Source organism: Erythrolamprus reginae, chromosome 10 (genome assembly GCF_031021105.1).
Source record: "Erythrolamprus reginae isolate rEryReg1 chromosome 10, rEryReg1.hap1, whole genome shotgun sequence".
Classification (NCBI taxonomy): Eukaryota; Metazoa; Chordata; class Lepidosauria; order Squamata; family Dipsadidae; genus Erythrolamprus; species Erythrolamprus reginae.
This window is the reverse complement of record NC_091959.1, coordinates 42,669,264-42,741,352: the sequence shown is the minus strand read 5'-3', so window position 1 is coordinate 42,741,352 and position 72,089 is coordinate 42,669,264. Positions and strand designations below refer to the sequence as shown.

The following is a 72,089-nucleotide window of genomic DNA, read 5'->3' as shown; positions in this document are numbered from 1 at the left end:
ATTTATCTATTTAATTATTTATCAATTTATCAATTTATCTAATCTATTTATCTATTTATTTATCTATTTATCTAATCTATTTATCTATTTATCTGTTCTTCTATTATCTATTTATCTATTTAATTATTTATCTATTTATCTAATGTTTTATCTGTTTATCTATTTATCTGTTCATCTATTATCTATTTAATTATTTATCTATTTATCTGTTTATCTATTTAATTATTTATCTATTTATCTGTTTATCTATTTAATTATTTATCTATTTATTTATTTCTCTGTTTGTTTGTTTATTTGTTTATTTATTTATTTTCTTGCTTGCTTGCTTGTTTGTTTGTCAAACATAATAATGATGATAAAAAGTAACGATAGAAGACAATAGAACAGTAGGACCGAGGCAGTAGGCACAATGGTACAATTATGCACGCTCCTTTTTCTATAGGCTGGTAGTTTTACACACTATTGAGATTAAGGGGAGTTGCCCAATTTCACATACCATTTCCATGTCAATGTTGTGTGTAATGAAGCATGTTTGAAGAAATTCACAAGTTTTCCTGTTCTACAAGAAACACACTTTCATTTTGAATGGAGACCTTTTCATTCATCCCAGTTTCCAAACCTCCTCCATGCAAATGTCTCCTCTCATCATTGGTTAAATCAGAACACCTCAAAATGCTTTTGGGGAATGAAGTTTTCTGGCAGAACCAATGAGAGCAGATCTCATTTGCATGAAAGGGGAAAGCAGGGCCATTTAAGGAAAGGAAAGGAGGAGATCTGAAAATAATTATAACTTTCCTCCCTACAAGGATATTGTCAAAGTTGACCATGGGCTGGGCTATGATTTTCTTAGGACTCCTCACTTACTTCACAGGTAAAGTTTTCCTGGTCGAAGAGAGGATTATTTGGCTGTGATTCTCATAAGACCAGGGTCCATTGGAACTTAGCAAAGCAAAGGAAGATGCATCAATTTAACTGTCTTTCTTTCTTTCTGTCCCCTCACTCTTTCTCCCCCTTGTCCATTTCCTGAAAGGCATCGATGGTCAGTTTGTGGCGACTCAGCCTCCCTCCAGTTCCGTGTCCCCAGGTGGAACTGTTACCCTCTCCTGCACCACAACTCAAAGTACCCACTGGATTGGTTGGCATCGTCAGAAACCAGGAGAATCCCCTCATTTTGTCCACTGTGATGGGTGCAGCAGGGGAGAAGGGATCCTAAATCGGTTCACTGCCACCAGATCTGGCAATACAGGAACTTTGACCATCACCAATGCACAGTCTGAAGACGAGGCAGATTATTACTGCTGTAGGTGGAACACTGAAGTTACCCAGTTGCAGGGTGGTGAATTCTTATGGGGAAGTGTGACAAAAACCTCCTTTCTGCCTCTTCAGCCTGAAACAAGAAGCAACAAACCTTGATCTGCGACTGGAGACATGAGAGAAAGAGTTGCACATCCATCTCCATCTGCAAAGGAGTCTCTCAGCGGCCACCAAAGATGAAGACCATTCAGGACTGAGGATGAGAAGGGTGTCAGGGAAGCCGACAGATCCCTGGTCTCATTCCCTTGTGGTATAAGGAGAAGATGCACAGCCTTAATACGACCACACCTGGGATGCTGCTTCCAGATGTTGAGACTTTGGAAACAGTGCAGAGAAGAGCAACAGAGATGATTTAGGAACTAGGGGAATAAAACTTATGAAGAAGGGCTGCAGCAATTTGATATGTTTGCTGTAATGAGAAGAAGAACCAGCAATGACATTAAAGCAGTGTTGCAATATCTGAAGATCTGCCACAAAAAAGAGGGCGATCCATTTATTTTTTCAAAGCACCTGAAGATAATAGGAGAAACAATGGGTGGAAACTAATCAAGGAGAGAAGCAACTTTGAATTAAAGGGAAATTCCCTGAGAGTGAGAACAATTAACCGGTGGAACATCTTGCCTTCAGAAGTAGTGCATGCTCCATCATTGAGAAGAATGTCAGAGAATCACGATGCTCCAGACTTCCATATAATCTCTACGTAAAATTTCTTTCTTCCAATCAAAGTATTTACAACAAGGGAGGCTTTGTGAAATCTTCCGTAAGAGAGTTAAAAAAGAAGGCACATTCCTGTTCTCCTTCTCCTTATCATTTTTTCTCTTTTTTCCCTGACATTTAAACATAAGGAAGACGATGGTCCTCAAAGGACATAAAACTCTACATTTCTTCAGCCCAGATGAAGATAGGACAGATGTTGCAATATCAGCGGCCAGTAGGGGCTGCTGATGCCCTTTCATAGTTCTCCAAAGAATGACTGCTGCAAAACCCTGGTCAGATGTGGCTCCTGAAATGTCTCCTCTCTTCCTCTACAGTGAGGGAAGGAGGAAGGCACTGGTCCCTCACAGAACAAATGAAATATGTAGGATAAAAGGAAAGGGTTTCATCAATTCTGCTTCTAGAGGCTTCCTCCAAATATTTAAAAAAAGAATACGATTATTTCTTAGGACTCACTTTACCCCTATGTCCAAAAGGATTATGGTGCTATTCTTATTCATTCATTCATTCATTCATTCATTCATTCATTCATTCATTCATTCATTCATTCATGTATTTGTCAAACAATTATAGGATGGTAATTTGTACAAATAAAACATTAGATTAGTAATGATAAAAAGTAATGTAATCTCCTGTATGCAAATGTTTCCTCTGGTCATTGGCTAAACTAGAAAACCTCATCATGCTTATGGGGAATGAAATATACTAGTAGAACCAATCTCATTTGCATGAAAGGGGAAAGTAAGAAGCATTTAAGCAAAGGAAAGGAGAAGATCCAAAGAAGAATATAATTTTCCTCCCTAGAAGGAGATTCCTTGGCTAGGTTGACCATGGATTGGGCTATGGTTTTCTTATCTGTCCTCACTTACTTCACAGGTAAAGTTTTCTTTGGCCAAGAGAGGATTTGGCTGTGATTCTTATAAGAAAAAAAATGTCCTTGGAAATGAAGCACACAAAGCTGCATTCGTTTAACAGTATTTTTTCCTTTTTCTCCCTTCACTCTTTCCTTTCCTATATCTCACCATTATTGAAAGGCATCAATGGTCAGTCTGCTTGGACTCAGCCTCCCTCCAGCTCTGTGTCCCCAGGTGGCACTGTTACAATCTCCTGTACAAGAACACAGAGTTCCCACAGCATCTACAACAGAAAGCAGGAGAATCCCCTCGTTTTGTCCACTGTGATGCCTGCAGTAGCAGGGGAGAAGGGATCCCAAATCGGTTCACAGCCACTAGATCTGGGAACATAGGATCTTTGACCATCACCAATGCACAGGCTGAAGACGAGGCAGATTATTACTGTGCTAGCTGGAACACAGATGTTACCCTGTTGCACGGTGGTGAATTCTTATGGGTAAGTGCGACAAAAACCTTGTTTCTTCCTCTTGAGACTGAAACCACATGCGACATACCTTGATCTGTGACCGGGGAGACTCACCAGCCGATGATGCAGGAGAGGAATTCCTACAGGTTCATCGCCTTCTGCAGAAACATCTCTCAATGCCCAGCAACGGGGATGATGGACACAGGAATGTGAAGGAGAAGGATACATGGAAGCAGGGATGGGTCCTTAAACAGAAAGAAGACGATGATCCTCAAACATCATGAAACACCTTCAGCCCGGGTGGTGATAACACAAATGTTGCAATATCAGTGGCCACTATGGGTTGCGGATGCCTTTTTATAGTTCTCCAAAAAATGACTGCTGCAAAACCATGGTCAGATGTGGCTAAAATATCTCCTCTCTTCCTCTAGAGTGAAGGAAGGTGAAGGGCACTGGTCCTTCACACAACACATGAAAGATGTAGGCTAAAAGGAAAAGGTTTCACCCACTTCTACCAAATATTAAACAAAAAGAATACAACTATTTTTTAGAACCCACTTTACTGTTGTGGTTAGCTCTGGCCCAGCTCCTGCACCAAGGACTGTGGATGTGGGGGAGACATCCACATGCTGCAGGCCTGTTTTGCCCCTGGTGGAATCTGCTGATGAAGGCTCCTCTGACCAAGAAGACATGAGTGACAGGGAGGAGGAGAGTGGGGCAGACAGCTCAGAAGGAGATCAATTATCTAGCTCCTCCTTGGATTCGGAACAAGAGTTAATGATACAGCCACGCATGAGGAGAGCGATGCATAGGCAGCAAAAACCGAGAGATTATTATAAAAGAAAATGAGGCTGGGTGGGGCTGTGGTCATTAGTGAGGATGCTATAAATAGCAGCCTGTGGGTTTGGCCATTGTGGAGGATTATCTGATCGTTGTGTTTCGTGACTGCTTTACTGACTTTGACCTTTTGTGCGCTGATTTTCCCCCGCTTTGAAAGTAAACCAGAGCAAAGTGTGTTTCACTTTGTGAAAGAAGAAGGACTGTGAATTGCCTCACAGCTGCAAGCTAAGTATCACAGAACTGATAAGGGACTTGTACAAATTACCAATTTGTTTGGAGACAAGTGCTTTGTGCTATACAAAAAAGAGTGCTCTATTTATTTGCATTTTCGGTATTAAGAACATTGTTTTGAATTTTCAAACGTGTGTGTGTCTGAAATTGTATCTGTGCATTTTTTGGGAGGATTCTACCAGAGAGCTCGACAGAACATAGACTTCCATATAATCTTTACCTAAAATGTCTTTCTTCAAATCAAAGTATTAAAAACAACAATGGAGGCTTTGTGAAATCATCCATAAGAGAGTTATGAAAGAAGACACATTCTTCTTCTCCTTCTTCTTATAGTTTTTTCTCTCCTTCTTCTGACATTTAAACAGAAGGAAGACGAAGGTCATAAGGACATAAAACTCTACATTTCTTCAGCCCAGATGGGGATAAGACAGATTTTGCAATATCAGCAGCCAGTAGGGGCTGCTGATGTCCTTTCACAGTTCTCCAAAGAATGACTGCAGGTTCATCACCTTCTGCAGAAATGTCTCTCAATGTCCAGGGGGACGATGGACACAAGAATGCGAAGGAGAAGGATGCATAGAAGCAGGGACGGGTTTTTAAACAGAAAGAAGATGATGATCCTCGAAGGTCATGAAACACTACATTTCTTCAGCCCAGGTGGTGATAACACTAATAATAATAATAATAATAATAATAATAATAATAATAATAATAATAGTATGGATCATTGACATCGCAATCCCAGGAGACAGCAGAATTGAGGAGAAGCAGCTAGAGAAATTAGTGAAATACGAAGATCTAAAAATCGAGCTGCAACGAGTCTGGCATAAGCCAGTGAAAGTGGTACCAGTGGTCCCTGGCATGCTGGGCGCAGTGCCAAAGGATCTCAGCGGACATTTGAAAACCATCGGTATTGACAAAGTCTCCATCTGTCAATTGCAAAAGGCCGCTTTACTGGGATCGGCAAACAAAATTCGCCTCCACATCACGCAGTCCTAGGTGCTTGGGAAGCGCCCGACTGGTGAGGAAATACGAAATCCAGCATAGTGATCTCGTTTGCTGTGTTGTACGAAATAATAATAATAATAATAATAATAATAATAATAATAATAATAATAATAATATTTATATTTATATTTATATTATTATTATTATTTATTAGATTTGTATGCCGCCCCTCTCCGAAGACTCAGGGTGGCTCACAACAATGATAAAAACAATATTATAGTGGCACAAATCTAATATTAAAAGAAATAACTAAAACCCTATCATATTAAAACCAGACAACACATACATTACCAAACATAAATTATAAGGAGCCTGGGGGAAAGATGTCTCAAATCCCCCATGCCTGGCGGTATAGGTGGGTCTTGAGTAGTTTATGAAAGACAAGGAGGGTGGGAGCAGTTCTAATCTCCAGGGGGAGTTGATTCCAGAGGGCCGGGGCCACCACAGAGAAGGCTCTTCCCCTGGGGCCCGCAATATCAGTGGCCACTATGGATTGCTGATGCCTTTTTATAGTTCTCCCAAAAATGACTGCAGAAAAAGCCTGGTCAGATGTGGCTCCTGAAATGTCTCCTCTCTTCCTCTAAAGTGAGGGATGGAGGAAGGCACTAGTCCCTCACAGGACACATGGACTATGTGGGATAAAATAGTTGTGTTCACCAATTCTACTTCTGGTGCCTTCTTTCAAATTTTAAGGAAAAAAGAATACAACTATTTTTATGACCCGCTTTAGCCCATATATCCAAATGAATTATGGTGCCCCTTTTCCCCCTCTAGGCTGGTGGTTTTACACACTATTGTGATGAAGTGGAGTTGCCCAATTTCATGTATCATTTCCATGTCAATTTCACATATAAGGAAGTGTGCTTGGAGAAATTCACAAGCTTCCCTGTTCTTCAAGCTGCATGGATTTATTTTTAATTGAGATCTTTTCATTCATCCTGGTTTCCAAATCTCCCATATGCAAATATTTTCTCTAGTCATTGGTTAAACCAGAAGACATCACAATGATTTTGGGGAAGAAAATATACTAGCAGAACCAATGGGTGCAGATCTCATTTGCATGAAAGGAGAAAACGGGGGCATTTAAGGAAAGGAAAAGAGAAAATCCAAAGAAAGCTATACTTTTCCTCCCTAGAAGGAGATTCCTTGTCAAAGTTGACCATGGGTTGGACTATGATTTTCTTAGCACTCCTCACTTACTTCACAGGTAAAGTTTTCCCAGGCCAAGAGAAGATTATTTGGCTATGATTCTCATAAGAACAGAGTCCCTTGGAAATGGGTCAGAGCGAACGAATGTGCATCAGTTTAATAGTATTTCTTTCTTTTTCTCCCCTCACTGTTTCTCTCCCTCCCTCTCGCCATTATTTAAAGGCATCAATGGTCAGTCCGCTTGGACTCAGCCTCCCTCCATCTCCGTGTCCCCAGGTGACACTGTTACAATCTCCTGTACCACAACTCAAAGTTCCTACAGTATCTGCTGGCATCAACAGAAAGCAGGAGAATCCCCTCGTTATGTCCACTGTGATGGCTACAGCAGGGGAGAAGGGATCCCAGATCGGTTCACTGCCACCAGATCTGGAGCCACAGGAACTTTGACCATCACCAATGCGCAGGCTGAAGACGAGGCAGATTATTACTGTGCTAGCTGGAACAGTGGAGTTACCCAGTTGCACAGTGGTGAATTCTTATGGGGAAGTGCGACAAAAACCTATTTTCTTCCCCTTGAGGCTGAAACCACATGTGACGTACCTTGATCTGTGACTGGGGAGACTCACGAGCCAATGATGCAGGAGAAAAATTCCTGTAAGTTCATCGCCTTCTGCAGAGAAGTCTCTCAATGCCCAGCAAGGGGGATGATGGACACAGGAATGCAAAGGAGAAGGATACATGGAAGCAGGAGTGGGTCCTTAAACAGAAGGAAGACAATGGTCCCTCAAAGGACATGAAATGCTGTATTTCTTCAGCCCAGATGGGGATAACACAGATGTTGCAATGTCAGTGGCCAGTAGGGGCTGCTGATGCTCTTTCATAGTTCTCCAAAGAATGTCTGCTGCAGAAACATGGTCAGATGTGACTCCTAAAAATGTCTCCTCTCTTCCTCTACACTGAGGGCCGGAGGAAGGCACTGATCACAGAACACATGAAATATGTAGGATAAAAGGAAATGGTCTCACCAACTCTGCTTCAGGAGGCTTCCTCCAAATATTTAAAAAAATAATACGAGTATTTCTTAGGACCCACTTTAGCCCCTATGTCCAAAAGTGCTCCTCTTATTATTTATCTATTTATCTATTTATCTATTTATCTATTTATCTATTTATCTATTTATCTATTTATCTATTTATCTATTTATCTATTTATCTATTTATCTATTTATCTATTTATCTATTTATCTATTTATCTATTTATCTATTATCTATTATCTATTTATCTATTTAATTATTTATCTATTTATCTATTTATCTAATCTATTTATCTATTTAATTATTTATCAATTTATCAATTTATCTAATCTATTTATCTATTTATTTATCTATTTATCTAATCTATTTATCTATTTATCTGTTCTTCTATTATCTATTTATCTATTTAATTATTTATCTATTTATCTGTTTATCTATTTAATTATTTATCTATTTATCTGTTTATCTATTTAATTATTTATCTATTTATTTATTTCTCTGTTTGTTTATTTATTTATTTATTTATTTTCTTGCTTGCTTGCTTGTTTGTTTGTCAAACATAATAATGATGATAAAAAGTAACGATAGAAGACAATAGAACAGTAGGACCGAGGCAGTAGGCACAATGGTACAATTATGCACGCTCCTTTTTCTATAGGCTGGTAGTTTTACACACTATTGAGATTAAGGGGAGTTGCCCAATTTCACATACCATTTCCATGTCAATGTTGTGTGTAATGAAGCATGTTTGAAGAAATTCACAAGTTTTCCTGTTCTACAAGAAACACACTTTCATTTTGAATGGAGACCTTTTCATTCATCCCAGTTTCCAAACCTCCTCCATGCAAATGTCTCCTCTCATCATTGGTTAAATCAGAACACCTCAAAATGCTTTTGGGGAATGAAGTTTTCTGGCAGAACCAATGAGAGCAGATCTCATTTGCATGAAAGGGGAAAGCAGGGCCATTTAAGGAAAGGAAAGGAGGAGATCTGAAAATAATTATAACTTTCCTCCCTACAAGGATATTGTCAAAGTTGACCATGGGCTGGGCTATGATTTTCTTAGGACTCCTCACTTACTTCACAGGTAAAGTTTTCCTGGTCGAAGAGAGGATTATTTGGCTGTGATTCTCATAAGACCAGGGTCCATTGGAACTTAGCAAAGCAAAGGAAGATGCATCAATTTAACTGTCTTTCTTTCTTTCTGTCCCCTCACTCTTTCTCCCCCTTGTCCATTTCCTGAAAGGCATCGATGGTCAGTTTGTGGCGACTCAGCCTCCCTCCAGTTCCGTGTCCCCAGGTGGAACTGTTACCCTCTCCTGCACCACAACTCAAAGTACCCACTGGATTGGTTGGCATCGTCAGAAACCAGGAGAATCCCCTCATTTTGTCCACTGTGATGGGTGCAGCAGGGGAGAAGGGATCCTAAATTGGTTCACTGCCACCAGATCTGGCAATACAGGAACTTTGACCATCACCAATGCACAGTCTGAAGACGAGGCAGATTATTACTGCTGTAGGTGGAACACTGAAGTTACCCAGTTGCAGGGTGGTGAATTCTTATGGGGAAGTGTGACAAAAACCTCCTTTCTGCCTCTTCAGCCTGAAACAAGAAGCAACAAACCTTGATCTGCGACTGGAGACATGAGAGAAAGAGTTGCACATCCATCTCCATCTGCAAAGGAGTCTCTCAGCGGCCACCAAAGATGAAGACCATTCAGGACTGAGGATGAGAAGGGTGTCAGGGAAGCCGACAGATCCCTGGTCTCATTCCCTTGTGGTATAAGGAGAAGATGCACAGCCTTAATACGACCACACCTGGGATGCTGCTTCCAGATGTTGAGACTTTGGAAACAGTGCAGAGAAGAGCAACAGAGATGATTTAGGAACTAGGGGAATAAAACTTATGAAGAAGGGCTGCAGCAATTTGATATGTTTGCTGTAATGAGAAGAAGAACCAGCAATGACATTAAAGCAGTGTTGCAATATCTGAAGATCTGCCACAAAAAAGAGGGCGATCCATTTATTTTTTCAAAGCACCTGAAGATAATAGGAGAAACAATGGGTGGAAACTAATCAAGGAGAGAAGCAACTTTGAATTAAAGGGAAATTCCCTGAGAGTGAGAACAATTAACCGGTGGAACATCTTGCCTTCAGAAGTAGTGCATGCTCCATCATTGAGAAGAATGTCAGAGAATCACGATGCTCCAGACTTCCATATAATCTCTACGTAAAATTTCTTTCTTCCAATCAAAGTATTTACAACAAGGGAGGCTTTGTGAAATCTTCCGTAAGAGAGTTAAAAAAGAAGGCACATTCCTGTTCTCCTTCTCCTTATCATTTTTTCTCTTTTTTCCCTGACATTTAAACATAAGGAAGACGATGGTCCTCAAAGGACATAAAACTCTACATTTCTTCAGCCCAGATGAAGATAGGACAGATGTTGCAATATCAGCGGCCAGTAGGGGCTGCTGATGCCCTTTCATAGTTCTCCAAAGAATGACTGCTGCAAAACCCTGGTCAGATGTGGCTCCTGAAATGTCTCCTCTCTTCCTCTACAGTGAGGGAAGGAGGAAGGCACTGGTCCCTCACAGAACAAATGAAATATGTAGGATAAAAGGAAAGGGTTTTATCAATTCTGCTTCTAGAGGCTTCCTCCAAATATTTAAAAAAAGAATACGATTATTTCTTAGGACTCACTTTACCCCTATGTCCAAAAGGATTATGGTGCTATTCTTATTCATTCATTCATTCATTCATTCATTCATTCATTCATTCATTCATTCATTCATTCATGTATTTGTCAAACAATTATAGGATGGTAATTTGTACAAATAAAACATTAGATTAGTAATGATAAAAAGTAATGTAATCTCCTGTATGCAAATGTTTCCTCTGGTCATTGGCTAAACTAGAAAACCTCATCATGCTTATGGGGAATGAAATATACTAGTAGAACCAATCTCATTTGCATGAAAGGGGAAAGTAAGAAGCATTTAAGCAAAGGAAAGGAGAAGATCCAAAGAAGAATATAATTTTCCTCCCTAGAAGGAGATTCCTTGGCTAGGTTGACCATGGATTGGGCTATGGTTTTCTTATCTGTCCTCACTTACTTCACAGGTAAAGTTTTCTTTGGCCAAGAGAGGATTTGGCTGTGATTCTTATAAGAAAAAAAATGTCCTTGGAAATGAAGCACACAAAGCTGCATTCATTTAACAGTATTTTTTCCTTTTTCTCCCTTCACTCTTTCCTTTCCTATATCTCACCATTATTGAAAGGCATCAATGGTCAGTCTGCTTGGACTCAGCCTCCCTCCAGCTCTGTGTCCCCAGGTGGCACTGTTACAATCTCCTGTACAAGAACACAGAGTTCCCACAGCATCTACAACAGAAAGCAGGAGAATCCCCTCGTTTTGTCCACTGTGATGGCTGCAGTAACAGGGGAGAAGGGATCCCAAATCGGTTCACAGCCACTAGATCTGGGAACATAGGATCTTTGACCATCACCAATGCACAGGCTGAAGACGAGGCAGATTATTACTGTGCTAGCTGGAACACAGACGTTACCCTGTTGCACGGTGGTGAATTCTTATGGGGAAGTGCGACAAAAACCTTGTTTCTTCCTCTTGAGACTGAAACCACATGCGACATACCTTGATCTGTGACCGGGGAGACTCACCAGCCGATGATGCAGGAGAGGAATTCCTACAGGTTCATCGCCTTCTGCAGAAACATCTCTCAATGCCCAGCAACGGGGATGATGGACACAGGAATGTGAAGGAGAAGGATACATGGAAGGAGGGATGGGTCCTTAAACAGAAAGAAGACGATGATCCTCAAATATCATGAAACACCTTCAGCCCGGGTGGTGATAACACAAATGTTGCAATATCAGTGGCCACTATGGGTTGCGGATGCCTTTTTATAGTTCTCCAAAAAATGACTGCTGCAAAACCATGGTCAGATGTGGCTAAAATATCTCCTCTCTTCCTCTAGAGTGAAGGAAGGTGAAGGGCACTGGTCCTTCACACAACACATGAAAGATGTAGGCTAAAAGGAAAAGGTTTCACCCACTTCTACCAAATATTAAACAAAAAGAATACAACTATTTTTTAGAACCCACTTTACTGTTGTGGTTAGCTCTGGCCCAGCTCCTGCACCAAGGACTGTGGATGTGGGGGAGACATCCACATGCTGCAGGCCTGTTTTGCCCCTGGTGGAATCTGCTGATGAAGGCTCCTCTGACCAAGAAGACATGAGTGACAGGGAGGAGGAGAGTGGGGCAGACAGCTCAGAAGGAGATCAATTATCTAGCTCCTCCTTGGATTCAGAACAAGAGTTAATGATACAGCCACGCATGAGGAGAGCGATGCATAGGCAGCAAAAACTGAGAGATTATTATAAAAGAAAATGAGGCCACCTGTGGTTGGGTGGGGCTGTGGTCATTAGTGAGGATGCTATAAATAGCAGCCTGTGGGTTTGGCCATTGTGGAGGATTATCTGATTGTTGTGTTTCGTGACTGCTTTACTGACTTTGACCTTTTGTGCGCTGATTTTCCCCCGCTTTGAAACTAAACCAGAGCAAAGTGTGTTTCACTTTGTGAAAGAAGAAGGACTGTGAATTGCCTCACAGCTGCAAGCTAAGTATCACAGAACTGATAAGGGTCTTGTACAAATTACCAGTTTGTTTGGAGACAAGTGCTTTGTGCTATACAAAAAAGAGTGCTCTATTTATTTACATTTTCGGTATTAAGAACATTGTTTTGAATTTTCAAACGTGTGTGTGTCTGAAATTGTATCTGTGCATTTTTTGGGAGGATTCTACCAGAGAGCTCGACAGAACATAGACTTCCATATAATCTTTACCTAAAATGTCTTTCTTCAAATCAAAGTATTAAAAACAACAATGGAGGCTTTGTGAAATCATCCATAAGAGAGTTATGAAAGAAGACACATTCTTCTTCTCCTTCTTCTTATAGTTTTTTCTCTCCTTCTTCTGACATTTAAACAGAAGGAAGACGAAGGTCATAAGGACATAAAACTCTACATTTCTTCAGCCCAGATGGGGATAAGACAGATTTTGCAATATCAGCAGCCAGTAGGGGCTGCTGATGCCCTTTCACAGTTCTCCAAAGAATGACTGCAGGTTCATCACCTTCTCCAGAAATGTCTCTTAATGCCCAGGGGGACAATGGACACAGGAATGCGAAGGAGAAAGATGCATGGAAGCAGGGATGGGTCCTTAAACAGAAAGAATATGATGATCCTCGAAGGTCATGAATCACTACATTTCTTCAGCCCAGGTGGTGATAACACTAATAATAATAATAATAATAATAATAATAATAATAATAATAATAATAATAGTATGGATCATTGACATCGCAATCCCAGGAGACAGCAGAATTGAGGAGAAGCAGCTAGAGAAATTAGTGAAATACGAAGATCTAAAAATCGAGCTGCAACGACTCTGGCATAAGCCAGTGAAAGTGGTACCAGTGGTCCCTGGCATGCTGGGCGCAGTGCCAAAGGATCTCAGCGGACATTTGAAAACTATCGGTATTGACAAAGTCTCCATCTGTCAATTGCAAAAGGCCGCTTTACTGGGATCGGCAAACATAATTCGCCTCTACATCACGCAGTCCTATGTGCTTGGGAAGCGCCCGACTGGTGATGAAATACGAAATCCAGCATAGTGATCTCGTTTGCTGTGTTGTACGAAATAATAATAATAATAATAATAATAATAATAATAATAATAATAATATTATTATTATTATTATTATTATTATTATTATTTATTAGATTTGTATGCCGCCCCTCTCCGAAGACTCAGGGTGGCTCACAACAATGATAAAAACAATATTATAGTGGCACAAATCTAATATTAAAAGAAATAACTAAAACCCTATCATATTAAAACCAGACAACACATACATTACCAAACATAAATTATAAGGAGCCTGGGGGAAAGATGTCTCAAATCCCCCATGCCTGGCGGTATAGGTGGGTCTTGAGTAGTTTATGAAAGACAAGGAGGGTGGGAGCAGTTCTAATCTCCAGGGGGAGTTGATTCCAGAGGGCCGGGGCCACCACAGAGAAGGCTCTTCCCCTGGGGCCCGCAATATCAGTGGCCACTATGGATTGCTGATGCCTTTTTATAGTTCTCCCAAAAATGACTGCAGAAAAAGCCTGGTCAGATGTGGCTCCTGAAATGTCTCCTCTCTTCCTCTAAAGTGAGGGATGGAAGAGGCACTGATTCCTCACAGAACACATGGAATATTTGACCACATTTGGAGTACTGTGTTCAGTTCTGGAGACCTCACCTACAAAAATATATTGACAAAATTGAACGGGTCCAAAGACGGTTAAATAAGGTTCAGGAGGGAAGTGTTTTTAATAGGAAAGTGAACACAAGAACAAGGGGACACAATCTGAAGTTAGTTGGGGGAAAGATCAAAAGCAACGTGAGGATATATTATTTCACTGAAAGAGTAGTAGATCCTTGGAACAAACTTCCTGCAGACGTGGTTGGTAAATCCACAGTAACTGAATTTAAACCTGCCTGGGATAAACATATATCCATCCTAAGATAAAACACAGGAAATAGTATAAGGGCAGACTAGATGGACCATGAGGTCTTTTTCTGCCGTCAGTCTTCTATGTTTCTACGTTTCTATGAATACGTGGGATAAAATAGTTGTGTTCATCAATTCTACTTCTGGTGCCTTCTTTCAATTCACAAGCTTCCCTGTTCTTCAAGCAGCATGGATTTATTTTTGATTGAGATCTTTTCATCCATCCTGGTTTCCAAATCTCCCATATGCAAATATTTTCTCTGGTCATTGGTTAAACCAGAAGGCATCACAATGATTTTGGGGAAGAAAATATACTAGCAGAACCAATGGGTGCAGATCTCATTTGCATGAAAGGAGAAAATGGGGGCATTTAAGGAATGGAAAGGAGAAGATCCAAAGAAAGCTATAATTTTCCTCCATAGAAGGAGATTCTTGGTCAAAAATGATCATGGGTTGGACTATGATTTTCTTTGCACTCCTCACTTACTTCACAGGTAAAGTTTTCCTGGTCGAAGAGAGGATTATTTGGCTCTGATTCTCATAAGAACAGAGTCCCTTGGAAATGGGTCAGAGTGAATAAAGGTGCATCAGTTTAACAGTATTTCTTTCTTTTTCTCCCCTCACTCTTTCTCTTCCTCTCTCTCGCCATTATTTAAAGGCATCAATGGTCAGTCCGCTTGGACTCAGCCTCCCTCCATCTCCGTGTCCCCAGGTGACACCGTTACAATCTCCTGTACCACAACTCAAAGTTCCTATAGTATCTGCTGGCATCAACAGAAAGCAGAAGAATCCCCTCGTTATGTCCAGTGTGATGGCTACAGCAGGAGAGAAGGGATCCCAGATCGGTTCACGGCCACCAGATCTGGAGCTACAGGAACTTTGACCATCACCAATGCACAGGCTGAAGATGAGGCAGATTATTACTGTGCTAGCTTGAACAGTGGAGGTAACCAGTTGCACGGTGGTGCATTCTTATGGGGAAGTGTGACAAAAACCTATTTTCTTCCTCTTGAGGCTGAAACCACATGCGACATACCTTGATCTGTGACTGGGGAGACTCACGAGCCGATGATGCAGGAGAAAAATTCCTATAAGTTCATCGCCTTCTGCAGAGAAGTCTCTCAATGCCCAGCAACGTGGATGATGGACACAGGAATGCGAAGGAGAAGGATGCAGGGAAGTAGGGGTGGGTCCTTAAACAGAAGGAAGACAATGGTCCTCAAAGGACATGTGAAGTAGACCCAGAGACAGGGTTCAAGCAAATCGGTACTTTTATTCAGCTCAGAGAACAAGTGACAGCTCAGCAAGGCAAAGTGACAATTCAGCGAGTACCGACTGACTCTGCTTGGAAAAGCTGCTCCTTTTATACATTTGCGGCTCCCGCCAAAGCAAGAGCCAGCCGCGTCTGAGCCAATCAGGAGCGACTTCCTGCTTCAGCTCAGACAGCGCTGGAAGACGGAACAAACTATTTACAGGAAATACAAGGTAGCCATTTCAGGATACAACACCCCTCCCCTCATAGTTGGACACATCCATCACGAAAGCCACGTGACAAAGTCGTCCAATCGATGGGGCCTCCTTGAAGCTCGCTCTGACCTGCGCAGTTCAATTTCTCCTTCGACACCGATGGTGGAGGATGGCTCGCCGCTGTTTTCCCTGCGCGGCGGACTTGGCCTGGCGGGCCCAATGAAGGCTTCGGAGGAGGAGGATGGCTCGGCGTCGCTGGATGGCTCCCCTTGGCCCGATAAGTCTCTTTGCGTGTTTCTTAGTTCGGGCAATGTGTTAAAGTCTGTTGAAGGGGGAGAGTCCATGTCAGCGGTTTGTGGCAATTGGTTTTCTGTTCGCTTCCGAATGTGGTCTATGTGTCGTTTCCACAAACGACCATCCTCTAGTTTTACAATATAAGTCTTTGGTGCATTTTGCTTAACAACAATTCCTTTCATCCAGTTTACATTTCCATCAAAACTTTTTACATATACATTTTGTCCCAAATACATTTCTCTCTCAGGTTTTATACATATTTGGTTATTGTTAATACAGAACCTTGGGTTCAGCCTATCTAGTGGTGACCTTAATTTCCTCCCCATTAATAATTCTGCAGGGCTTACATGTGTGTGCGAGTTAGGGGTGATGTGTTGGGTGAGTAAGAATTGGTCCAAGTTTTGTTGTACATCCCCTGGGCCTGACCTGCGCAATGCCTCCTTTGCCACACGAACGTAACGTTCTGCCAATCCATTAGCCCAAGGCGAGTAAGGCTGATGATGCCCTTTCGTAGTTCTTCAAAGAATGACTGCAGCAAAAGCCTGCTCAGATGTGGCTCCTAAAAGTGTCTCCTCTCTCTTCCTCTACAGTGAGGGAAGGAGGAAGGCACCGGTCCTTCACAGGACACATGAAATATGTAGCATAAAAGAAAGAGTTTCACCAACTCTGCTCATAGTGGCTTCCTCCAAATATTTTTTTTTTTAAAGAATAAGGGTATTTGTGAGGACCCACTTTAGTCCCTATGTCCAAAAGGATGATTGTGCTCCCTTTATCTATCTATCTATCTATCTATCTATCTATCTATCTATCTATCTATCTATCTATCTATCTATCTATATCTACCTACCTACCTACCTACCTACCTACCTAACTTATCCATCTATCTATCTATCCATCCATCCATCCATCCATCCATCCATCTATCATCTATCTATCTATCTATCTATCTATCTATCTATCTATCTATCTATCTATCATCTATCTATCTATCTATCTATCTATCTATCTATCTATCTATCTATCTATCTATCTACCATCTATCTATCTAATCTATCTATCTATCTATCTATCTATCTATCTATCTATCCTATCTATCTATCTATCTATCTATCTATCTATCTATCTATCTATCTATCTATCTATCTATCTATCTATCTATCTAACATCTATGTATCTAATTTATCAAATCAATCAATCAATCAATCTATCTATCTATCTATCTATCTATCTATCTATCTATCCTGTCTGTCGGTCTATCTGTCTATCTATCTAGTCTGTCTGTCCGTCCGTCCGTCCGTCCGTCCACCCACCCACCCACCCACCCACCCAATCCATCTATTTATTTCTCAAACACTTATAGGATGGTAATTTGTACAAATAAAACATTAAATAATAATGATAAAAAGTAATGATAGAAGACAATAGAACAGTAGGCACAATGGTGCGCTTATGCATGCTCGTTTTTCTGTAGGCTGGTAGTTTTACACACTATTGAAATTAAGTGGCGTTGCCCAATTTCACGTACCATTTCCATCTCAATTTCGCGTGTAAAGAAGCATGTTTGAAGAAATTCACAAGTTTTCCTGCTCTACAAGCAACACACTTATTTTTTGTGAATGGAGACCTTTTTATTCATCCCAATTTCCAAACCTCCTGTTGGCAAATGTCACCTCTCATCATTGTTTAAATAAGAACACAAAATGCTTTTTGAGAGTAAAGTTTCCTAGTGGAACCAATGAGTGCAGATCTCATTTGCATGAAAGGAGAAAACAGGGGCATTTAAGGAAAGGAGAAGATCTGAAAAAATTATAATTTTCCTCCCTAGAAGGCGATTTCTTGCCAAAGTTGACCATGGGTTGGGTTTTGATTTTCTTAGTACTCCTCACTTACTTCACAGGTAAATTGTTCCTGGGCGAAGAGAGGATTTGGCTGTGATTCTCATAAGACCAGGGTCCCTTGGAAATGAGCAAAGCAAAGGAAGATGCCTCAATTTAATTGTCTTTCTTTCCTTCTCTCCCCTCACTCTTTTTCTCCTTGACCCTTTTCTTGAAAGGCATCAATGGTCAGTTTGTGGTGACTCAGCCTCCCTCCAGCTCCGTGTCCCCAGGTGGAACCGTTACCCTCTCCTGCTCCACAACTCAAAGTACCCACTGGATGGGCTGGTTTCAACAGAGACCAGGAGAATCCCCTCGTTTTGTCCACTGTGCTGGTTGCAGCAGGGGAGAAGGGATCCCAAATCGGTTCACTGCCACCAGATCTGGGAATACAGGATCTTTGGCCATCACCAATGCGCAGGCTGAAGACGAGGGTGATTATTACTGTGGTAGGTGGAACACTGAAGGTATCCTGTTGCACGGTGGTGAATTCTTATGGGGAAGTGTGACAAAAACTTCCTCTCTGCCTCTTCAGCCTGAAACATGAAGCAACAAACTTTGATATGTGATTGGATACACGAGAGGGAAAGAGTTGCACATCCATCTCCATCTGCAAAGGAGTCTCTCAGTGCCCAGCAAGGTTGATGACCACTCAGGAGTGAGGATGAGAATGAGGAGAAATGAATTGACCATTAATAGATAAAACTGTTCTGATGAATGTTATTGGACATCTTTGCCTCAATCTTAAGCACCCTAATAAAGAGAAGAAGGACAATTGCAGAGAAAGTTGATGACCCAGAATTACTATATAGAAAAAGTCTTTTAAAAAAACCAAAGTAGTAAAATATTCCCTTTTTTTGGGTCCTCTTTCATCTCTTTCTGATTTTTCCTACACCCCCCCCCCCCGATATTACAGGAAAAGGACATTGATGGTGAATGTTGCATTTCTTCAGAGCAGATGGAGATAAACACAGATGTTGTAATATCATTGGCCAGTAGAGGTTGCTGCAGGCCTTTTTATGGTTTTTTTTAAAATTATTATTATTATTATTATTATTATTATTATTATTATTATTATTATTATATCAGTACAACACAGCAAACGAGATCACTATGCTGGATTTCGTATTTCATCACCAGTCGGGCGCTTCCCAAGCACCGAGGACTGCGTGATGTAGCGGCAAATTATGTTTGCCGATCCCATTAAAGCGGCCTTTTGCAATTGACAGATGGAGATTTTGTCAATTCCGATGGTTTTCAAATGTCCGCTGAGATCCTTTGGTACTGTGCCCAGCGTGCCAAGTACCACTGGGACCACTTTCACGGGCTTATACCAGAGTCGTTGCAGCTCAATTTTTAGATCTTCGTGTTTCACTAATTTCTCTAGCTGCTTCTCCTCAATTCTGCTGTCCCCTGGGATTGCGATGTCGATGATCCATACTTTCTTTTTCTCCACGATCACAATGTCTGGTGTGCTATGCTTCAGAATTCGGTCAGTCTGAAGTCGGACGTCCCACAGTAGTTTTGCTTGCTCATTTTCGACCACCTTTTCGGGCTTATGATCCCACCAGTTCTTTGCCACTGGCAAATGGTAGTTCCGGCACAAGTTCCAGTGGATCATCTGTGCCACAGCATCATGTCTATGCTTGTAGTCAGTCTGGGCGATCTTTTTTGCAGCATTTGAGTATGTGATCAATTTTATTATTATTATTATTATTATTATTATTATTATTATTATTATTGTCATCATCATCGTCATTGTCATCATCATCATCATCATCAATCATCAACATCAATATTATTAATATTATTAATATTCTTATTCTTAATATATTAATATTAATGTATATGTTCATATTAATATATTAATATTAATAATAAGAATAAGCACTTCAGCAAAAGCCTGGTCAGATGTGGCTCCTAAAACTGTCTCCTCTCTTCCTCTACAGTGAGGGAAGGAGGGAGGCCCTGATCCCTCACAGAACACATGGAATATATAGGATAAAAGGAAATGCTTCTGTCCACCAATTCTGCTTCTGGTGGCTTTTTCCAAACATTTTTTAAAAATGAACACGGGTATTTCTTAGGACCCAGTTTAGCCCCTACGTCCAAAGAGATCATGGTGCTCCTCTTTTTCTATAGGATGCTGGTTTTACACACTATTGAGATTAAGTGGAGTTGACCAATTTCATGTACCATTCCCATGTCAATTTCACATAGAGAGAAGTGTGTTTGGAGATATTCACATATTTTCCTGTTCTGCAAAGAACACACTTTCGTTTTCAATTGAGACCTTTTTGTTCATCCCAGTTTCTAAATCTCCTCTATGCAAATGTCTCCTCTCATCATTGGTTAAATAAGAACACCTCAAAATGCTTTTGGGGAATGAAGTTTTCTAGTAGAACCAATGAGAGCAGATGCCATTTGCATGAAAGGGGAAAGCAGGGGCATTTAAGGAAAGGAAAGGAGGAGATCTGAAAAAAAGTATAACTTTCCTCCCTACAAGGATATTGCCAAAGTTGACCATGGGTTGGGCTATGATTTTCTTAGCAATCCTCCCTTACTTCACAGGTAAAGTTTTCCTGGGCCAAGAGAGGATTATTTGGCTGTGATTCTCATAAGACCAGGGTCCCTTGGAAATGAGCAAAGGAAAGGAAGATGCATCAATTTAACTGTCTTTCTTTCCTTCTCTCCCCTCACTCTTTCTCCCCTTGTCCATTTCCTGAAAGGCATCAATGGTCAGTTTGTGGTGACTCAGCCTCCCTCCAGCTCCGTGTCCCTAGGTGGAACCATAACCCTCTCCTGCACCACAACTCAGAGTATCCACTGGATTGCTTGGTTTCAACATAAAGCAGGAGAATCCCCTCGTTTTGTCCACTGTGATATCTGCAGCAGGGGAGAAGGGATCCCAAATCGGTTCACGGCCACCAGATCTGGGAATACAGGATCTTTGGCCATCACCAATGCTCAGGCTGAAGACGAGGGTGATTATTACTGCATTAGGTGGAACACTGAAACTACCAAGTTGCACAGTGTTGAATTCTTATGGGGAAGTGTGACAAAAACCTCCTCTCTGCCTCTTCAGCCTGAAACAGGAAGCAACAAACCTTGATCTGTGATTGGAGACACGAGGGAGAAAGAGTTGCACATCCATCTCCATCTGCAAAGGAGTCTCTCAGTGCCCAGCAAGGTTGATGACCACTCAGGAGTGAGGATGAGAATGAGGAGAAATTAATTGACCATTAAAAGATAAAACTTTTCTGATGAACATTATTGGACATCTTTGCCTCAATCCTAAGCACTCTAATAAAGAGAAGAAGGACAATTGCAGAGAAAGTTGAAGACCCAGAATTACTATATAAGAAAAGTCTTTTAAAAAAAATCAAAGTAGTAAAATATTCCTTTTTTTTTGTCCTCTTTCATCTCCTTCTGATTTTTCTGATTCCCCCCCTGATAACAAAGGAAAAGGACATTGATGGTGAATGTTGCATTTCTTCAGAGCAGATGGAGATAAACACAGATGTTGTAATATCAGTGGGCAGTAGAGGTTGCTGCAGGCCTTTTTATGGTTTTCTATTATTATTATTATTATTATTATTATTATTATTATTATCATCATCACAATCATCACTATTAATATTATTAATATTATTAATATTATTAATATTATTAATATTATTTGTTGTGGTTAGCTCTGCCCCAGCTCCTGCCCCAAGGACTGTGGATGTGAGGGAGACATCCATATGCCGCAGGCCTGTTTTGCTCCTGGTGGAATCTGTTGATGAAGGCTCCTCTAACCAAGAAGACATGAGTGACAGGGAGGAGGAGAGTGTGGCAGACAGCTTAGAAGGAGATAAATTATCTCTCTCCTCTTTGGATTGGGAACAAGAGTTAATGATACAGCCACGCATGCGGAGAGCGATGCATAGGCAGCAACAACTGAGAGATTATTATCAAAGAAAATGAGGCCACCTGTAGTTGGGTGGGGCTGTGGTAATTAGTGAGGTTGCTGTAAATAGCAGCCTATGGGTTTGGCCATTGTGGAGGATTATCTGATCCTTGTGTTTCGTGCCTGCCTTGCTGACTTCGACCTTTGTGTACTGATTTTTCCTCGCTTTGAAACTAAACCAGAGCAAAGTGTGTTTCACTTTGTGAAAGAAGAAGGACTGTGAATTGCCTCACAGCTGCAAGCTAAGTATCACAGAACTGATAAGGGACTTGTACAAATTACCAGTTTGTTTGGAGACGAGTGCTCTTTGCTATACAAAAGGAGTGCTTAGTATATTTGAATTTTTGGTGTAAAGAACATTGTTTTATATTTGCAAACGTGTGTGTGTGTGTGTGTGTGTGAAATTTGTATCTGTGAATTTTCGGGAGGAGTCTACCAGAGAGCTCGACAGAACAATTATTAATATTATCAATATTAACTTTATTATTAATATTATTAATATTAACAATAATACTAATATTAAGAATAAGAACTTCAGCAAAAGCCTGGTCAGATGTGGCTCCTAAAACTGTCTCCACTCTTCCTCTTCAGTGAGGGAAGGAGGAAGGCCCTGGTCCTTCACAGAACACATGGAATAGGTAGGATAAAAGGAAATGGTTCTGTCCACCAATTCTGCTTCTGGTGGCTTCTTCCAAACATTTTGAAAAAATGAATACGAGTATTTCTTAGGACCCAGTTTAGCCCCTATGGGATTATGGTGCTTCTCTTTTTCTATAGGATGGTGGTTTTACACACTATTGAGATCAAGTGGAGTTGACCAATTTCATGTACCATTTCCATGTCAATTTCGTGTACAGGGAAGTGTGTTTGGAGAAATTCACATATTTTCCTGTTCTGCAAGGAACACACTTTCGTTTTGAATTGAGACCTTTTTATTCATCCCAGTTTCCAAATCTCCTCTATGCAAATGTCTCCTCTCATCATTGGTTTTATTTTTATTTTTATTTATTTATTTTGTCCAATACACAATGATGGTTTTACTGGGTATATATCTATATACACATAGTAAAATACATGATGAAGGTAATAGAGGAGATATAGTAAAATCTATTTAAGAAAGAATAGAAAAGAAGATATAGTAATAGACCATATCAATGAAAGAGTAGAAGAAGAGATATAGGAATAGAAGAAAGGTATAGGAGATATAGGAGAGCAATAGGACAGGGGACAGAAGGTATTCTACTGCACTTGTACTCACCCCTTACTGACCTCTTAGGAATCTGGATAGGTCACCCGTAGATAATCTAAGATAAAGTGTTGGGGGTTTGGGGATGACACTATGGAGTCCAGTAATGAGTTCCACACTTTGACAACTCGGTTACTGAAGTCATATTTTTTACAGTCAAGTTTGGAGCAGTTAATATTAAGTTTAAATCTGTTGTGTGCTCTTGTGTTGTTGTGGTTGAAGCTGAAGTAGTCGCCCACAGGCAGGACGTTGCAGCATATGATCTTGTTGGCAATACCTAGATCTTATTTAAGGTGTCTTAGTTTTAAGCTTTCTAGGCCCAGGATTGAAAGTCTAATCTCGTAGGGTATTCTATTTCGAGTGGAGGAATGAAGGGCTCTTCTGGTGAAGTATCTTTGGACACTTTCAAGGGTGTTAATGTCTGAGATGCGATATGGGTTCCGAACAGATGAGCTGAATTCGAGGATGGGTCTGGCAAAAGTTTTGTAAGCTCTGGTAAGCAGTGTGAGATTACCAGAGCAGAAGCTACGTAGGATTAGGTTTACAACTCTTGAAGCCTTCTTGGCTATGTTGTTGCAGTGGGCTTTGGCACTTAAATCTTTTGTTATTAGTATACCAAGGTCTTTAACCGAGTGTGGATTATCTGTGATAATTTGATTATTCCGTTAAATAACAACACCTCAAAATGCTTTTGGGGAATAAATTTTTCTAGTAGAACCAATGAGAGCAGAGCCCATTTGCATGAAAGGGGAAAGCAGGGGCATTTAAGGAAAGGAAAGGAAAGGAGATCTGAAAAAAATTATAATTTCATTCTCTAGAAGGAGATTCCTTGCCAAAGTTGACCATGAGTTGGGCTATGATTTTCTTAGCACTCCTCACTTACTTCGCAGGTAAAATTTTCCTGGGCCAAGAGAGGATTTGGCTGTGATTCTCATAAGACCAGGGCCCCTTGGAAATGAGTAAATCAAAGGAAGATGCATCAATTTAACTGTCTTTCTTTCCTTCTCTCCCCTCACTCTTTCTCCCCTGCTCCATTTCCTGAAAGGCATCAATGGTCAGTTTGTGGTGACTCAGCCTCCCTCCAGCTCCGTGTCCCCAGGTGGAACCGTAACCCTCTCCTGCACCACAACTCATAGTCCCCACTGGATTGCTTGGAATCAACAGAAACCAGGAGAATCCCCTCGTTTTGTCCACTGTGATGCCTGCAGTAGCAGGGGAGAAGGGATCCCAAATCGGTTCACGGCCACCAGATCTGGGAATACAGGAACTTTGACCATCACCAATGCGCAGGCTGAAGACGAGGCAGATTATTACTGCATTAGGTGGAACACTGAAGTTACCCAGTTGCACGGTGGTGAATTCTTATGGGGAAGTGTGACAAAAACCTCCTCTCTGCCTCTTCATCCTGAAACAAGAAGCAACAAACCTTGATCTGCAACTGGAGACACCAGAGAAAGAGTTGCACATTCATCTCCATCTGCAAAGGAGTCTCTCAGTGCCCAGCAAGGTTGATGACCACTCAGGAGTGAGGATGAGAATGAGGAGAAATGAATTGACCAATAAAAGATAAAACTCTTCTGATGAACGTTACTGGACATCTTTGCCTCAATCTTAAGCACTCTAATAAAGAGAAGAAGGACAATTGCAGAGAAAGTTGATGACTCAGAATTACTACGTATAAAAAGTTTTTTAAAAAAATCAAAGTAGTAAAATATTCCTCTTTTTTTTGTCCTCTTTCATCTCTTCCTGATTTTTCTGATTCCCCCCCTGATAATAGAGGAAAATGACATTGATGGTGAATGTTTTACTTCTTTAGAGTACATGGAGATAAAACAGATGTTGTAATATCAGTGGCCAGTAGAGTTTGCTGCAGGCCTTTTTATGGTTTTCTATTATTATTATTATTATTATTATTATTATTATTATTATTATTATTATTATTACTAATATTAATATTATCATCATCATCATCATCTTCATCATCTTATGTATGTATGTATGCATGCATCTATGTATGTATGTATGTATGTATGTATGTATGTATGTATGTATGTATGTATTAGATTTGTATGCCGCCCCTCTCCGTAGACTCGGGGCAGCTCACAGCATAGAATGAAACAATTCAAAGCAAATCTAATAAATTTAAAAAACTTTTTAAAAAACCCCATTATTAAAACAGACATACGCACAAACATACCATACATAAATTGTATAGGCCGGGGGTGTGTGTATGCCTCAATTCCCCTATGTCTGACAGCAGAGGTGGGTTTTAAGTAGTTTACGAAAGGCAAGGATGGTGAGGGCAGTTCTAATCTCCAGAGGGAGCTGGTTCTAGAGAGTCGGGGCCGCCACAGAGAAGGCTCTTCTCCTGGTACCCGCCAGATGACATTGTTTAGTCGACGGGACCTGGAGAAGGGTCATCATCATCATAAACATCAATATTATTAATATAATTATTCTTATTCTTATTCTTATTCTTATTCTTATTCTTATACTTATTCTTATTCTTATTCTTAAGACTAAGACTAAGACTAAGATTAAGAATAAGAATAAGAACTTCAGCAAAAGCCTGGTCAGATTTGGCTCTTAAAACTGTCTCCTCTCTTCCTCTTCATCGAGGGAAGGAGAAAGGCCCTGATCCCTCACAGAACACATGGAATATGTAGGATAAAAGGAAATGCTTCTGTCCACCAATTCTGCTTCTGGTGGCTTCTTCCAAACATTTTTAAAAAATGAATACGAGTACCGTATTTCTTAGGATCCAGTTTAGCCCCTATGGGATTATGGTGCTCCTCTTTTTCTATAGGATGGTGGTTTTACACACTATTGAGATCAAGTGGAGTTGACCAATTTCACGTACCATTTCCATGTCAATTTCACGTAGAGGGAAGTGTGTTTGGAGAAATTCACATATTTTCCTGTTCTGCAAGGAACACACTTTTGTTTTCAATTGAGACCTTTTTATTCATCCCAGTTTCCAAATCTCCTCTCTGCAAATGTCTCCTCTCATCATTGGTTTTATTTTTATTTTTATTTATTTGTTTTGTCCAATACACAATGAGGGTTTTAGTGGGTATATATCTATATACACATAGTAAAATACATGATGAAGGTAATAGAGGAGATACTCATAGTAAAATATATTTAAGAAATAATAGAAAAGAAGATATAATAATAGTTCATATCAATGAAAGAATAGAAGAAGAGATATAGGAGTAGAAGAAAGGTATAGGAGATATAGGAGAGCAATAGGACCGGGGACGGAAGGCACTCTAGTGCACTTGTGCTCACCCCTAACTTACCTCTTAGGAATCTGGATAGGTCAACTGTAGATAATATAAGGTAAAGTGTTGGGGGTTTGAAGATGACACTATGGAGTCCGGTAATGAGTTCCACACTTCGACAACTCGGTTACTGAAGTCATATTTTTTACAGTCAAGTTTGGAGCGGTTAATATTAAGTTTAAATCTGTTGTGTGCTCTTGTGTTGTTGTGGTTGAAGCTGAAGTAGTCGCCAACAGGCAGGACACTGTAGCATATGATCTTGTGGGCAATACTTAGATCTTGTTTAAGGCGTCTTAGTTCTAAACCTTCTAGGCCCAGGATTGAAAGTCTAATCTCGTAGGGTATTCTATTTCGAGTGGAAGAGTGAAGGGCTCTTCTGGTGAAGTATCTTTGGACATTTTCAAGGGTCTTAATGTCTGAGATGCGATATGGGTTCCAAACAGATGAGCTGTATTCAAGGATGAGTCTGGCAAAAGTTTTGTAAGCTCTGGTAGGTAGTGTGAGATTGCCAGAGCAGAAGCTACGTAGGATTAGGTTTAAAACTCTTGAAGCCTTCTTGGCTATGTTGTTGCAGTGGGCTTTGGCACTTAAATCTTTTGTTATTAGTATACCAAGGTCTTTAACCGAGTGGGAATTATCTGTGATAATTTGATTATTCAGTTAAATAACAACACCTCAAAATGCTTTTGGGGAATAATTTTTTCTAGTAGAACCAATGAGAGCAGACGCCATTTGCATGAAAGGGGAAAGCAGGGGCATTTAAGCAAAGGAAAGGAAAGGAGATCTGAAAAATATTATAATTTTCCTCCCTAGAAGGAGATTCCTTGCCAAAGTTGACCATGAGTTGGGCTATGATTTTCTTAGCAATCCTCTCCATCTGCAAAGGAGTCTCTTAGTGCCCAGCAAAGATGGTGATCATTCAGGAGCAAGGATGAGAATGAGAAGAAGTCATCGAAAAAATCTATTGATGTGCAGAGATGAATGAAATGATGAGAGACATTAAGGGTAACAAAGACAACGAAACAAAAAAATTACGGGGAAAATGGTACATATGAATCCAAAATTACAGAGAAACATTCAAACCTAGCGACAACCATACATATACAGTGTTCCCTCGATTTTCACGGGTTCAAACTTCGCGAAAAGTCTATACCACGGTTTTTCAAAAATATTAATTAAAAAATACTTCGCGGGTTTTTTCCCTATACCACGGTTTTTCCCACCCATTGACGTCATTTGTCATCGCCAAACTTTCGTCTGCTTTTAATAAATAGTTTTTTTTAATAAACTTTAATAAATAAACATGGTGAGTAATAATCTAAATGGTTGCTAAGGGAATGGAAAATTGCAATTTAGGGTTTTAAAGTGTTAAGGGAAGGCTTGTGACACTGTTCATAGCCAAAAATAGTGTATTTACTTCCGCATCTTTACTTCGCGGAAATTCGACTTTCACGGGAAGAGATATAGGAATAGAAGAAAGGTATAGGAGATATAGGAGAGCAATAAGACAGGGGACGGAAGGCACTCTAGTGCACTTGTACTCGCCCCTTACTGACCTCTTAGGAATCTGGATAGGTCAACCGTAGATAATCTAAGGTAAAGTGTTGGGGATTTGGGGGTGACACTATGGAGTCCGGTAATGAGTTCCACACTTCGACAACTCGGTTACTGAAGTCATATTTCTTACAGTCAAGTTTGGAGCGGTTAATATTAAGTTTAAATCTGTTGTGTGCTCTTGTGTTGTTGTGGTTGAAGCTGAAGTAGTCGCCGACAGGCAGGATATGATGCAGCATATGATCTTGTGGGCAATACTTAGATCTTGTTTAAGGCGTCTTAGTTCTAAGCTTTCTAGGCCCAGGATTGAAAGTCTAGTCTCGTAGGGTATTCTGTTTCGAGTGGAGGAGTGAAGGGCTCTTCTGGTGAAGTATCTTTGGACATTTTCAAGGGTGTTAATGTCTGAGATGTGATATCGGTTCCAAACAGATGAGCTGTATTCGAGGATGGGTCTGGCAAAAGTTTTGTAAGCTCTGGTAAGTAGTGTGAGATTGCCAGAGCAGAAGCTACGTAGGATTAGCTTTACAACTCTTGAAGCCTTCTTGGCTATGTTGTTGCAGTGGGCTTTGGCACTTAAATCTTTTGTTATTAGTATACCAAGGTCTTTAACCAAGTGGGGATTATCTGTGATAATTTGATTATTCCGTTAAATAACAACACCTCAAAATGCTTTTGGGGAATAATTTTTTCTAGTAGAACCAATGAGAACAGATCCCATTTGCATGAAAGGGGAAAGCAGGGGCATTTAAGGAAAGGAAAGGAGGAGATCTGAAAAAAATTATAATTTTCCTCCCTAGAAGGAGATTCCTTGCCAAAATTGACCATGGGTTGTGTTTTGATATTCTTAGCACTTCTCCCTTACTTCGCAGGTAAAATTTTCCTGGGCCAAGAGAGGATTATTTAGTGTGATTTTCATAGGGACAGAGTCCCTTGGAAATGAGCAAATCAAAGGAAGATGCATCAATTTACCTGTCTTTCTTTCCTTCTCTCCCCTCACTCTTTCTCTCCTGCTCCATTTCCTGAAAGGCATCAATGGTCAGTTTGTGGCGACTCAGTCTCCCTCCAGCTCCGTGTCTCTAGGTGGAACCGTTACCCTCTCCTGCACCACAACTCAAAGTCCCCACTGGATTGGCTGGTATCAACAGAAACCAGGAGGATCCCCTCATTTTGTCCACTGTGATACCTGCAGTAGCAGGGGAGAAGGGATCCCAAATCGGTTCACTGCCACCAGATCTGGGAATACAGGATCTTTGGCCATCACCAATGCAGAGGCTGAAGACGAGGGTGATTATTACTGCGGTAGGTGGAACAGTGAAGTTACCCAGTTGCACGGTGGTGAATTCTTATGGGGAAGTGTGACAAAAACCTCCTCTCTGCCTCTTCAGCCTGAAACAAGAAGCAACAAACCTTGATCTGCGACTGGAGACACCAGAGAAAGAGTTGCACATTCATCTCCATCTGCAAAGGAGTCTCTCAGTGCCCGGCAAAGATGAAGACCATTCAGGAAAGAAGATGAGAATGAGAAGAAGTCATCGAAAAAATCTATAGATGTGCAGAGATGGATGAAATGATATTTATTTATTTATTGTTAGAGTTGGAAGGGACCATGTGGGTCATCAAGTCCAACCCCCTGCCTAAGCAGGAACCCTATAGCATCCCAGCCAAATGGCAGTCCAATTTCCTCTTTAAAATATCCAGAGTATTGGAGTTCACAACGTCCGCTGGTAGGTTGTTCCACTGGTTGATTGTTCTGACCATCAGGAAGTTCTTCCTTATTTCCAGGTTGAATCTCTCCTTGGTCAGCTTCCAGCCGTTGTTCCTCGTCCAGCCCTCCGGTGCCCTTGAGAATAAAGTGATCCCCTCCTCTCTGTGGCAATCCCTCATATAACTGTAGACTGCTATCATGTCCGCTCTGGCCCTCCTTTTCTCTAGGCTATCCTTGCCCAGTTCCCGCAGTCTCTCTTCACAAGTCTTGGTTTCTAGATCCCTGATCATTTTGGTATGAAAGACAACGAAACCAAAAAAGTATGGGCAAAATGGTGCAGTTATGAATCAGGAGAGGTCAACAGTTGATAGTCTAAGGGTAAAGTTTTGGGGGTTAGGTGATGATACCACAGAATCTGGTAGTGAATTCCATGCATCAACTACTCGGTTACTAAAGTCGTATTTCCTGCAGTCGGGTTTAGAGCGGTTTACTTTAAGTTTGTATCTGTTGTGGTATTGTGGTTGAAGTTGAAGTAGTCGTTGACAGGAAGGATAATTTTAGCAGATAATTTTATGGGCTATGCTTAGGTCGTGTTTAAGGCGACGTAGTTCTAAGCTATCTAAACCTAAGATTGTAAGTCTAGTTGCATAGGGTATTCTCTTGCGAGTGGAGGAGTGGAGGGCTCTTCTCACAAATGGTCTTCAAAATACAACAAATATTGCATTTCTTACCCTAGGTGGTCGTAGCATGGATGTTGTCATATCAGTGGCCAGTAGGGGTTGCTGCTGCCTTTTCATGTTTCTCCAAGAAATGATACTGTATAAGCCAAAGATTGGCCAGATGTGGCTACTGTATTGTCTAGACTCTTCTTCTAGAATAAGGGAAGGTAGAAGGCACTGATCCTTCACCAAGATGTAAAATAAGGAAGGATAAAAAGAAACGGTACAACAACTCAGTTTCCAGTGGAGTAAAGAAAAATTAAAACCTAATATTAGAATTAGTTTTGAGCTGTACTAGACCTTACATCCTATGGGAGAATGACACTCTTCTTTTCAAGAACTGGTGGCTTTGGAGAGAGATATCTCCTCTTGGCACCATCCATGATGAGAACTCATTACCGGACTCCGTAGTATCATCCCCTAACCCCAACATTTTACCCTTAGACTGTCCACAGTTGACCTCTCCAGATTCCTAAGAGGTCAGTAAGGGGCGTGCATAAATGCACTAGAGTGCCTTCCGACCCCTGTCCTATTGTCTCTCCTATATCCCATATATTGTCTCTTCTATCCCTTTATCTTTCTTCTATTCTTTCATTGATTTATTTCATCCTATACTCTTCTATTATTTTTCTAATTCTATTTCCTCGAAGGTGTCCTCTATTACCTTCATTGTGTATTATTGTGTATTGGACAAAATGAATAAATAAAAATAAATAAATATCCTATTCTATTCTATTGTATTCTATTCCACTCTACTCTACTCTACTCTACTCTACTCTACTCTACTCTACTCCTATTCTATTCTACTCCTATATCCCATATATCTTCTCTTCAATCCCTATATCTTTCTTCTATTCTCTCATTGATTATTTTATCTTATACTCTCTCTTCTATTCTTTCTCTAATTCTATTTCCTCGAAGGTGTCCTCTCTTACCTTCATTGTGTATTATTGTGTATTGGACAAAATAAAAAAATAAAAAAAAATAAAAAAAATATTCTATTCTACTCTACTCTACTCTAATTCTATTCTACTCTACTCCTATATCCCATATATCTTCTCTTCTATCCCTATATCTTTCTTCTATTCTCCCATTGATTATTTTATCCTATATTCTCTCTTCTATTCTTTCTCTAATTCTATTTCCTCGAAGGTGTCCTCTATTACCTTCATTGTGTATTATTGTGTATTGGACAAAATAAATAAATAAATAAAATAAATAAATACTCAATGAGTATGATCTACATTCCCTTAATCCAATTATTGCTTTTTCCAATATAGCTTTTTATAATTTATTTCTTTATTTCTTTATTAGATTTGTATGCCGTCCCTCTCCGAAGACTCGGGGCAGCTAACAACAATAAAAAAGACAATGTAAACAAATCTAATATTAAAAATAATCTAAAAAACCCCAATTTAAAGAACCAATCATACATACAAACATACCATGTATAAATTCTATAAGCCAAGGGGGGAAGGGAATATTTCATTTCCCCCATGCCTGATGACAGAGGTGGGTTTTAAGGAGCTTACGAAAGGCAAGGAGGGTGGGGGCAACTCTAATATCTGTGGGGAGTTGGTTCCAAAGGGTCGGGGCCGCCAGAGAGAAGGCTCTTCTCCTGGGTCCCGCCAGACGACACTGTTTAGTCGGCGGGACCCGGAGAAGGCCAACTCTGTGGGACCTAACTGGTCGCTGGGATTCGTGCGGCAGAAGGTGGTCCCGGAGATATTCTGGTCCGATGCCATGAAGGGCTTTATAGGTCATAATCAACACTTTGAATTGTGACCGGAAACCGATCGGCAACCAATGCAGACTGCGGAGTGTTGGTGTGACATGGGCATATTTAGGGAAGCCCATGATAGCTCTCACTGCTGCATTCTGCACGATCTGAATTTTCTGAACACTCTTCAAAGGTAGCCCCATGTAGAGAGCATTACAGTAGTCGAGCCTCGAGGTGATGAGGGCATGAGTGACTGTGAGTAGTGACTCCCGGTCCAAATAGGGCCGCAACTGGTGCACCAGGTGAACCTGGGCAAACGCCCCCCTCGCCACAGCCGAAAGATGTTTCTCTAATGTGAGCTGTGGATCGACGAGGACTCCCAAGTTGCGGACCCTCTCTGAGGGGGTCAGTGATTCCCTCCCCCCAGGATAATGGACGGACAGATGGAATTGTCCTTGGGAGGCAGAACCCACAGCCACTCCATCTTATCATGGTTGAGTTTGAGTCTGTTGACACCCATCCAGACCCCAACAGCCTCCAGGCACCGGCACATCACTTCCACTTCCACTATTGGAGTTTTAGACAAGACCTATCTGAGCAACTGCTCCCTCTTTAAGCAGTCTTGCATAGGGCTGGGTTGCTACTTGAACAACCAGACATTTGCATGATGATGACTCCTCTTATCCCTTGGGGATTTAAAGAGAGGTGGCGAGGAGGCGAATGGAAAATGCGTTTGCTTTAGAGAAGGGATTGGCCCATTGAGTCCTCCGACCATGTCCCAGGCGCTTCTTCTCTTCACATCTCTTTTTCTGATCTCTGCTGGTAAGAGAAACCCCCTCGGACAGAGGCACAGTCCTTTCCAGAACTAAACTGAGAAGAGCTCTCTTGCTTAAGGTGACCAGAGCTCCCGCTTTTGGCTGGACAGTCCCGATTTTTAATAACTTATTTTTATTTATTTTGTTTATTTAATTTTTGTCCAATATACAATAATACACAATGAAGATAGTAGAGGACACCTTCAAGGAAATAAAATTAGAGAAGGAATAGAAGAGGGAGCATTTATTTTATTTTTATTTTATTTATTTTATTAATCAGATTTGTATGCCGCCCCTCTCCGCGGTCTCGGGGCGGCTCACAGCAATAATAATACAGTGTAAACAAATCTAATATTTAAGTTAATTTAAAACCCCAATTTAGAAACCAATCATACATACTAGCATGCCATGCATAAATTTTATAAGCCTAGGGGAAGGGAAAAGTATCAATTCCCCCATGCCTGATGACAGAGGTGGGTTTTAAGGAGCTTACGAAAGGCTAGGAGGGTGGGGGCAACTCTGATATCTGGGGGGAGTTGGTTCCAAAGGGTCGGGGCCGCCACAGAGAAGGCTCTTCCCCTGGGTCCCACCAAACGACATTGTTTAGTTGAAGGGACCCAGAGAAGGCCAACTCTGTGGGACCTAACTGGTCGCTGCGATTCATGCGGCAGAAGGCGGTCCCAGAGATATTCTGGTCCATTGCCATGAAGGCCTTTATAGGTCATAACCAACACTTGGTTAAAATAAGGATAAAATAAATCAACGAGAGAATAGAAGAAAGATAAAGGGATAAAAGAGAAGATATATGGGATATATATAATAGGACAGGGGTCGGAAGGCACTCTAGTGCACTTATGCACATCCCTTACTGACCTCTTAGGAATTTAAACAACCAATGTCTTGCATCCTTTTAGGCCCCAGCCTTCAAGAACTGCAGAACCTGAAGGATCCAGAATTGGTGGCCCCTGGAGGGACAGTCACCATATCTTGCCGATATGATGGTGGATCTCTTGGGGATGCCCATCAACTTTCGTGGACCCAACAGATACCTGGGCAACAACCCCAAGGATTGATCTATCACACCAGTTCCAGGCTACCGGGAGTCCCATCCCGTTTCTCTGGGTCCCGATCAAGAAACGTGATGTCCTTGACTATCACTGGGGCTCTGCTTGAAGATGAAGCCACCTACTATTGTTCCATCTGGGTGATTAGTGAGTTCCAAAGTGATTAATTCTGGTGGGGAAGTGAGACCAAAACCCCTCCACTTTGTTTCATTTCCCTTTTCGTTGTCCTGTGTCTACCACTGAAATTAAACAATAAGGGACAGATGTGCAGTTATGGCTGACATACAATAAGAGGAGAAGACCATCCTACACTTCTGGAAGATTATCTTCCTTTAGAAAGTCCACTTGCCTGTTCCTCGCTTATAGAATAACAGAGTTGGAAGGGACCTTGGAGGTCTTCTAGTCCAACCTCTTGCTTAGGTAGGAAACCCTATAACAATGATGGCAAACCTTTTTTCCCTCAAGTGCCGAAAGAGCCATCCACCCACCCACCCACCCACCCACCATTGAAGAATTTCATTCTAGCATTAATTTGTTTTTCTCAGTTTCGAAAATAGCATCTGATACATCAATGAAAGTACCAACGGGGAAGAGGAAACAATAATAGTTTTCATTTCCTCTCTTTTTCTAAAGCAGTGTTTCCCAACCTTGGCAACTTGAAGATATCTGGACTTCAACTCCCAGAATTCCCCAGCCAGCTCCGTGTCCCTGGGTGGAACCGTTTCACTCTCCTGTTCAACAACCCACAATTTCTATAAAATCAGCTGGTATCAACAAAAACCAGGAAGTCGTCCTCATTTTGTCCACTGTGATGGCTGCAGTAGCCGGGGAGAAGGGATTCCAGATCGGTTCACTGCCACCAGATCTGGGAGTACAGGATATTTGGCCATCAGCAATGCGCAGGCTGAAGACGAGGCAGATTATTACTGTACTAACTGGAACAGTGCAGGCAACGCGTTGCACAGTGGTACATTCTTATGGGGAAGTGTGACAAAAACCTCCTCGCTGGCTCTTCAGCCTGAAACCACATGCAACATACCTTGACCTGTGACTCAGGATGTTTCAACAGAACATATATGAAAGAACCTCATACAGTTTCATTTCCATTTGCTACATGTTCTCTTTGACAATCAAGAAGGGTGATGGGTGTAGGGGAAACGAATTGATCAAGCATACATAACATTACAGTAAAAGTATAAACATGATTGTGATCCATCCATTAATATATCCACTCTTCCTTTCTTTTTTATAAAATAATGTTTATTGGTTATATACAAATATATACAAAGAAACAATACAAAACAGTGTTGACAAGACAAGGTGTTCATATCATAAGCATCTGATCATTGTTTCCAATAGGGTCGAACGAACCACATTTAACAATAACATTGAACATAAGACAACCCCTTCCCCCCCCCCCGCTGCCAGTCTGCAGCTATATTTATTTTTTATTTTCCCTGCTATTCAGTCAGCGGAATCGTATTTCTTAAAGTTTGCTTAATCGTTGGTCTAAAGCTTCCTTTTCTAAATAATGTGTTTAGTATTATGATTGTTATAGTTCTAATTTATTTCTATCCTAAAAAAAAAAAAAAAAAAAAGGGTGTCAGCGAGCAAGCAAATAAGTGTCATATTTTGTTCTTCTCCTTCTCTCCCCCGTTCTTGATCTTTTTATAATTTGTTTTATTGTATTTTGTTTCCCTTCCCTTCTTTAGCTCTCTCCCTTTCATTGATCCAGTTATAGAACCTGTCCCATGTGGTTATATTTTTTGTTTCCTTGTTGTCTTTCAGTTTTTGTGTTAAGGAGTCATACTCGGCGCAATCGAATATTTTTTTAAATCATTTCTCTGTCTGATGGTACCTCTTCCCTTTTCCAGTTTTGAGCTATTGATATTCTGCTTGCTGTTATAATGTGTTGGATTATATAGTAATCTGTTTTCTTTATTTTTGTGTCTATTATTCCTAATAAAAAGGTCTCTGGTTTGAATGAGAGATTAATGTCCGTAATTTCGAATATCCAGGACCTTATTTTGCTCCATAATTTTTTTATTTTTGGACAGCTCCACCAGATATGGAAGAAGGTTCCAGAGGGATTTGAACATCTCCAACAGTTTGGTCTGGTTTTGGGAAAAAATCTGTGCTAGTCTTGATGGCGACATGTGCCACCTATAAAACATTTTTATGATGTTTTCTTTGTATGATACTGATTTAGTGATTTTGTAGTTCTTATTCCAGATTGTCTCCCATTGGTCTATATGAATATTGTAGCCAAAGTTCTTTGCCCAGCTGGTCATTGGGTCTTTTGATATTTCAGTTTCCATTTCATAATTTTTTAAGTAGCTGTATATTCTTGTAATAAAAATTTTTTCCCTTCCTAATATTAGTTTATCAAGGGGTGTGTCCTGTGCCAGTATTCCTTCGTTTTTAGTGTCTTTTTGCCATTTTGAAAATATTAGCCTGTATGGCCACTAGTCCAAAATTATGTTCTGTTCTGCTAACTCTTCCTTTGTTTTTATATTTCCTTCTGTATTTAATAAGTGGTTGTAGGTTATCATATTTTTTAATTCTGTAATGTTCGGGTGGGTGAGGGCTTCCAGACTGGAATACCATTTAGGTATTTTTATATAATGATCTTTTTTTAATTTGAGCCATGTTGTTATTAAGACATCTCTGATCATGTGATTTTTGAAATAAGTCGGAATCTTTTGGTGCTGGTTCCATAACATATTATGCCAACCAGAGAGCATGTCATGGCCTTCTAGTGCCAGTAATCTCTCTGCTTTAAGCTCTATCCAGTCTTTGATCCATAGTAAATTAGATGCTAAATGATATATCTTAAAGTCTGGTAATCCCAAACCTCCTTGTTTGATTCTATCTTGTAACCATTTTAATCTTATCCTGGGCCTTTTGTTGTTTCATATGAATTTAGAAGTAATTTTATTCAATCTATTGAAAAAATGATTATTTAGTTTTGTTGGGATTGTTTGGAGGAGGTACAAGAATTTCGGCAGTATTGACATTTTGATTGTCGCTATTCTGCCTAGTAGTGAAATTTGCAGCTTATCCCAGTTTTTTAATTGTTTCTCCGTTGTCTTTAATAATCTTTCATAATTATTTTCTTTAATGGTGCTACATTTTTTTGTGAGTAAAATCCCCAAGTATTTGACTATTTTAACTATTTTAATTTCCAAAATTTCTTCCAAATTATTTTCTTGATCCTTTGTCATATTTTTGGTTATAATTTTAGTTTTTTGAGTGTTTATTTTTAAACCTGCCACCTTGCCGAAATCCTCCACCTCTTTCATAATGTATTTCCCCGATTCCAGTGGGTTTTCTAATATTAAGACTAAGTCATCAGCATAAGCCTGTAATTTGAACTCTTGCCCTTTGGTTTTCAATCCTCTTATTTTAGAGTTGGCTCTAATCTTTCTTAACATGGTTTCTGTAACAAGAATATATAATAGCGGGGATAATGGGCAGCCTTGACGAACCCCTTTTTCTATCTGAAGTCTGTCGGTTAAATCCCCATTAATTGCGATTCTTGTGTGTTGTTTATAATAAATTGTCTCGATAATTTTAATAAATTTGGGGCCAAATTTCATATGCTTTATTAATTCTATCATAAATCCCCAATTTAGATTGTCAAAGGCTTTTTGGGCATCTAGAAAGATGAGAGCCAATTGTTTATCTGAATGTTTTTCATAGAATTCTAGAACGTCTAATATTATCCTCGTGTTATTTCTAATGTGTCTACCGGGTAGAAAGCCATTTTGATCCGAATGTATCTTGTTATTTAAAACTGTTTTTAGTCTGTTTGCCATTATGCTCATAAAAATTTTGTAGTCCACATTTAGCAGGGAGATGGGTCTATAATTTTGAATTCTATGTTTCTCTTCTTCGTTCTTAGGGATTAAACTCGTAATTGCCTCCGTCCAAGAGTTAGGCATTAAGCCTTTTTCTAGGACTTCGTTATAAAGTGTTAGTAGGAGGTCTCCTAAATCAGTGGAAAATTCTTTGTAGAATTCACCAATGATACCATCTGGAGCTGGGGCTTTATTGTTTTTCAGGTTTTTAATTGTTTCCTCCAGTTCAGTTATCGTAATTTCTTTGTTCAGCCTATTTCTTTCATTATCAGTCAGTTCTCCCGGTTCGGATTTTGTTATATACCTCTTTTGTTCCTCTAACGTTTTTATTTCCCTTTTGTATAATTCTGTGTAATAATCAGTAGCAATTTGTTTTTTCCCTTCTACCGTGGATTGTCTTTCTCCCCTGCTATCTTCTAGCGAGTGAATATATCGTTCATTTTCTTCTTTTTTAAGTTTGTAGACTAGCCATCTACCCGGCTTATTTGCATTTTCAAAATAGTCTAATTTAGCCATTTTAGTTTCCATGATAATTCATCCTGAGTCATTAAATTAATTTGGTGATTTAATTTATCCTTTTCCTCTTTAAGTTTCTCGTTTGAAATATCTTGTTGTAAATCTGTTTCTAATTGTTTAATTCTAGTTAGGTAATCTTTAATTTTTTGGTTTTAAATTTTCTTTACTCTAGAGGAGTATGAAATAGTGATTCCTCTTAAATATGCCTTTAAGGTGTCCCATAGGTTTTGTATAGAAGTGTCTTCATTCCAGTTATCTTTAAGAAAAAAAGTTAATTCTCTTTTTACTTGGTCAGTGTAGTTTTTTTCCTTAAGTAATGATTGGTTTAGGGACCATTTTTGAAAGTTTTTCTTTGGTTCTTTTATCTTAATTATAATTGGGTGGTGATCTGCCCATATATTGGGGCCGATCTCCACTTGTTCTATACATTTGTCTATGTTCAGGTCACCCCAGGCCATGTCTATTCTTGACCACGATTGGTGTGGGTTTGAAAAGAAAGTATATTCTCTATTCCCCTGATGTCTTTCTCTCCATAGGTCCAAAAGATTAAATTCTCTTGTTAGTTCAAAAAATTTGTTAGGTAGAATTTTCCTATCCTGAATTCTTTTTTTGGTTGTTTTGTAGTCTTTTTTTTTGTCAGGGATCGCGTTGAAATCTCCTAATATACATATGTTTTTCCCTTCTAGTTGTGTTAGTTGATCGTTTATTTTTTGGTAAAATTCAGATTGGTTTGTGTTTGGGGCATATATCACCATCAAGACTGCAGGACTTTGGCCAATTTTGATTTTCAGATTGAGTATTCTTCCATCTGGATCTGCATAGATTAGTTCTGGTTGTAGCCTCTCTTTTACATACACCGCTATGCCTCTTTTATTTGTTTCTGCTAGCGCCGTGAACAGTTTCCCTAATTTTTTATTCTTAAGTAAGTTCTGGTCTTGTGATCTAATATGTGTTTCTTGTAAGCAGATTATATCCGCTTCTTCTTTCTTGAGTTTAATCATCGTTTGTTTTCTTTTTATAATTGAGTTTAGTCCATTTATATTAACTGAGAAAATTTTTAGTGATTTCATATTTATTTCAAAGAATACGGAGAGAGATAAAGAGAGGGAGAGGGAAAAATAAAAATAAAAATAATAATAATTAAAAAAAAACAACAACCCGAACCTTTTTAGTTAACTTTTTATTTGCTTGCTCGCTGAAGTTCCTTTTCTATGTTTATTGTTTGTTGTTTATCTATATCTAAGTGTGTGCTCTGTTGTAGTTGGTGTTGTGTATTTTCCTTTCTACTTCCTTTTTGCTGTTGCTCTTGTTGTCACTCTACTTTCTTCTCTAGAACTGAGATCTTTCTCACTTTCTGCACTTTGTTGTCCTTGCTCACTTTCTTCTAGTCTGGTCTGAGGGGTTCCTTCAGGGCCAAATGTGTTTTCTCCTTCCAAGTTTTGTGAAATAAAATTATCAGCTTTTTCGAAAGAGTCAATCTTATACTTTCTGCCTTTCCAAGTTACCAACAGGCCCTCTGGGATCAGCCATCTAAAGGGAATTTCTCTTCTCATCAGTTTGGCGGTTAAGAAGTGGAACTCTCTTCACCTCTCTCTAATTCTCTTGGGTACCTGTTTCAGTATAGTTATTTCTCTATCATTATACAGTATTTGTTCGTTTCTGGTGTTTCTGTAGATCGCGTCTCTTGCAGTTTTTTTCGTGAAACGAACATGTACCTCTCTTGGAACTTTGTTCTTTTTGGCGTAATTAGTTTGGATCCTGAAAACCTCGTCTATGTGGTTTTTCACTTCTTCCTCGTCTATCTGCAGATTTTCCGATAGAATCTTTACCATTTTGGAGGTCAGATCTTCATCCTCCTGTTCCGGGACATTTTGAAAACGAAGGTAATAAGAGGCTTTCTCCATCTCTAGGACCGCTACGGCCCCTTGTTTTGAATTTTCAAACATGTGTGTGTGTCTGAAATTTGTACCTGTGAACTTTTGGGAGGAGTCTACCAGAGAGCCCGACAGAACAGAAACTATGAAAGGAGCAAATGAAAAATCCAAGAAGGTGGAGATGGTTTTCAGCTGCTTTGGTAGTAAACAGGTCCAGAGGAAGGATAAAAGGGATTGTAGAAGGACACAGCATGGAATAGCAGTCAATGGGGCAGGTTTGTGGCATGCAGAAATGTGACAAAACCACTCACTCTTCAGCCTGAAACCAACAGCAACATATCTTGATCTGTGGCTGGAGACTCTTGAGATGGGGAGACACAAGCAGAACCCCTGTAGGTTCATCTCAGTGTGCAAAGATGTCCCAAAACACCCAGGATTAGGGGAATGATGGGCATAGAGTGTGGATGAGAAGAGTTCAGGGAAGTCCACAGACCCATAGTCTCAGCCCTTCACCCCGAGCTATAAGTTCACATTGCGGTGGACGCGGAGTAAGCACATGGACACAGAAAATGGGATATACAGGTCACATTTATTGACTAGTTGATAAGACCTGTAGAGGTAAAACGAAAGAGGACGGAAATACCCATCTCAACATTCCTTTGCAACTTTGAGTGAAAGCCCCCTGCGAAGCAAGGGAGGGTCCCCTTGAATCTGAACTTGGGCTTCAACTTGACGGCTCACAACAATGATAAAAACAATATTATAATGGCACAAATATAATACTAAAAAACTAAAAACCCTATCATAATTAAAAACCAAACAGCACATACATACCAAACATAAATTATAATAAGCCTGGGGGAAAGATGTCTCAAATCCCCCATGTCTGGCGGTATAGGTGGGTCTTAAGTAGTTTACGGAAGACAAGGAGGGTGGGAGCAGTTCTAATCTCCGGGGGGAGTTAATTCCAGAAGGACGGGGCCGCCACAGAGAAGGCTCTTCCCCTGGGGCCCGCCAGACAACATTGTTTAGTCGACGGGACCCGGAGAAGGCCAACTCTGTGGGACCTTATCGGCCACTGGGATTCGTGCGGTAGCAGGCGGTTCCGGAGGTACTCTGGTCCAATGCCATGTAGGGCTTTAAAGGTCATGACCAACACTTTGAATTGTGACCGGAAACTGATAGGCAGCCAATGCAGTCCACGGAGTGTTGTAGATTTTCCGCCCGTTAACACCTCCCCGTGACTAAAGGGAAAAAGAAATGAATGCCAAATTGCAAGCCGAATTGACCAAATCATATAGACTGGAAGCGCTGGGCACCCCCTAACCGACACCTCACCCTCTCCCAGTGTGGAATAGGCAAAAAACCGGCGAAACTAAAAGCATTACAGCTTCCAAAACTTCCTGCTCGCCCCCCATGGGTGACCTTCAGACACACTGCCAAAGAGAGAGGGTGGGTGGATGCCTGCGATCCAGGCCGGCGGCAACACAAAAGAGAGGAGGCAAACGATGCTCCGCCCCCTTTTATATGGGGGATGCCCCTCACCTCCCAGAGGAGGGGGCACGTCATACGTGCACCTCGATCCCCCCCTCCTCGGTTATTTGCTGCCGGCTCTGCTGTGCTTCCGGCGCCACCGCAAATGCCGCCGGCCTTAAGGCGGACAATGGTCAGTTCTGAAAGAAGGAGAAATAAAACTGTAGAAGACAGAGATGATGTTCAAATGGTCAAACCCTCGACTAGACACCGGGAAAAAAAGAAACTGTATGAAGACCCAGTCGAAAAAGTGGCCCCTGGAGCAACTTTGCACCACATGATTGTAGGACATTTATTTATTTATTTATTAGATTTGTATGCCGCCCCTCTCCATAGACCCGGGGCGTAGTCTCCGTAGACTCGGGACATAAGGATGAATAGTTCATAAAGATTGATACCCAAGTGTGGTTCTCCTACATTAGCTGTTGGAATGAACCAAGCACATATTAAATGTTCTCTCTGGGGAAAATGAATCAGACACTGAAAACACAAAGCTCTTCCGATGAGCTCCTACCTCTCTTCTTGAATCTTAACTACACCACTAAAGTTGTGAAGGACAAGACCAAAGAAGCCTGATGCCCCTGATGTATATGTAATCTCTATTTAAAATGTCTTTCTTCCAATCAAAGTGTTAATAGCAACAAGGGAGGCTTTTTGAAATCTTCTCTAAGAGAGTTAAGAAAGAAGGCACATTCTTGTTCTCCTTTCCCTTATTGTTTTTTTTCTCTTCTTTTTCTAACATTTAACTAGAAGGAAGAGGATGGCCCTCAAGGGACATAAAACTCTATATTTCTTCAGCCCAGATGGAGATAACACAGATGTTGTAATATGAGAAGCCAGTAGGGGCTGCTGATGCCCTTTTGTAGTTCTCCAAAGAATGACTGCACCAAAAGCACGGTCAGATGTGGCTCCTAAAACTGTCTTCTTTCTTCCTCTACATTGAGGGAAGGAGGAAGGCACTGATCCCTCACAGAACACATGGAATAGGTAGGATAAAAGGAAATGGTTTTGTCCACCAATTCTGCCCCTGGTGGCTTCTTCCAAACATTTCTTAGGACCCAGTTTAGCCCCTATGTCCAAAAGGATTATGGTGCTCCTCTTTTTCTATAGGATGGTTGTTTTACTCACTATTCAGATTAAGTGGAGTTGCCCAATTTTCTTTTTTTTATTATTTTTTTTAAAATTCACAAATAAAAAAAACAATACAATTCAAAAAGAATGGTGGAGTTGAGATTAAGTGGAGTTGCCCAATTTCATGTACCATTTCCATGTCAATTTCACGAAGAGAGAGGGGTGTTTGAAGAAATTCACAAATTTTCCTGTTCTGCAACCAACACATTTTCGTTTTGAATTGAGACCTTTTCTTTCATCCCAGGTTCCAAATCACCTCTATGCAAATGTCTCCTCTCATCATTGGTTAAATCAGAAGATGTCATAATGCTATTGGTGAAGAAAACATACTAGCAGAACCAATGGGTGCAGACCTCATTTGCATGAAAGGGGAAAACATGGGCATTTTAATGAAAGGAAAGGAGAAGATCTAAAAAAGGTTATAAATTATAATTTTCCTCCATAGAAGGAGATTCCTTGCCAAAGTTGACCATGGGTTGGACTATGATTTTCTTAGCACTCCTCAGTTACTTCACAGGTAAAGTTTTCCTGGGCCAAGAGAGGATTATTTGGCTGTGATTTGGCTGGAAATGAGCAAAGCAAAGGAAGATGCCTCAATTTAATTGTCTTTCTTTCCTTCTGTCCCCTCACTTTTTTTCTCCTTGCTTCTTTTTCTGAAAGGCATTGATGGTCAGTTTGTGGTGACTCAGCGTCCCTCCAGCTCCGTGTCCCTGGGTGGAACCGTTACCCTCTCCTGCACCACATCTCAAAGTATCGACTCGATTCATTGGTATCAACAGAAAGCAGGAGGATCCCCTCGTTATGTCCACTGTGATACCTGTAGTAACAGGGGAGAAGGGATCTCCAATCGGTTCACTGCCACCAGATCTGGGAATACAGGATCTTTGACCATCACGAGTGCACAGGCTGAAGATGAGGCAGATTATTACTGCGGTAGGTGGAACAATGAATTTACCCAGTTGCACGGTGGTGAATTCTTATGGGGAAGTGTGACAAAACCTCCTCTCTGCCTCTTCAGCCTGAAACAAGAAGCAACAAACTGTAATCTGCGACAAGAGACAAAAGAGAAACAGTTGCAAATTCATCTCCATCTGCAAAGAGTCTCTCAGTGGCCACCAAAGATGAAGACCATTCAGGATTGAGGATGAGAAGGGTGTCAGAGAAGCCCACAGACCCATGGACTCACTCCCTTGTGTTATAAGGAGAAGTCCACACCTGGAATGCTCCTTTTAGATGTTGAGACTTTGGAAACAGTGCAGAGAAGAGCAACAAAGATGATTAAGGAACTAGGGGAATAAAACTTATGAAGAAGGGCTGCAATAATTTGGTATGTTTGGTGTAATGAAAAGAAGAACCAGCAATGACATGATAGCAGTGTTGCAATATCTGAAGATCTGCCACAAAGAAGAGGGTGATCCATTTATTTTTTCAAAGCACCTGAAGATAAGAAGAGAAACAATGGGTGGAAACTAATGAAGAAGAGAAGCAACTTAGCATTAAAGGGAAATTCCCCGAGAGTGAGAACAACCAACCAGTGGAACAACTTGCCTTCAGAGGTTGTGGATGCTCCATCATTGAGAAGAAGCTAAGAGAATCAGGATGCTTCAGACTTCCCTGTAATCTCTATCTAAAATGTCCTTCTTCCAACCAAAGTATTAAAAACAAGGGGGGCTTTGTGAAATCTTCCGTAAGAGAGTTAACAAAGAAGGCACATTCCTGTTCTCCTTCTCCTTATCATTTTACTTCTCTTCTTTTTCTGACATTTAAATAGAAGGAAGACAATGGTCCTCAAAAGACATAGAAACATAGAAACATAGAAGACTGACGACAGAAAAAGACCTCATGGTCCATCTAGTCTGCCCTTATACTATTTCCTGTATTTTATCTTACAATGGATATATGTTTATCCCAGGCATGTTTAAATTCGGTTACTGTGGATTTACCAACCACGTCTGCTGGAAGTTTGTTCCAAGGATCTACTACTCTTTCAGTAAAATAATATTTTCTCATGTTGCCTTTGATCTTTCCCCCAACTAACTTCAGATTGTTTCCCCTTGTTCTTGTGTTCACTTTCGTATTAAAAACACTTCCCTCCTGAACCCTATTTAACCCTTTAACATATTTAAATGTTTCGATCATGTCCCCCCTTTTCCTTCTGTCCTCCAGACTATACAGCTTGAGTTCATTCAGTCTTTCCTGATACGTTGTATACTTAAGACCTTCCACCATTCTTGTAGCCCGTCTTTGGACCCGTTCAATTTTGTCAATATCTTTTTGTAGGTGAGGTCTCCAGAACTGAACACAGTACTCCAAATGTGGTCTCACCAGCGCTCTATATAAGGGGATCACAATCTCCCTCTTCCTGCTTGTTATACCTCTAGCTATGCAGCCAAGCATCCTACTTGCCTTTAAAACTCTACATTTCTTCGGCCCAGATGGAGATAGGACAGAAACATGAAATTCTTCCGATGAGCATCTACCTCTTTTCTGCAACCTTAACCACACCACTAAAGTTGAGAAGGACACGACCAAAGAAGACTGATCCTACTGATGTACTATGTAATCTCTCCATAAAAGTGTCTTTCTTCAAAACAAAGTATTAAATACAACAAGGGAGATTTGTGAAATCGTCCATAAGAGAGTTAAGAAAGAAGGCAGATTCCTGTTCTCCTCTCTCTTATTGTTTTTAAACAGAAGGAAGACGATGGTCTTCAAAGGACATAAAACTCTACATTTCTTCAGCCCAGATGGTGATAACACAGATGTTGCAATTTCAGCAGCCAGTAGGGGCTGCTGATGCTCTTTCGCAGTTCTCCAAAGAATGACTGTAGCAAAAGCATGGACAGATGTGGCTCATAATGCTTTGGGGGAAGAAAATACACTGGCAGACCCAATGGGTGTAGATCTCATTTGCATGAAAGGAGAAAGCAGGGGCATTTAAGGGAAGGAAAGGAGAAAATCCAAAGAAGGCAATATTTTTCCTCCCTAGAAGGCGATTCCTTGCCAAAGTTGACCATGGGTTGGGCTATGATTTTCTTAGGACTCCTCCCTTACTTCACAGGTAAAGTTTTCCTGGGTCAAGAGAGGATTATTTGGCTGTGATTCTCATAAGACCAGGGTCCCTTGAAAATGAGCAAAGCAAAGGAAGATGCCTCAATTTAATTGTCTTTCTTTCCTTCTCTCCCCTCACTCTGTCTCCCCTGCTCCATTTCCTGAAAGGCATCAATGGTCAGTTTGTTGCGACTCAGCCTCCCTCCAGCTCCGTGTCTCCAGGTGGAACCGTTACCCTCTCCTGCACCACAACTCAAAGTCCCCACTGGATTGCCTGGTATCAACAGAAAGCAGGAGAATCCCCTCGTTTTGTCCACTGTGATGCCTGCAGCAGGGGAGAAGGGATCCCCAATCGGTTCACTGCCACCAGATCTGGGAATACAGGATCTTTGGCCATCACCAATGCTCAGGCTGAAGACGAGGCAGATTATTACTGCGGTAGGTGGAACACTGAAGTTACCCAGTTGCACGGTGGTGAATTCTTATGGGGAAGTGTGAAAAAAACCTCCTCTCTGCCTCTTCAGCCTGAAACAAGAAGCAAGAAACCTTTTATCTGCGACAGGAGACAAAAGAGAAAGAGTTGCAAATTCATCTCCATCTGCAAAGGAGTCTCTCAGTGCCCAGCAAAGAAGAAAGACGGTGGTCCTCAAAGAACAGAAAATGCTTTATTTCTTCAGCCCAGGTGTTTATAACACAGATGTTGCAAAATCAGAAAGAATGAAGGTCTTTCGCAGTGCTCCAAAGAATGAAAATGTCTTTCTTCACATTAAAGTATTTAAAACAACAAGGGAGGCTTTTTGAAATCTTCCGTAAGAGAGTGAACAAAGAAGGCCCATTCCTGTTCTCCTTCTCGTTATCATTTTTCCTCTTCTTTTCCTGACATTAAAACATAAGGAAGACAATGGTCCTCAAAGGACATAAAACTCTACATTTCTTCAGCCCAGATGGGGATAGGACAAATGTTGCAATAGCAGCAGCCAGTAGGGGCTGCTGATGCCCTTTCGTAGTTCTCCAAAGAATAACTGCTGCAAAACCCTGGTCAGATGTGGCTCCTGGAATGTCTCCTCTCTTCCTCTACAGTGAGGGAAGGAGGAAGGCACCGATCTCTCACAGGACACATGGAATATATAGGATAAAAGAAAAGGGTTGTGTCCACCAATTCTGCTTCTGGTGGCTTCTTCCCAATTCTAAGGAAAACAGAATACAAGTATTTCTTATGACCCTCTTTAGCCCATATGTCCAAATGAATTACGGTGCTTCTTTTCCCCTCTAGGCTGGTGGTTTTACCCATTATTGATATTACGTGGAGGTGCCCAGTTTCATGTTCCATATCAATTTCATGTATAAAGTGTGTTTGGAGAAATTCACAAGCTTCCCTGTTCTTTAAGCAGCAGAGCTTCATTTTTAATTGGGCCCTTTTGATTCATCCCCGTTTCCAATTCTACAATTTTCTTTTATGTACACTGAGATATATACTCCAAGACAAATTCCTTGTGTGCCCAATCAAAGTTGGCCAGTAAAATTCTACTTTATTCTATATGCAAATATTTTCTCTGGTCATTGGTTAAATCAGAAGACGTCACAATGATTTTGGGGAAGAAAATATACTTGCAGAACCAATGGGAGCAGATTTCATTTGCATGAAAGGAGAAAACGGGGTCATTTAAGGAAAGTAAAGGAGAAGATCCAAAGAAGGTTATAATTTTCCTCCCCAGAAGGAGATTCCTTGCCAAAGTTGACCATGGGTTGGGCTATGATTTTCTTAGGACTCCTCACTTACTTCACAGGTAAAGTTTTCCCAGGCCAAGAGAGGATTATTTGGCTGTGATTCTCATAAGACCAGGGTCCCTTGGAAATGGGTCAGAGCGAACGAACGTGCATCAGTTTAACAGTATTTCTTTCTTTTTCTTCACTCTTTCTCTCCCTCCCTCCCACCATTATTTCAAGGCATCAATGGTCAGTCTGCTTGGACTCAGCCTCCCTCCAGTTCTGTGTCCCTGGGTGGAAGCACTACGCTCTCCTGCACCACAACTCAGAGTTCCTACGGTATCCTCTGGTATCAAGAGAAACCAGGTGGACCCCCTCGTTATCTCCACTGTGATACCTGCAACAGGGGAGAAGGGAACCCAGATCGGTTCACTGCCACCAGATCTGGGAGTACAGGATCTTTGGCCATCACCAATGCGCAGGCTGAAGACGAGGCAGATTATTACTGTGCTAGCTGGAACAGTGGACGTACCCTGTTGCACAGTGGTGCATTCTTATGGGGAAGTGTGACAAAAACCTTGTTTCTTCCTCTTGAGGCTGAAACCACATGCGACATACCTTGATCTGTGACTGGGGAGACTCACCAGCCGATGATGCAGGAGAAAACATCCTGTAAGTTCATCGCCTTCTGCAGAGAAGTCTCTCAATGCCCAGCAAGGGGGATGATGGACACAGGAATGCGAAGGAGAAGGATGCAGGGAAGTAGGGGTGGGTCCTTAAACAGAAGGAAGACAATGGTCCCTCAAAGGACATGAAATGCTGCATTTCTTCAGCCCAGATGGAGATAACACAAATGTTGCAATGTCAGTGGCCAGTAGGGGCTGCTGGTGCTCTTTCATAGTTCTCCAAAGAATTACTGCTGCAGAAACAGGCTCAGATGTTGCTCCTAAAACTCTCTCCTCTCTTCCTCTACACTGAGGGCCGCAGGAAGGCACTGATCACAGAACACATGAAATATGTAGGATAAAAGGAAAGGGTTTCACCAACTCTGCTTCAAGTGGCTTCCTCCAAATATTTAAAAAAATAATACGAGTATTTCTTAGGACCCAATTTAGCCCCTATGTCCAAAAGTACTCCTCTTATTATTTATCTATTTATCTATCTATTTATGTATCTATTTATCTATTTATCTATTCATCTATTCATCTATTCATCTATTCATCTATTTAATTATTTATCTATTCATCTATTTATCTATTTATCTATTCATCTATTCATCTATTCATCTATTTATTTATTTATCTATTCATCTATTTAATTATTTATCTATTTATCTGTTTATCTGTTTGTCTGTTTCTCTGTTTGTCTGTTTGTTTGTTTATTTATTTATTTATTTATTTATTTGCTTGCTTGATTGCTTGTTTGTTTGATAGTTTGTTTGTCAAACAATTATAGGATGGTAATTTGTACAAATAAAACATAACAATAATGATAAAACGATAGAAGACAATAGAACAGTAGGACCGAGATGGTATGCACAATGGTGCGCTTATGCACGCTCATTTTTCTATAAGCTGGTGGTTTTACACATTATTGACATTAAATGGAGTTGCCCAATTTAATATTCCATGTCGATTTCATGTATAAAGAAGTGTGTTTGGACAAATTCACAAGCTTTCTTGTTCTTTAAACAGCACAGCTTCATTCCTAATTGAGACATTTTGATTCATCCCAGTTTCCAAATACATAGTTTTATTTTAATATGAGAGCATATGCACCAAGACAAATTTTATTTTATTTATTTATTATTTGGATTTGTATGCCGCCCCTCTCCGAAGACTCGGGGCGGCTCACAACAAGTGAAAAACAATCCAATACAATCCAATTAATTAAAATATTATAAGTTTAAGAAAATCCCCTGTACTAACATACACACATACAGACATACCATATATAACTTCAACGTGCCCAGGGGGAGATGTTTAGTTTCCCCATGCCTGACGGCAAAGGTGGGTTTTGAGGAGTTTACGGAAGGCAGGAAGAGTAGGGGCAGTTTTGATCTCCGGGGGGAGTTGGTTCCAGAGGGCCGGTGCCGCCACAGAGAAGGCTCTCCCCCTGGGGCCCGCCAACCGGCATTGTTTAGTTGACGGGACCCGGAGGAGGCCCACTCTGTGGGACCGAATCGGTCGCTGGGATTCGTGCGGCAGAAGGCGGTCTCGGAGATATTCTGGTCCAGTGCCATGAAGGGCTTTAAAGGTCATAACCAACACTTTGAATTGTGACCGGAAACTGATCGGCAGCCAATGCAGACTGCGGAGTGATGGTGAAACATGGGCATACCTGGGTAAGCCCATGACTGCTCTCGCAGCTGCATTCTGCACGATCTGAAGTTTCTGAACACTTTTCAAAGGTAGCCCCATGTAGAGAGCATTACAGTAGTCGAACCTCGAGGTGATGAGGGCATGAGTGACTGTGAGTAATGAGTCCCGGTCCAGATAGGGCCGCAACTGGTGCACCAGGCGAACCTGGGCAAACGCCCCCCTCGCCACAGCTGAAAGATGTTGTTCTAATGTGAGCTGTGGATCGAGGAGGACGCCCAAGTTGCGGACCCTCTCTGAGGGGGTCAATAATTCCCCCCCCAGGGTGATGGACGGACAGATGGGATTGTCCTTGGGAGGCAGAACCCACAGCCACTCCGTCTTATCCGGGTTGAGCTTGAGTCTGTTGACACCCATCCAGGCCCCAACAGCCTCCAGGCACCGGCACATCACTTCCACCGCTTCATTGACTGGGCATGGGGTGGAGATGTAAAGCTGGGTATCATCCGCATATTGATGATACCTCACCCCATGTCCTTGGATGATCTCGCCCAGCGGTTTCATGTAGATGTTGAATAGCAGGGGGGAGAGGACCGACCCCTGAGGCACCCCACAAGGGAGAAACCTAGGAGTCGACCTCTGGCCCGCCACTAACACCGACTGCGACCGGCCAGAGAGGTAGGAGGAGAACCACTGAAGGACAGTGCCTCCCACTCCCAACCCCTCCAGCCGGTGCAGAAGGATACCATGGTCGATGGTATCGAAAGCCGCTGAGAGGTCAAGGAGCACCAGGACAGAGGATAAACCCCTGTCCCGGGCCCGCCAGAGATCATCCATCAACGCGACCAAAGCGGTTTCCGTGCTGTAACCGGCCCTGAAACCCGACTGCCGGGGACCTAGATAATCGGCTTCTTCCAAGGACCGCTGGAGCTGGAGTGCCACCACCTTCTCGACAACCTTCCCCATAAAGGGAAGGTTGGAGACTGGACGATAGTTGTTAAGTACGGCTGGGTCCAGGGAGGGCTTCTTGAGGAGGGGGCGCACAAGCGCTTCTTTATAGAGTGATGGAAAAACTCCCCTCCCCAAGGAAGCGTTGGTAATCTCCTGGGCCCAGCTCCGTGTCACCTCCCTGCTGGCCGAAACCAACCAGGAGGGACACGGATCCAGTAAACAGGTGGCGGAACTCACAGCTCCAATGGCCTTGTCCACTTCATCAGGTGTCACCAGATCAAACTCTTCCCAGACAGGTGGACAAGTACGTGCCCCAGTCACCTCGACTGACTCGTTGTCAGTCGACTCTGTTTTACAATTGGAGTCGAGGTCGGCTCGGATCCGAGCGACTTTATCAGCGAAAAACGTGTTAAAGTCCTCGGCACTACTCTGTAAGGGCTCCCCAACTCCCCCCTGGTTAAGAAGGGAGCGGGTCACCCTAAACAGAGCGGCCGGGCGGGATTCCGCTGATGCAATCAAGGCGGCATGGTACGCGCATCTTGCCGCCTTGAGCGCCACTTTGTAAGTCTTAATAAAAGCTCTTACAAGTGTTCGATCAGATTCAGACCTACTCTTCCTCCATCGCTTCTCTAGACGTCTCTTTTGGCGTTTCAACTCCCGGAGCTCCTCGTTGAACCATGGAGCTCTACGGGGTCTAGCGCCACGGAGAGGTCGCAAAGGCGCAATCCGGTCGAGAGCCTCCGCAGCAGCCGTATTCCAGGCCTCTGCAAGAGACTCTGCCGAACTGTGGATGAGTGCCTCTGGAATAACCCCAAGCGCCGTCTGGAAACCCTCTGGATCCATTAGGCGTCTGGGGCGGAACATCTTCATTGGTTCCGCCTCCCTGCGGGGAAGGATTGGAGCCAGGAAGTCAAGCCGTAGTAGAAAATGGTCTGACCATGACAAAGGCACTGCTTCTAAGCCCCTTAGTCTCAGACCATTGCTCAATTGCTCGGAAAGGAATACCATGTCAGGTGCGTGCCCCCCCTCATGAGTCGGACCCCGTACTACTTGAGTCAGGTCCATGGCTGTCATGGTGGCCATGAACTCCTGTGCCAACCCCGAGGTTTCGCCGAGTGACGGCAGATTGAAGTCCCCCAAGACAATAAGTCTGGGGAACTCCACCGCCAACCCGGCTACCTCCTCGAGTAGCACAGGCAGGGCTTTTGACACGCAGCTGGGAGGCAGGTACGTGAGAAATAAGCCCACCTGAACCCCTAAGTCCAACTTCATCAAGAGAGACTCGCAACCCGCAATTTCCGGAGCAATGAGTCCACGTAGGCCAGTAACACTTGACACAATACCACACTGAGATCTTTTAATTTATCCTGGTTTCCAAAAGCTCTGATCTGCAATTATTTTCTCATTGGTTAAATCAGACTTCATAACGCTTTTGTGGAAGAAAATAGACTAGCAGAACCAATGGGTGTAGATCTCATTTGCATGAAAGGAGAAAACAGGGGCATTTAAGGAAAGGAAAGGAGAAGATCTAAAGAAGGTTATAACTTTCCACCCTAGAAGGAGGAGATTCCTTGCCAAAGTTGACCATGGGTTGGGCTATGATTTTCTTAGCAATCCTCAGTTACTTCACAGGTAAAGTTTTCCTGGTCAAAAAGAGGATTATTTGGCTGTGATTCACATAAGACAAGGGTCCCTTGGAAATGAGCAAAGCAAAGGAAGATGCCTCAATTTAATTGTCTTTCTTTCCTTCTGTCCCCTCACTCTTTTTCTCCTTGATCCTTTTCCTGAAAGGCACTTATGGTCAGTTTGTGGTGACTCAGCCTCCCTCCAGCTCCGTTTCCCTGGGTGGAGCTGTTACCCTCTCCTGCACCACATCTCAAAGTAACTACGTGATTGGCTGGTATCAACAGAAAGCAGGAGGATCCCCTCGTTTTGTCCACTGTGATGGCTGCAGCAGGGGAGAAGGGATCCCAAATAGGTTCACGGCCACCAGTTCTGGGAATACAGGATCTTTGGCCATCACCAATGCCCAGGCTGAAGACGAGGCAGATTATTACTGTGGTAGGTGGAACAATGAATATAGCCAGTTGCACGGTGGTGAATTCTTATGGGGAAGTGTGACAAAAACCTCCTCTCTGCCTCTTCAGCCTGAAAGAAGAAGCAAGAAAACTTTTATCTGTGACTTGAGACACGAGGGAAAGAGTTGCACATCCATCTCCATCTGCAAAGGAGTCTCTCAGCGGCCACCAAAGATGAAGACAATTCAGGACTGAGTATGAGAAGGGTGGCAGGGAAGCCCACAGACCCCTGGACTCACTCCCTTGTGTTATAAGGAGAAGATGCACAACCTTAATATGACCACACCTGGAATGCTACTTCTAGATGTTGAGACTTTGGAAACAGTGCAGAGAAGAGCAACCAAGACTAGGGAATGGGCAGAATGAAACACACGAAAAAGGGCTGCAGTAATTAGGGATGTTTGGTGTAATGAAAAGAAGAACCAGCAACGACATGATATCAGTGTTGCAATATCTGAAGATCTGCCACAAAGAAGAGGGTGGTCCATTAATTTTTTCAAAGCACCTGAAGATAAGAGGAGAAACAATGGGTGGAAACTAATCAAGAAGAGAAGCAACTTAGCATTAAAGGGAAATTCCCCGAGAGTGAGAACAACCAACCGGTGGAACAACTTGCCTTCAGAGGTTGTGGGTGCTCCATCATTGAGAAGAAGCTAAGAGAATCAGGATGCTTCAGACTTCCCTGTCATCTCTATCTAAAATGTCCTTCTTCCAACCAAAGTATTAAAAACAAGGGGGGCTTTGTGAAATCTTCCATAAGAGAGTTAACAAAGAAGGCACATTCCTGTTCTCCTTCTCCTTATCATTTTTCTTCTCTTCTTTTTCTGACATTTAAATAGAAGGAAGACTATGGTCCTCAAAGGACGTAAAACTCTACATTTCTTTGGCCCAGATGGAGATAGGACAGAAACATGAAATTCTTCCGATGAGCATCTACCTCTTTTCTGCACCCTTAACCACACCACTAAAGTTGAGAAGGACACGACCAAAGAAGACTGATGCTACTGATGTAATATGTCATCTGTCCATAAATGTGTCTTTCTTCAAATCAAAGTATTAAATACAACAAGGGAGATTTGTGAAATATTCCTTAAGATAGTTAAGAAAGAAGGCAGATTCCTGTTCTCTTCTCCCTTATTGTTTTTAAACAGAAGGAAGACGATGGTCTTCAAAGGACATAAAACTCTACATCTCTTCAGCCCAGATGGGGATAACACAGATGTTGCAATTTCAGCAGCCAGTAGGGGCTGCTGATGCTCTTTCGCAGTTCTCCAACGAATGACTGCAGCAAAAGCATGGACAGATGTGGCTAATAATGCTTTTGGGGAAGAAAATACACTGGCAGACCCAATGGGTGAAGATCTCATTTGCATGAAAGGAGAAAGCAGAGGCATTTAAGGAAAGGAAAGGAGAAAATCCAAAGAAGGCAATAATTTTCCTCCCTAGAAGGTGATTCCTTGTCAAAGTTGACCATGGGTTGGGTTATGATTTTCTTAGCAATCCTCCCTTACTTCACAGGTAAAGTTTTCCTGGGTCAAGAGAGGATTATTTGGCTGTGATTCTCATAAGACCAGGGTCCCTTGGAAATGAGCAAAGCAAAGGAAGATGCATCAATTTAATTGTCTTTCTTTCCTTCTCTCCCCCCACTCTTTTCCCTCCTGCTCCATTTCCTGAAAGGCATCAATGGCCAATTTGTGGTGACTCAGCCTCCCTCCAGCTCCGTGTCCCCAGGTGGAACCATTACTCTCTCCTGCACCACAACTCAAAGTACCCACTGGATTGGCTGGTATCGACAGAAAGCAGGAGAATCCCCTCGTTATGTCCACTGTGATACCTGCAGTAGCAGGGGAGAAGGGATCCCAAATCGGTTCACTGCCACCAGATCTGGGAATACAGGATCTTTGGCCATCACCAATGCACAGGCTGAAGACGAGGCAGATTATTACTGCGGTAGGTGGAACACTGAAGTTACACAGTTGCACGGTGGTGAATTCTTATGGGGAAGTGTGACAAAAACCTCCCCTCTTCCTCTTCAGCTTGCAACAAGAAGCAACAAACCTTGATCTGTTACTGGATACAGGAGAGAAAGAGTTGCAAATTCATCTCCATCTGCAAAGGAGTCTCTCAGTGCCCAGCAAAGATGAGGACCATTCAAGAACGAGGATGAGAGGAATTGCAGGGAAGCCCACAGAACCCTGGTCTCACTCCCTTGTGGTATAAGTGCACATTGTGAAAGGAGAAGATGAACAGCCTTAATAAGAGCACACCTGGAATGTTGCTTCCAGACTTTGGAAACAGTGCAGAGAAGAGCAACCAAGATTAGGGAACGGGCAGAATGAAATACACGAAGAAGGGCTGCAGTAATTAGGGATATTTGGTGTAATGAAAAGAAAAACCAGCGATGACATGATAGCAGCGTCTGCCACAAAGAAGAGGGGGGTCCATTAATTTTTTGCAAAGCACCTGAAGATAAGACGAAAAACAATGGGTGGAAACTAATCAAGGAGAGAAGCAACTTAGAATTAAAGGGAAATTCCCCAACAGTGAGAACAATCAACCTGTGGAACAACTTGCTTTCATAAGTTGTGCATGCTCCGTCATTGAGAAGAAGCTCAAAGAATCAGGATGCTCCAGACTTCCCAGTAATATCTACCTAAAATTTCTTTCTTCCAATCAAATATTAAAAACAACAAGGGAGGCTATGTGAAAACTTCTGTATAATAATTAAGAAAGAAGGCACATTCCTGTCCTCCTTCTGTTTTTTCTCTTCTTTTTCTGACATTTAAACATAAGGAAGATGATGGTCCTCAAAGGACATAAAACTCTACATTTCCTCAGCCCAGATGGAGATGGGAGAGATGTTGCAATATCAGCGGCCAGTAGGGGCTGCTGATGCCCTTTTGTAGTTCTCCAAAGAATGACTGCTGCAAAACCCTGGTCAGATGTGGCTCCTGAAATGTCTCCTCTCTTCCTCTACAGCGAGGGAAGGAGGAAGGCACCAATCTCTCACAGGACACATGAAATATATAGGATAAAAGGAAATGGTTGTTTCTACCGATTCTGCTTCTGGTGGCTTCTTCCAAATTTTAAGGAAAACAGAAGTATTTCTTCTGACCCGCTTTAGCCCATATGTCCAAATGAATTATGGTGCTCCTCCCAACCCCCGCCCCAGGATGATGGTTTTGCTCACTATTGTGATTAAGTGGAGTTGCCCAATTTCATGTATCACTTCCATGTCAATTTTACATATAAAGAATTGTGTTTCGAGAAATTACCAAGGTTTCCTGTTCTGTAAGCAGCACAGCTTCATTTTTAATTGGGACTTTTTCATTCATCCCCGTTTCCAAATCTACAATTTTCTTTTATGTACACTGAGAGGATATGCACCAAGACAAATTCCTTGTGTGTCCCATCACACTTGGCTCAATACCACACTGAGACCTTTTAATTTATCCCTGTTTCCAAAGCTCTGATGTGCAATTATTTTCTCATTGGTTAAATGAGACATCATAATGCTTTTGGGGAAGAATATATACTAGCAGAACCAATTGGTGTAGATCTCATTTGCATGAAAGGAGAAAACAGAGGCATTTAAGGAAAGGAATGGAGAAGATCTAAAGAAGGTTATAACTGTCCACCCTAGAAGGAGAAGATTCCTTGCCAAAGTTGACCATGGGTCGGGTTATGATTTTCTTAGTACTCCTCACTTACTTCACAGGTAAGGTTCTCCTGGTCAAAGAGAGAATTTGGCTGTGATTCTCATAAGACCAGGGATCCTTGGAACTGAGCAAACAAAGGAAGATGCATCAATTTAACTGTCTTTCTTTCCTTCTCTCCCCTCACTCTTTTCCCCCTTGGTCCATTTCCTGAAAGGCATTGATGGTCAGTTTGTGGCGACTCAGCCTCCCTCCAGCTCTGTGTCCCCAGGTGGAACCATAACCCTCTCCTGCACCACAACTCAAAGTCGCCACTGGATTCCCTGGTTTCAACAGAAAGCAGGAGAATCCCCTCGTTTTGTCCACTGTGATGGCTGCAGCAGGGGAGAAGGGATCCCAAATCGGTTCACTGCCACCAGATCTGGGAATACAGGATCTTTGACCATCACCAATGCACAGGCTGAAGACGAGGCATATTATTACTGTGATAGGTGGAACACTGAAGTTACCCTGTTACACAGTGGTGAGTTCTTATGGGGAAGTGTGACAAAAACCTCCTCTCTTCCTCTTCGGGTTGAAAAAAGAAGCAACAAACTGTAATCTGCGACTGGAGACACGAGAGAGAGAGTTGAAAATTCATCTCCATCTGCAAAGGAGTCTCTCAGCACCCAGCAAAGATGAAGACCATTCAGGACCGAGGATGAGAAGGGTGTCAGGGAAGCCCACAGACCCCTGGTCTCACTCCCTTGTGTTATAAGGAGAAGATGCACAGCCTTAATGTGAGCACACCTGGAATGCTGCTTCTAGGTGTTGAGACTTTGGAAACAGTGCAGAGAAGAGCAACAAAGGTGATTGAGGAACTGGGGGAATAAAACATACGAAGAAGGGCTGCAGGAATTTGTTATGTTTGGTGTAATGAAAAGAAGAACCAGCAATGACATGATAGTAGTGTTGCAATATCTGAAGATCTGCCACAAAGAAGAGGGCGGTCCATTTATTTTTTCAAAGCACATGAAGATAAGAGGAGAAACAATGGGTGGAAACTAATCAAGGAGGGAAGCAACTTAGCATTAAAGGGAAATTCCCCGACAGTGAGAACGGTTTGTGGCGCCAAAGCTCCGCCCATGGAATCCCATCGTTTTTTATTTTTACGGATTTTTTATTGTTATTTATTTTTATGAAAAAGGACGCCACAGCGGCGCTGCAAGCAAAGGGAAGTCCTTTCGCGTAAAAATGCACTTGTGATTTTACATGCTATTGAGGTTGACTTACATAATTACATGTATCGTGCCCATGTCAAATTCACGTATAATTAAATAGTGTGTCTGAAGAAATATCCCTGTTCCACAAGCAGCAGAGGGTGATTTTTAATTGAGACCTTTTCATTCCTCCTGGTTTCCAAATCTCTTATATGCAAATCTTTTCTCTGGTTATTGGTTCAATCAGAAGACCTCACAATGCTTTTGTGGAAGAAAATATGCTGGCAGAACCAATGAGAGCAGATCTCATTTCCATGAAAGGAGAAAGGGGGGGGCATTTAAGGAAAGGAAAGGAGAAGGTCTGAAGAAGGTTCTTCTTCAGATCTTCTATCCTTAGAAGGAGATTCCTTGCCAAAGTTGACCATGAGTTGGGCTATGATTTTCTTAGCATTCCTCACTTACTTCACAGGTAAAGTTTTCCTGGTCCAAGAGAGGATTGGCTTTTGGGTTTAATAAAAAAACACGGCTACCAGAAATATTTAAGAATAATGAAGTGGATCACAGATTCGGTATTTTTTCCTTTACTCCACCACTCTTCTTCTCCCTTTTAAAAGGTGTTGACTGTCAAGAAAGTTGGACTCAACCTCCCTCCAGGTCCGTGTCCCCAGGTGGAACCATTACCCTCTCCTGCACAACCACACAGAGTTCTCGCAGCATCTACTGGTATCAACAGAAAGCAGGAGAATCCCCTCGTTTTGTCCACTGTGATGGCTGCAGTGACAGGGGAGAAGGGATCCCAGATCGGTTCACTGCCACCAGATCTGGGAGTACAGGATCTTTGGCCATCACCAATGTGGAGGCTGAAGACGAGGCCGATTATTACTGTTGTGCCTTGGAAAGAACAGGCAACTGGTTCCACAGTGGTGAATTCTTATGGGGAAGTGTGTCAAAAACCTTTTTTCTTCCTCTTGAGGCTGAAACCACATGCAACATATCTTGATTTGTGACTGGGGAGACAAGAGCTGATGATGCAGGAGAGGGGCGGCATACAAATCTAAAAAATCTAACAAATAAACAAATAAACAAATAAACAAATAAAATAGGTAGGTAGGTAGGTAGGTAGGTAAGTAAGTAAGTAAGTAAGTAAGTAAGTAAGTAAGTAAGTAAGTAAGTAAGTAAGTAAGTTAGTTAGTTAGTTAGTTAGTTAGTTAGTTCATCACCTTCTGTAGAGAAGTCTCTCAATGTCCAGCAAGGGGGATGATGGGCACAGGACTGTGAAGGAGAAGCAGGCATGGAAGAAGGGGTGGGTTCTTAAACAGATTTTAGTTAATAATTATAGTTCATAAAATCATATACCAAAATGTCCTATCTGTTAACGACTACTTCACCTTCAACCGCAACAACACACGAGCACGCAAACAATTTAAACTGAATGTCAACCACTCCAAACTTGACTGCAAAAAATGCGACTTCAGCAATAGAGTCATCAAGGCCTGGAATGCACTACCTGACTGTGGTTTCTACTCCTAACCCCAAAACCTTTAACCTTAGACTATCTACGATTGACCTCTCCTCCTTTCTAAGAGGTCTGTAAGGGGCGTGCATAAGCGCACCATTGTGCCTACCGTCCCTGTCCTATTGTCTTCTTTTTATCATTACTTATCTAATGTTTTATTTGTACAAATTGCCACCCTATAATTGTTTGACAAAATAAATAAATAAAATAAATAAAATAAAATAGAAGGAGGACGGTGGTCCTGAAATGCTGCATTAATTCAGCCCAGGTGGTGATAACACAGATGTTGCATTATCAGCAACCAGTAGGGGCTGCTGATGCCCTTTTGTAGTTCTCCAAAGAATGACTGCTGCAAAACCCTGGTCAGATGTGGCTCCTAAAAATGGTTTTTACACATTGTTGAGATTATGTAGAGTCACACAATTTCATTTATTGTTTCAATGTCAATTTATGCATGGTGTCTTTGAAGAAACTCTGAAAATGCTCGGTTCCTCAACAGAAGGTTGAGATTTTTAACTGAAAGAGTTTAATTAGTCCAGGTTTCCAAATCTCCTGTATGCAAATGTTTCCTCTGGTCATTGGCTAAACTAGAAAACCTCATCATGCTTTTGGGGAATGAAATATACTAGTAGAACCAATCTCATTTGCATGAAAGGGGAAAGTAAGCAGCATTTAAGCAAAGGAAAGGAGAAGACCCAGAGAAGGCTATAATTTTCCTCCCTAGAAGGAGATTCCTTGGCTAGGTTGACCATGGGTTGGGCTATGATTTTCTTATCTGTCCTCACTTACTTCACAGGTAAAGTTTTCTTCGGCCAAGAGAGGATTTGGCTGTGATTCTTATAAGAAAAAAATGTCCTTGGAAATGAAGCACACAAAGCTGCATTCGTTTAACATATTTCTCCCTTTTTCTCCCTTCACTCTTTCCTTTCCTATATCTCACCATTATTGAAAGGCATCAATGGTCAGTGTGCTTGGACTCAGCCTCCCTCCAGCTCCGTGTCCCCAGGTGGCACTGTTACAATCTCCTGTACAAGAACACAGAGTTCCCACAGCATCTACTGGTATCAACAGAAAGCAGGAGAATCCCCTCGTTTTGTCCACTGTGATGCCTGCAACAGGGGAGAAGGGGTCTCAAATCGGTTCACAGCCACCAGATCTGGGAACATAGGATATTTGACCATCACCAATGCACAGGCTGAAGACGAGGCAGATTATTACTGTACTAGCTGGAACACAGACGTTACCCTGTTGCACGGTGGTGAATTCTTATGGGGAAGTGCGACAAAAACCTATTTTCTTCCTCTTGAGGCTGAAACCACATGCGATATACCTTGATCTGTGACTGGGGAGACTCACGAGCCGATGATGCAGGATAAGAATTCCTACAGGTTCATCGCCTTCTGCAGAAACATCTCTCAATGCCCAGCAACGGGGATGATGGACACAGGAATGTGAAGGAGAAGGATACATGGAAGCAGGGATGGGTCCTTAAACAGAAAGAAGATGATGATCCTCAAAGTTCATGAAACACCTTCAGCCCAGGTGGTGATAACACAAATGTTGCAATATCAGTGGCCACTATGGGTTGCGGATGCCTTTTTATAGTTCTCCAAAAAATGACTGCTGCAAAACCATGGTTAGATGTGGCTCCTGAAATGTCTCCTCTCTTCCTCTACAGTGAGGGATGGAGGAAGGCACTGGTCCTTCACACAACACATAAAATATGTAGGCTAAAAGGAAAAGGTTTCACCAACTCTGCTTCCAGTGGCTTCTTCTAAATATTAAAAAAAAAGAATACAATTATTTTTTAGGACCCACTTTAGCTCCAGACTTCCATATAATCTTTACCTAAAATGTCTTTCTTCAAATCAAAGTATTTTATTTTTTTTATTTTAAATTTTTTAAAAATTGGTTTATTTATTAAATTAACAACAAACAAAAAATACATAAAAGAAAACGTGCCCAACACCAATAAAAATCCCACCACCATTCAGGGGGTTAAATTATTTACAATAAGTTTCAATTTCTTCCTTAGCTCCGGTTCACATTTCTTTACATACAAAAAGTGATTGGAATTTATTTTTCACACTGTCGTCATAAATTCTACTTAAGATATAATTTTTCACCTTATTCCATCGTGCCATCAGCTTCTCCAATTTATTTTCATCAAAGTTATTTAATCTTATTTCCATAATTTCGAAGTGGATGGGGTCGACCATGTACCAGTACCAATTCTGGATTGTCCACTTATTACTATCTTTCCACCCTAATACCACTACTGCTTGAGCGCTTTCCAAAGCTGCTGTTTTGATTTCTTTAAATTCTCGTAACTCCCCATATTTAACTAGTATTGCTAATTCTTTTGTAATTATCCAGTTAATTTTTAGCATATCATTTATTTCATTCTGTACTTCCTTCCAAAATTTTTGAACTTCAACACATTCCTAGAGCATATGCATAAAAACTCCTTTTATTTGGCAACCATGCCAGCAATTTCCTTTCCCTTTCCTCTGGAAGTGTGCTAGTTTTACTGGCGTGAAATACCATTTATGTAAAATTTTCCTTCTCATCTCTCTAATTCTTGTATTCTTTATCTTCTGTATATTTTCTATTCAAATCAAAGTATTAAAAACAACAAGGGAGGCTTTGTGAAATCTTCCATAAGAGAGTTAAGAAAGAAGACACTTTCTCCTTCTCCTCCTTCTTCTTATTTTTTCTCTCCTTCTTCTGACGTTTAAACAAAAGGAAGACAAAGGTCATAAGGACATAAAACTCTACATTTCTTCAGCCCAGATGGGGATAAGACAGATGTTGCAATATCAGCAGCCAGTAGGGGCTGCTGATGCCCTTTCACAGTTCTCCAAAGAATGACTGCAGGTTCATCACCTTCTGCAGAAATGTCTCTCAATGCCCAGGGGGACGATGGACACAGGAATGCGAAGGAGAAGGATGCATGGAAGCAGGGACAGGTTCTTAAACACAAAGAAGATGATGATCCTCAAAGGTCATGAATCACTACATTTCTTCAGACCAGGTGGTGATAACACAAATAATAATAATAATAATAATAATAATAATAATAATAATAATAATTTATTAGATTTGTATGCTGCCCCTCTCCGAAGACTCGGGGCGGCTCACAACAATGATAAAAACAATATTATAGTGGCACAAATCTAATGTTAAAAGAAATAACTAAAACCCTATCATATTAAAACCAAACAACACATACATACTGTTGTGGTTCAGCCTGGGACCCCTCCGGGAATGGCTGATTTGCTGTCGGCTTCCAGCTCAGAGGGAGAGGCTGAGGACCAGGAGGTGCAGACTGACGAGGAAGCGGAATCCCAGGCTGAAGAAGAAGGACAGCCAGAGTTCCACCAGGGGGAGCTCTCCCCAGCAAGCAGCCTGGATTCCCTGGGGGAAGATGCTCATGACATCATAGATATGCGACAAAGGAGAGCTAATCAGAGACGAACTCAATTGGCTAGGTATTTCCAGCATTAGAGGTCACAGCTGGGTTTGGGTGTGGTGCTTGAGAAAGGATAAAAGGCGGCCCCACCCTTCCTGGCTTGTGGAGTTTTATCTTGGAGATTCGTGAGACCTGTCTGTGAACTTTGGTGGCTACAATCCTGGTTTGTGCCTTGGACTATTGAAACCTTGGGGGGGGGGGTGCCAGCAAGAAGCTTGTGAAATTGACTGGACATCAGGACCCTGTTGTAACGTATTGTAACCTGTCTGCTGTGAAGACAGGTTTTCCTTTGTGCTTATTTTTTCCTGCTATAAAATACTTTTGGATTTTACCAGAGTGTCTGGCTGTTTTTTCAGTGGGTGTGGAGGTCTGGGAAAACCCAGACAGAACACATACCAAACATAAATTATAAGGAGCCTGGGGGAAAGATGTTTCAAATCCCCCATGCCTGGCAGTATAGGTGGGTCTTGAGTAGTTCACGAAAGACAAGGAGGGTGGGAGCAGTTCCAATCTCTGGGGGAGTTGATTCCAGGGGGCCGGGGCCACCACAGAGAAGGCTCATCCCCTGGGGCCTGCAATATCAGTAGCCACTGTGGGTTGCTGATGCCTTTTTATAGTTCTCCAAAAAACGACTGCAGCAAAAGCCTGGTCAGATGTGGCTCCTGAAATGTCTCCTCTCTTCCTCTAAAGTGAGGGATGGAAGAGGCACTGATTCCTCACAGAACACATGGAATATTTGACCACATTTGGAGTACTGTGTTCAGTTCTGGAGACCTCACCTACAAAAATATATTGACAAAATTGAACGGGTCCAAAGACGGGCTACAAGAATGGTGGAAGGTCTTAAGCATAAAACGTATCAGGAAAGACTCAATGAACTCAATCTGTATAGTCTGGAGGACAGAAGGAAAAGGGGGGACATGATCGAAACATTTAAACATGTTAAAGGGTTAAATAAGGTTCATGAGGGAAGTGTTTTTAATAGGAAAGTGAACACAAGAACAAGGGGACACAATCTGAAGTTAGTTGGGGGAAAGATCAAAAGCAACGTGAGGATATATTATTTCACTGAAAGAGTAGTAGATCCTTGGAACAAACTTCCTGCAGACGTGGTTGGTAAATCCACAGTAACTGAATTTAAACCTGCCTGGGATAAACATATATCCATCCTAAGATAAAACACAGGAAATAGTATAAGGGCAGACTAGATGGACCATGAGGTCTTTTTCTGCCGTCAGTCTTCTATGTTTCTACGTTTCTATGAATACGTGGGATAAAATAGTTGTGTTCATCAATTCTACTTCTGGTGCCTTCTTTCAAAATTTAAGGAAAAAAGAATACAACTATTTTTATGACCCGCTTTAGCCTATATATCCAAATGAATTATGGTGCCCCTTTTCCCCCTATAGGCTGGTGGTTTTACACACTATTGTGATCAAGCGGAGTTGCCCCATTTCATGTATCATTTGCATGTCAATTTCACATATAACGCTGTGTGTTTGGAGAAATTCACAAGCTTCCCTGTTCTTCAAGCAGCATGGATTTATTTTTGATTGAGATCTTTTCATCCATCCTGGTTTCCAAATCTCCCATATGCAAATATTTTCTCTGGTCATTGGTTAAACCAGAAGGCATCACAATGATTTTGGGGAAGAAAATATACTAGCAGAACCAATGGGTGCAGATCTCATTTGCATGAAAGGAGAAAATGGGGGCATTTAAGGAATGGAAAGGAGAAGATCCAAAGAAAGCTATAATTTTCCTCCATAGAAGGAGATTCTTGGTCAAAAATGATCATGGGTTGGACTATGATTTTCTTTGCACTCCTCACTTACTTCACAGGTAAAGTTTTCCTGGTCGAAGAGAGGATTATTTGGCTCTGATTCTCATAAGAACAGAGTCCCTTGGAAATGGGTCAGAGTGAATAAAGGTGCATCAGTTTAACAGTATTTCTTTCTTTTTCTCCCCTCACTCTTTCTCTTCCTCTCTCTCGCCATTATTTAAAGGCATCAATGGTCAGTCCGCTTGGACTCAGCCTCCCTCCATCTCCGTGTCCCCAGGTGACACCGTTACAATCTCCTGTACCACAACTCAAAGTTCCTATAGTATCTGCTGGCATCAACAGAAAGCAGGAGAATCCCCTCGTTATGTCCAGTGTGATGGCTACAGCAGGGGAGAAGGGATCCCAGATCGGTTCACGGCCACCAGATCTGGAGCTACAGGAACTTTGACCATCACCAATGCACAGGCTGAAGTTGAGGCAGATTATTACTGTGCTAGCTTGAACAGTGGAGGTAACCAGTTGCACGGTGGTGCATTCTTATGGGGAAGTGTGACAAAAACCTATTTTCTTCCTCTTGAGGCTGAAACCACATGCGACATACCTTGATCTGTGACTGGGGAGACTCACGAGCCGATGATGCAGGAGAAAAATTCCTGTAAGTTCATCGCCTTCTGCAGAGAAGTCTCTCAATGCCCAGCAAGGGGGATGATGGACACAGGAATGCGAAGGAGAAGGATGCAGGGAAGTAGGGGTGGGTCCTTAAACAGAAGGAAGACAATGGTCCTCAAAGGACATGAAATGCTGTATTTGTTCAGCCCAGATGGGGATAAAACAGATGTTGCAATATCAGTGGCCAGTAGGGGCTGCTGATGCTCTTTCATAGTTCTCCAAAGAATGACTGCTGCAGAAACATGGTCCGATGTGACTCCTAAAAATGTCTCCTCTCTTTCTCTACACTGAGGGCCGCAGGAAGGCACTGATCACAGAACACATGAAATATGTACGATTAAAGGAAATGGTCTCACCAACTCTGCTTCAGGAGGCTTCCTCCAAATATTTTAAAAAATAATACGAGTATTTCTTAGGACCCACTTTAGCCCCTATGCCCAAAAGTGCTCCTCTTATTATTTATCTATTTATCTATTTATCTATTTATCTATCTAATTATCTATTTATCTATTTATCTATTTATCTATTTATCTATTTATCTATTTATCTATCTATTTATCTATTCATCTATTCATCTATTCATCTATTTATTTATTTATCTATTCATCTATTCATTTATTTAATTATTTATCTATTTATCTGTTTGTCTGTTTGTTTGTTTGTCTGTTTGTTTATTTGTTTATTTATTTATTTATTTGCTTGCTTGCTTGTTTGTTTGATAGTTTGTTTGTCAAACATAATAATAATGATAAAAAGCAATGATAGAAGACAATAGAACAGTAGGACCGAGGCGGCAGGCACAATAGTGCAATTATGCACGCTCTTTTTTCTATAGGCTGGTAGTTTTACACACTATTGAGATTAAGGGGAGTTGCCCAATTTCACGTACCATTTCCATGTCAATGTTGCATGTAATGAAGCGTGTTTGAAGAAATCCACAAGTTTTCCTGTTCTACAAGAAACACACTTTCATTTTGAATGGAGACCTTTCCATTCATCCCAGTTTCCAAACCTCCTCCATGCAAATGTCTCCTCTCGTCATTGGTTAAATCAGAACACCTCAAAATGCTTTTGGGGAATGAGGTTTTCTGGTAGAACCAATGAGAGCAGATCTCATTTGCATGAAAGGAGAAAACAGGGCCATTTAAGGAAAGGAAAGGAGGAGATCTGAAAAAAATTATAACTTTCCTCCCTACAAGGATATTGTCAAAGGTGACCATGGGTTGGGCTATGATTTTCTTAGGACTCCTCACTTACTTCACAGGTAATGTTTTCTTGGGCCAAGAGAGGATTATTTGGATGTGATTCTCATAAGACCAGGGTCCCTTGAAAATGAGCAAAGCAAAGGAAAATGCCTCAATCTAATTGTCTTTCTTTCTTTCTCTCTTGTCAATCTTTTCCCCCCTGCTCCATTTCCTGAAAGGCATTGATGGTCAGTTTGTGGTGACTCAGCCTCCCACCAGCTCCGTGTCCCCAGGTGGAACTGTTACCCTCTCCTGCACCACAACTCAAAGTACCCACTGGATTGCTTGGCATCGTCAGAAACCAGGAGAATCCCCTCGTTTTGTCCACTGTGATACCTGCAACAGGGGAGAAGGGATCCCAAATCGGTTCACTGCCACCAGATCTGGGAATACAGGAACTTTGACCATCACCAATGCACAGTCTGAAGACGAGGCAGATTATTACTGCGGTAGATGGAACACTGAAGTTACCCTGTTTCACGGTGGTGAATTCTTATGGGGAAGTGTGACAAAAACCTCCTCTCTGCCTCTTCAGCCTGAAACAAGAAGCAACAAACTGTAATCTGCGACTGGAGACACGAGAGAAAGAGTTGCAAATTCGTCTCCATCTCCAAAGGAGTCTCGCAGCACCCAGAAAAGATGATAATCATTCAAGAGAGAGGATGAGAATGGTTTCAGGGAAGCCCACAGACCTCTGGTGTCACTCCCTTGTGTTATAAGGAGAAGATGCACAGCCTTAATAAGACCACACCTGGAATGCTGCTTCTAGATGTTTGGAAAGAGTGCAGAGAAGAGCAACCAAGATGGAAGGGACTTCCAGGGTCATTGGATCCAACCCCCTGCTCAATGCAGGATTCATTAAACCATCCCAGAAAGATGACTGTCCAGTCTCTATTTGAAGACCTCCAGTGAAGGCGAGCTCACCACCTCCTGTGGCAAATTGTTCCACTGATTTATCACCCTTACTGTTAGAAAGTTTTTTCTGATATCCAATCTAAATCGACTCCCTTTCAGTCTCATTCCATTGTTTCTAGTCCTTCCATGTGCTAATGAGAACAATGCCGATCCCTCTGCTCTGTGACAGCCCTTGAGAAATTAGTAGACAGTTAGGAAGTCTACTCTCAGTCTTCTCCTTTGCAAACATCCTTAGATACTTTAACTGTTCCCCATCATTGAGAAGCAGCTCAGAGAATCAGGATGCTCCAGACTTCCATATAATCTTTACCTAAAATGTCTTTCTTCCAATCAAAGTGTTAAAAACCACAAGGGAGGCTTTGTGAAATCTTCTGTAAGAGAGTTAAAAAAGAAGGCACGTTCTTGTTTTCCTTCTCCTCATCATTTTTTCCCCTCTTCCTTTTCTGACATTTAAACAGAAGGAAGATGATGGTCGTCAAAGGACTTAAAACTCTACATTTCTTCAGCCCAGATGCAATATCAGTGGCCACTATGGGTTGCTGATGCCCTTTCGTAGTTCTTCAAAGAATGACTGCAGCAAAAGCCTGCTCAGATGTGGCTCCTAAAAGTGTCTCCTCTCTCTTCCTCTACAGTGAGGGAAGGAGGAAGGCACCGGTCCTTCACAGGACACATGAAATATGTAGCATAAAAGAAAGAGTTTCACCAACTCTGCTCATAGTGGCTTCCTCCAAATATTTTTTTTTTAAAGAATAAGGGTATTTGTGAGGACCCACTTTAGTCCCTATGTCCAAAAGGATGATTGTGCTCCCTTTATCTATCTATCTATCTATCTATCTATCTATCTATCTATCTATCTATCTATCTATCTATCTATCTATCTATATCTATCTACCTACCTACCTACCTACCTACCTAACTTATCTATCTATCTATCTATCTATCTATCTATCTATCTATCTATCTATCTATCTATCTATCTATCATCTATCTATCTATCTATCTAACTACCATCTATCTATCTAATCTATCTATCTATCTATCATCTATCTATCTATCTATCTATCTATCTATCTATCCTATCTATCTATCTATCTATCTATCATCTATCTATCTATCTATCTATCTATCTATCTATCTATCTATCTATCTATCTATCTATCTATCTATCTAACATCTATGTATCTAATTTATCAAATCAATCAATCAATCAATCTATCTATCTATCTATCTATCTATCTATCTATCTATCTATCTATCCTGTCTGTCGGTCTATCTGTCTATCTATCTAGTCTGTCTGTCCGTCCGTCCGTCCGTCTGTCCACCCACCCACCCAATCCATCTATTTATTTGTCAAACACTTATAGGATGGTAATTTGTACAAATAAAACATTAAATAATAATGATAAAAAGTAATGATAGAAGACAATAGAACAGTAGGCACAATGGTGCGCTTATGCATGCTCGTTTTTCTGTAGGCTGGTAGTTTTACACACTATTGAAATTAAGTGGCGTTGCCCAATTTCACGTACCATTTCCATCTCAATTTCGCGTGTAAAGAAGCATGTTTGAAGAAATTCACAAGTTTTCCTGCTCTACAAGCAACACACTTATTTTTTGTGAATGGAGACCTTTTTATTCATCCCAATTTCCAAACCTCCTGTTGGCAAATGTCGCCTCTCATCATTGTTTAAATAAGAACACAAAATGCTTTTTGAGAGTAAAGTTTCCTAGTGGAACCAATGAGTGCAGATCTCATTTGCATGAAAGGAGAAAACAGGGGCATTTAAGGAAAGGAGAAGATCTGAAAAAATTATAATTTTCCTCCCTAGAAGGCGATTTCTTGCCAAAGTTGACCATGGGTTGGGTTTTGATTTTCTTAGTACTCCTCACTTACTTCACAGGTAAATTGTTCCTGGGCGAAGAGAGGATTTGGCTGTGATTCTCATAAGACCAGGGTCCCTTGGAAATGAGCAAAGCAAAGGAAGATGCCTCAATTTAATTGTCTTTCTTTCCTTCTCTCCCCTCACTCTTTTTCTCCTTGACCCTTTTCTTGAAAGGCATCAATGGTCAGTTTGTGGTGACTCAGCCTCCCTCCAGCTCCGTGTCCCCAGGTGGAACCGTTACCCTCTCCTGCTCCACAACTCAAAGTACCCACTGGATGGGCTGGTTTCAACAGAGACCAGGAGAATCCCCTCGTTTTGTCCACTGTGCTGGTTGCAGCAGGGGAGAAGGGATCCCAAATCGGTTCACTGCCACCAGATCTGGGAATACAGGATCTTTGGCCATCACCAATGCGCAGGCTGAAGACGAGGGTGATTATTACTGCGGTAGGTGGAACACTGAAGGTATCCTGTTGCACGGTGGTGAATTCTTATGGGGAAGTGTGACAAAAACTTCCTCTCTGCCTCTTCAGCCTGAAACATGAAGCAACAAACTTTGATATGTGATTGGATACACGAGAGGGAAAGAGTTGCACATCCATCTCCATCTGCAAAGGAGTCTCTCAGTGCCCAGCAAGGTTGATGACCACTCAGGAGTGAGGATGAGAATGAGGAGAAATGAATTGACCATTAATAGATAAAACTGTTCTGATGAATGTTATTGGACATCTTTGCCTCAATCTTAAGCACCCTAATAAAGAGAAGAAGGACAATTGCAGAGAAAGTTGATGACCCAGAATTACTATATAGAAAAAGTCTTTTTAAAAAACCAAAGTAGTAAAATATTCCTTTTTTTTGGGTCCTCTTTCATCTCTTTCTGATTTTTGCTACAACCGCCCCCACCCCCGATATTACAGGAAAAGGACATTGATGGTGAATGTTGCATTTCTTCAGAGCAGATGGAGATAAACACAGATGTTGTAATATCATTGGCCAGTAGAGGTTGCTGCAGGCCTTTTTATGGTTTTTTAAAAAATTATTATTATTATTATTATTATTATTATTATTATTATTATTATTATTATATCAGTACAACACAGCAAACGAGATCACTATGCTGGATTTCGTATTTCATCACCAGTCGGGCACTTCCCAAGCACCGAGGACTGCATGATGTAGCGGCAAATTATGTTTGCCGATCCCATTAAAGCGGCCTTTTGCAATTGACAGATGGAGATTTTGTCAATTCCGAAGGTTTTCAAATGTCCGCTGAGATCCTTTGGTACTGTGCCCAGCGTGCCAAGTACCACTGGGACCACTTTCACGGGCTTATACCAGAGTCGTTGCAGCTCAATTTTTAGATCTTCGTATTTCACTAATTTCTCTAGCTGCTTCTCCTCAATTCTGCTGTCCCCTGGGATTGCGATGTCGATGATCCATACTTTCTTTTTCTCCACGATCACAATGTCTGGTGTGCTATGCTTCAGAATTCGGTCAGTCTGAAGTCGGACGTCCCACAGTAGTTTGGCTTGCTCATTTTCGACCACCTTTTCGGGCTTATGATCCCACCAGTCCTTTGCCACTGGCAAATGGTAGTTCCGGCACAAGTTCCAGTGGATCATCTGTGCCACAGCATCATGTCTATGCTTGTAGTCAGTCTGGGCGATCTTTTTTGCAGCATTTGAGTATGTGATCAATTTTATTATTATTATTATTATTATTATTATTATTATTATTATTATTATTATTATTATTGTCATCGTCATTGTCATCATCATCATCAAACATCAACATCAATATTATTAATATTATTAATATTCTTATTCTTAATATATTAATATTAATGTATATGTTCATATTAATATATTAATATTAATAATAAGAATAAGCACTTCAGCAAAAGCCTGGTCAGATGTGGCTCCTAAAACTGTCTCCTCTCTTCCTCTACAGTGAGGGAAGGAGGGAGGCCCTGATCCCTCAAAGAGCACATGGAATATATAGGATAAAAGGAAATGCTTCTGTCCACCAATTCTGCTTCTGGTGGCTTTTTCCAAACATTTTTTAAAAATGAACACGGGTATTTCTTAGGACCCAGTTTAGCCCCTACGTCCAAAGAGATCATGGTGCTCCTCTTTTTCTATAGGATGCTGGTTTTACACACTATTGAGATTAAGTGGAGTTGACCAATTTCATGTTCCATTCCCATGCCAATTTCACATAGAGAGAAGTGTGTTTGGAGATATTCACATATTTTCCTGTTCTGCAAAGAACACACTTTCGTTTTCAATTGAGACCTTTTTGTTCATCCCAGTTTCTAAATCTCCTCTATGCAAATGTCTCCTCTCATCATTGGTTAAATAAGAACACCTCAAAATGCTTTTGGGGAATGAAGTTTTCTAGTAGAACCAATGAGAGCAGATGCCATTTGCATGAAAGGGGAAAGCAGGGGCATTTAAGGAAAGGAAAGGAGGAGATCTGAAAAAAAGTATAACTTTCCTCCCTACAAGGATATTGCCAAAGTTGACCATGGGTTGGGCTATGATTTTCTTAGCAATCCTCCCTTACTTCACAGGTAAAGTTTTCCTGGGCCAAGAGAGGATTATTTGGCTGTAATTCTCATAAGACCAGGGTCCCTTGGAAATGAGCAAAGGAAAGGAAGATGCATCAATTTAACTGTCTTTCTTTCCTTCTCTCCCCTCACTCTTTCTCCCCTGGTCCATTTCCTGAAAGGCATCAATGGTCAGTTTGTGGTGACTCAGCCTCCCTCCAGCTCCGTGTCCCTAGGTGGAACCGTAACCCTCTCCTGCACCACAACTCAGAGTATCCACTGGATTGCTTGGTTTCAACATAAAGCAGGA

General features: G+C 41.4%; 1 long non-coding RNA gene and 1 gene segment (V, D, J or C); both read left to right on the top strand.

Annotated features, from left to right (window-relative positions):
* Nucleotides 1-28,703: 28,703 nt before the first annotated feature.
* Nucleotides 28,704-58,446, top strand: LOC139173222 (uncharacterized). Its single transcript, XR_011559997.1, has 3 exons — nucleotides 28,704-28,724; nucleotides 28,882-28,935; nucleotides 58,421-58,446. It is a non-coding gene; the product is annotated as an uncharacterized lncRNA (long non-coding RNA).
* Nucleotides 58,447-60,018: 1,572 nt separating this feature from the next.
* On the top strand, nucleotides 60,019-60,603 carry LOC139172776 (immunoglobulin lambda variable 2-23-like). The segment is given in 2 exon segments: nucleotides 60,019-60,064; nucleotides 60,221-60,603. Coding segments are annotated over 2 exon segments (429 nt in total).
* The last annotated feature ends 11,486 nt before the right edge of the window (nucleotides 60,604-72,089 follow it).